Raw genomic sequence first — 70433 nt, forward strand, 5'->3', positions numbered from 1 at the left:
CACCCTCCAGTGAACCCTACATGGTTCTACTTAGCGCTTGTATTTGTAAGAGTGTACAGAGGGAGTTTATTATATCCCCAGACAATCAAACTGAACATGTGAAACACGGCAAGAATGGAAAATGGAAAGGGGAGGAACAAGTGAAGAACGGAAAAATTCAGAAGGAGGCAGGGAAATGGTAACTGCAGTGATTGATGAGTCACATGATTGGTGGATGAGTCATCCATCTGTACACTTTACTGCGCAGGACCACACTCACTCACACTCACACAGACACACACACACACACACACACACACACACACACACACACACACACACACACACACACACACACATGCACATTCTCTTTGAGCTGTATAGTAATTTAGCTGCTGGCATTCAAGATAAAGATTGAGTCATGTTTGCTGCTGCCTCGAGCCAGCCAATCAGCCGGTGGAAAAGGTGTTTGGTAGATAGGTTTTTGCCATATCTTGTTTCCACACCTCCTCCTCACTCTCACTTCACATGGGCAATATGCCCTCCTGCTATAATTCCTTGAAGTGCTCCTGGCTGCTGCTTGTTTGGCATCAAAACAAACCGTATGTACGCTGTCAGCGGTACAAACAGTGACAGTGATTAGCAGCCTGTCAATATGCTCTCATCATCGCATGTTATCTTGCCAGCTCGCTCGTGGTACAACTGATTGGAATGGTACCTTTATCTTGGCTTGCTGGGTGACGCTCGGACATCATGTTACGAATTCAGACTTTTAATTACAGCTTGTTCCGTCTGTAGATAGCTGGACCCTCATTGACTGACTGTAAGAATGATTATGTTTGTTGTAGCAACAGTGATTTCATTATTATGAGAACTGTTTTAACTCTAAAAACAGCCATGTGGGCTACTGGCCATCAGTGAGCTGTCCTGCTGGGACAAAGAACACACAACCAGTGTCAGCAGGACTTCAAGGGCCTCTGACAGCTGAGTGAGTGACCCTGTCCATAGCATTTATATATGTCAGCAATGTAATAACATAATCCAGTAGTTCCCAACCTTTTTCCTTCAGAGACGGCTTTTCTGTCATTGATTAAACTGATGGCCACCAGTTAAGTGACATATTTTATAGAAATTTCATATTATATTCAATGTGCAGGAAGTTAATATGCAGTTTGGATGAATTCTGAGCGGATTATCTCCCATGACTATGGCACATAGAGATGAGTTTCCTATTAGGAAATTTTTAATCAATTCTCTGCCTGTATTGTATTTTTTCATTTTTAACAGGCACAAGTAATCATAAGTAAATAAGCTTCTTTTTTGACAGATTTTCTTGTCTGATACTAGATAATTGTTCTTGGTTTGTTTAACCCTAACCCTGAACCCTGAACCCTGACCCTAGCCCTAACAATTTCATTTCATTTTTGTCACAGAAATGATTGAAATGCTAAGATATGGGTCTAGTGTATGTTTTTAAAAAACATTTTCTTACATCCAGCCCTGCGATGATCTGGCGACTTGTCCAGGGTGTACCCCGCCTCTCGCCCAATGTCAGCTGGGTTAGGCTCCAGCAGCCCGCGACCCTTACGGAATAAGCGGTTACAGAAAATGAATGAATGAATGAATTAATTAATTTTCTTACATCCCATAAAATCAAGCACACTTTGTCCGCTGGACCCTGAAGTTGGGAAATACTATAGTTGTTGTAGTTATTACTAAATAACACAATTTCCTTCTTTTACTTCTTAAATAACACATGCTTGTACCTAATAACAGAATAGGTTGATTGCAGATGAGGCCCAAAAACAACATATATGCCCATATACCACTGAAGAGTACCCTCAGTGACTGGCATACCAGACCATAAGTACATTACATAAGTGACATGATGCAAAGCACATTGTTAGAGTTGAAAAATGGTTGTTGGGTGGTTTGGTTTAGGCACCAAAACTACCTGGTTAATTTTAGAAAAAGATCATGATTTTGGATAAAATAAGTATGCTATGTCACATGATTTTTCTAAGTCATATGACGTATGTAACATATGTCACATAACTTCAGTAACATTAACTTTTGGATTCACATGGGACACAAACCCCAGTCTCCTGCGTAAAAGTTTGTTTGACCAGTCCATCCACCAACCTCCTCCTACATATGCAGTTCTTTAGGCTAAACTATATCATCTGACTTCCTCCTTTGCTCCTGTCATAATTACTCCATCCACTAAAGGTCGTCATCGAACAATTAATGTAAATATGGGTTGTAAAGTAAATTGTGTGAATTACTTTGTGGCTCCAGAGGGAGCTGTCTAAAAGATGAATTGCCTCAAGTGATGTCACCTGAATCAGTGTCAGCTGGTGCTGAAGACTGCAAGTCTGAAAGCGATAAACTCCGGGGGTGTGAGGAGGTGAGTTAACCAAACTGTCTTACAGTTCCTCATTTCTGCTAGAAGCTAGCGTCTCAAGGCTACATTAGCTGCTAGCAGCATAACACAACATAATCTCCAGCCAGTCTGTCAGTGGCTGCATTGCAGTGTGGCTAATGTTGGCAGGTTTTGATAAGGAGTAAGAATGAATAAAATAAAAAACACCCCTTTTCACATGCATGTGAGATCCACTGTTAGTGTAAAAAACATTGAGCTGATTTAAACTAAATGAGGTTTACAAAGGTGCAGTTTTTAAGATTTATGGGGATTTATTGGCAGAAAACAGCAGAAATGGGATACAAATTTCAGTATGTTTTTATTAGAGTATAATCACCTGAAAAATAAGAATCATTGTGTGTTTTCGTTCCCTTAGAATAAGCAAATATAATCCAATAAGGATGTGAGTCCTCTTTTACAGAGTCTGCCATGTTGCACTCCCTTGTTTCTACAGTAAACCAGAACAGACACATCAAACACTCTAGATACAGCCTTTCATATGTTTTGCAGTACATTTTGTGGCCACCATACATTCTCCTTCACATCTGGAAGGGAAAGGTGAGGAGAAATGGTTGCAGTCTGCATGCTCACCACTAGATGCCACTAAATCCTAAACACTGGTCCTTCAACCCAAGACTGGGCCTCACATATTTGGTATGTTTTCCACTAAAATTTTAGATAAACTCACACAGACAAAATAGGTACAGCCATAACAAACAATAAATGGACATCTCAGTCAAGAAAGCTACTTGTACATTTGACCAACACAAAGGTTTTTCTGGTGAAGACGGGATGGCATTACAATACAAACACCAGTAAAGAAAGTTGACTGAAATTACAAAGAGCAGGTAAGACAAACATTAATTCAGTTGTACTTGAGAAAACGTGTTCAATAAACTTAAGATATTAAATTGAACCAACAACTCCTCAGTCACACTGATTTCCTTTTACATTTTCTCAGTTCTTCATTTCATGCAACAAACTTACAGCTGCAGCATTGGTACAAAAACAATGTGAAGAACCCAGTGAATTTATAACAGTTTAAGTGTGAAGTCATTACTGACCTTCATCATGATTTGCTGTGTTTTTATTACTGTGAAAACAAACAACCATGACAAGTGTTAGAGGCACTTTAGCAAGTTTTACTCATGTTTTCTTCAAACTATATAAAAAAAGAAGAGTCTCAGGAGGGTTTATACTGTCACACAATGCATGCTGGGAAGTCTGCTGATATGCTGTCCATGTTTCTTTAGCAATATCATTTAATGATTTGATTGAACTCTAGGGTATATTGATTCAACTCATCATCTCAAGTCAAAAAACATCAAGTAAGACAAACTGTTCTGAAAATAGATGCTTTAATTAGCTTGAATAGATAAAACTTGTATATTTACATTAATGAGAAAAGACGAGTTGATTCCACGAAATTCCTGTATGATATATTTTTACAGTATAAGTCCTGTTTTTCCTCCCTCATACAATAGATTTCACAGGTTTCAGACCTGACAATATGGTTGAGCAGGTCCACTCTGATAAAACATGAGGTCCACGCGGAGGACGCTCACACACTGTAGCTTATGAAAAGGAGCCTTTGATAAAGACCTATTACACACCTTGTTGCCAAACCGAGGACAAAAAGAGCATTGTTGAGATGCTGCTATTTACATTCCCACATTCGCATTTCTGTGACATACTACACAATTGAGATTTAAAATTTTCCAGCACAATGGGATAATTGTGTGTCTGGCTTTAGATCACATTACGTCCTTATAGTAATCAGTTATATTTTGCCTGGTGGGTGTGCTATAATTAAAATGCAATTTGAATTTTTCAAAGGGCTCCAACTCTCACAGGCACACAAAAATTGGTATACATCCAGCTCCTGGCACAAAAAGAGTCTGACAGCACAGCAATTCATCAGTAATGGCCCCAAGAAGCCCATGCATTTACAGCAGCAGAAACACGAGGAGAAATGTCAGCCATTAGTACTATGAATACTGAATTAATACAGCTATAAGACCTTCAAAATCTGATTAAATAACGATCATGAATTTCTACAGCAGTGGGTCTTTGGCTCAACCTTTAACTTTAAATGTCAGCATGATATTAGCTAAACAGAATTTACAATGCATATCTATGGATTTTAAGTATGGAGTTCAGATTAGTTTACACAGCCGTGATACAGACATTTACACGTTGAAAGAAAATGACCAACAGCAGCAAAAGTTCTGCTCGTGCAAGAGTTGGTACAGTGGATGTGTGATGGCTTGAAAAAAACAAAAACAAACGAACACCACATGAATTAGGACCAAATCACCATTACAAAAAACAACATAAAAATGGGTCATATTAGGTTGCATGGCAACCCAGCAGTATCTTGTTTATGGTCTTTTTGTTCAGTATTTTAATGGCCTGATATGATGGTTTTCCCTCTTGCCTCGTTCCCATTCTTTATGTGTGTGTTGACTTGGTGTTGGGTTGTGTGGCATTAATATGCTGCTATTTTGGCAGAGACTTCCCGGAAAAGAAAGAGATTTTGAGAAGGATCTGGATAAAGTATCTATCTTCCATATCATGACATATTTCCCACTGAAAGAGACAAGTGGGACATAATGTTATACATCACATACAACTCCAGGTACTTAACGTAAAAAGAGCTAAAAAAGAGTATACATTTAAACAAAAAACATTTGAAAGAATAAAACGTTTAAATGAAAAAATAAAACTATTAAAAATAGGAGATAAAAGTAACAGTTAAGTGCAAGTAAAACCGACTACACTAGATGAAAGTCAGGCTTAAAAGCTGTGTTTTAAGTTTTCCTTAAAAGGTATCCACACTCTTTGATTTTGATGTTTGAGCATTAATTTGAAGGTTGAAAAGTGGGCATGTCTGTGTCTTGACTTTTGGATGTTATGATATTATGGGTTGAAACTGGTTGGTTCAAGTATGCATTTTGTTTTACAGCAATAAAACATGACTGGATTTTGATATAACCATACAAATAGTGTTAGATAGGTGCAAAACATGATGACAGAAATGATCTAAAATGGTTAAAAAATACATTTTTTATTCAATATTGACTTTAAACTGAGACTGAGAAAAACTGTCTACACTCTCTTCTTATTCATTTTTTAAAATCAATTTCATAGCGTTTGCTGTTTGCTGGTATGATTCTACCTGATTCCACAATGTTTTTGACTGATGCACCTGCTTGAAATTATTTGGTATCACCAGTACTCTGTTAGTTCACTTAAGTTTTACAATCTTCATGTATCTCTATTTTTGTCATCAAGAGTTTTGAGTATTGATTTTTTGGTGACATATTCTGTACACATGACATCTACTGCATGTTTGTGCATCCTGGGAGAGGGATCTTCTGACGATCTCCTTAAGTTACTTCCATTTGTCTATTTTCAAAATCAAACTGCAGATTTTGGAGTTGTCTTTTTTAGTGTGACCAGTCCAAAGTGCACTTGTCCAGTAATCATGCTGTTTAAGCAGCATCTATGCCACACCTGTCAGGTGGATTTTGACAAAGACGTGCTCACTTACACTAATTTGTGAGGAAAATTTGAGAGTAATAAATCTTTTGTCTGCACATAGGAAGTGTTTTTTTTTTTCATTTCAACTCAAAAACAAAAGCAAAAACAAAATTGCTGCATTTAGTGTAATTCTCATCTGTGTTTTGTCCTATTTAATTCTAAACTTGTCTGTAACAGGATATCTCTGTAAATGTGGGGAGCATCACTTCTTCTTCAAGTTTAAATAAAGGTTTGGTGATGATGAACTTAATAGATGTTGCATTTATTAGTTTATATCACCTGATTTGCTTAAGCGAGGTATGAAATCTGACTCTGGTGCTCTAAATTCTTGCAGATGTTTAGTCATTGTATACCGTTTGATTTCATCTTAACCTTGTAACGCTATTTGCATCATGCTTGATACATGAGACCTGTACAACATCATCATCAATACTTTCCTGAAAAACCTGAAAAATATGTAATCTGAGCTGTGTCTTCTGTCCTCTGGTGGATCATCAGTGCACTGCAGGCCGCTGTCAGCCTGTGAGTGCGAAATACAACATGACTGCCTTCACACAATAACTTATAGGTTTTTTGCAGAGAAATCTTTGCTAATTTCCAAAAAGTTATGGTAAGAAAAACAGTTATATAATTACTAATATTTCAAATCATAAATATTTCCTGCATTGAAACAACCTGTAATTACTTAAAACCTTGTGTTATTGTAAAATTGCATTGAAATGTGTGTATCAAATATGATAAGACAGGTGTAAGATAATTTATCTGTGTCATTATTCTATTTCATTTCATTGTGTAATCTGCATTATGTCAAACAAAATAAACAAATTTCTGGAATGTCCCTGCTTATTTCAGAAGAATAATGACAAGATACATTCTGCACATGTTACAATAATGTGGTTTCATAGTAAAACAGTTAAGTTACTAGACTGTCCTGCTTACAGTCCAGACCTGTCCCCCACTGAAAATGTGTGGAGTGCAAAATACAACAACAGAGACCTTGGACTGTTGAGCACCTGAAGTCATATATCAAGCAAGAATTGGAAAGAAATTTACTTTCAAAACTTCACAATTAGTGTCCTCAGTTCCCAAACATTTTCTGAATGTTGTTAGAAGAAAAGGTGATGTATCATAGTGGTACATGCTCCTGTCTCAACCTTTTTGGAACATGCTGCAGACATCAAATTCAGAATGAGTGTATATTTACAAAAAAACAAAACAAAAAAACAATAATGTTAGTCAGTTTGAACATTAAGTGTCTCATCTTTGCACTGAATTCAGCTGAATATAGGTCAAAGAGAATTTGCAAGTCATTGCGTTCTGTCTTTGTTTACATTTTACAGAACGGCCCAACTTTTTTGGAATTGGGGTTGTACAGTTGTTTGACATAATCTTCACCACATAATATGCCTCATCAAGCATGCTTTCACCAGCCATTAGCACAACAGTGCTGAGCTGCAAAGGCCTCTCCCTTGAAACGGCATCCTTTGTTTATGATCCCTGTAACCCTTGTCTTTTTGCTCCCTCCTTTCATCTCCTCTTCCCCCCTTCTCTTTGTCCCACTCTCTACCCTCATTCCCATCTTCTCCCTTTTTCCCCTCAATTATCCATGCCCCCCACTCCTCCTTAATGCTCCCTAACACCCAATCTTCCTCTCCTTTTCTTCTTTATCCTCTCTCCATTTCTTGTTTTGTATGCAAGCCCCAAGGGAGAGAAATGGGTGAAAAGCACTCTCTCTGCACCACTGTCACAAAAGACTGGTGAGTCATCGCCACTTATGTTCCTGTCTCCCTCCTCCCACAAAAAACACACATATACAGGAAAAACACTCAAATTACTCCCTACCTGCCGTGCACTTACAGGAAGACACACACATCTGTGAGTGCACTGCCACACACACACCATTTAGAGACACACAATCGCACACACACACATTCCACAGCTCTTCAAAAACGACCCTGAAATTAAAACCCAAGTCACATAATTCAGATGATAATTGTGGTTGAAAATGGCAGTCATTCATGTGTGCTGCCTATCATGTCTCACTGGATTATGTGGAGTTATGTGGAGTTTTTTTTTTTTTTTAATAGTAGGAACTCGTGTCAGTGAAGAAGTTAACACACAGGATTGGAAAGCTCAATAGAGAACTGCTCATGCAAGAGATGCACCTGGACTAAGGGAGGCTAAATATATGATAACTGATGGACAAAATGGGCAAAGGAGAAAGAAGATAGAAATTCCCTGAGGTACAGTGATGTGGATTTGGTATTGTTTGCCCGCAGACAGTTTTTGAGCCACAAAGCAAAAGCTCTTCCTCCATCTGCTGGAGGAATGAGTCACTTACAATGCAGTTACGTTGCTGCCGTGTGCACAAGATGGCAGACCTGGATGAACACGATGTACAGAATGAACATGCTGAGCTGCAGGTGACACACGATTACCTAAGACCTTTTTTATTTTCTTGTTATGTATCTGAAATGAAAACCACAAACCTATCCAGGTCATTGGTCAATATATAATCAGGATATCAGTGTTATTATCTGTGGAATAAAAAAGGGGGGAAATTTCAGTTTCATTTTGAACAGGGTAACTTGTGCTGTAGTAAACTATGGTGCAGGCCTATAAAATAGTACTAACTTATTAACCTTAAACCGTGTCAGAAAATCAGTTTGCACTCAATATAAAAATGGTCAATCTGCAGTGGTTGAATATTCTGTATTTAATTATCTATACAAACAAGACAGAGAAGAAAAACAATACTTCACTTAACAGGTTCCGATCACTTGTTTCATTTTAGTATTTCATCACAAAAACATTGTTTGAAATAATAAATTGTCAGCCTCTATAATCATGTTTTTACCTTTCCTCGTCTATCCCCCTTATTCTCCATCCTCTCCACTCAACCTGGCTTGAAAAGACATTTATGAGTTTTATGCAGCAGTTTTATCGAAACCTAGTGCAAGCAATTAGAGTTGGAATTAGAGTTGGAGTTAGAAGAGTGCTATGAAGCTGCTATGTCAAGCAGTCCCCTCTGTTGGGTAAAACAAGCACAGCATGGTTGGGATGTCAATTGGTAGACTCTACTTCTAAAATTTTATTTCACTTTGCACTTTTTCATTTCAGACAGAAATAAAAGAAAATGCATTTTCAAGCAAAAAATGTATTTCATATTTCATCATCATTTTGCAATGATTTGCAAATATGTTTTGACCTTTATTCAGTTCAGTATAGTACAAAGACAAGATGTTTAATGTTCAAACTTTATTGTCTTTTGTAAATATACACTAACTCATAGTTTGATGCTTGCAACATGTTCCAAAAAGTTGGGACAGGGGCATGTTTACCACTGCGTTACATCACATTTTCTTTAGACAACACTCACTAAATGTTTGGAAACTGAAGACATTAATTGTTGAAGTTTTGAAAGTGAAATTCTTCCCCATTCTTGCTTGATACATGACTTCAGGCGCTCAACAGTCTGGGGTCTCTCTTGTTGTATTTTGCACTTCATAATGCACCACGCATTTTCAGTGGGTCTGGACTGCAGGCAGGTCAGTCTAGCGCTCAAACTCTTTTACTACAAAGCCGCACTGTTGTAACACGAGCAGGATGTGACTTGGGATTGTCATGTTGAGATAAACTGGGACGTCTCTGAAAATTATGCTCCAAAAAAATTTCCCAGCCTTTTGTTGCCACTGTCCCAAATTTTTTGGAACATGTTGCAGGCATCAAATTCAGAATGATTGTTTATTGTCTGTCTAAAGACTGTATTCAACTGAAGACAAGCTGAAAAGGATTTCCAAATCTTTGCAAATCTTTTTTTTTTTTTTACATTTTACACAGCATATCATTTTGGAATTGGGGTTTGTATGCACAAAAACATACAAAACAGAGAAATTATGGAAAGATCAGAAGGCCATTTATTCTCATTTTTAAGTGTCATTTTAATAACAATATTTTACTATAATGTTGTGAATAAGTTGCTGCTTCAACAATGAGAAAGGTAATTGTGCTTCTAATTAATTTCATATTCTACTGATGCATATCTACCTTCTAGTTTCTGAATGTGCAGACTTTGTTATTCAGTGCTGGTCTTTAACAAGCTTGTTTATGTCAAAGCAAACTCCTCCACCACAGAGACACCAGAGCCCTCACCTGATTACTCTTTACAGAAACCTGCTTGTGAGCTATTCAGACACATCAAATATTGAAAGCCTGGAGTTTCCGTTTCACACAGAGAGAGGGAGGGGAAGAGATGGCAGAGAGGCAGACAGAGCAGGGGAGGACACTCACACAGGGGCAGAGGTGGAGGAGGAGAGGAAAAAGTCAAAGAACGGTGGGATTAAGAGGAAATAAACACATCAGGCACCCTGGGAGGGAGACACATGAGCAGGGATGGAGGGAGAGAGGGAGGAACAGGGAGAGATGAGCACCCAAAGGTAAGGCAAGGAGGAGAGTCTGAATGTTTGTGCCCGATCAAGTGTTCGTCTTGAGTGTAACAGTAGAGGCTGTGGCGGCGTAATCGGCTGCAGATTGATTGGCTGATAACCTTCTAGTCAGGCGGTTAGGAGGGCATGTTTTTTCATTCTGCGTCTTCTCTCTCAAACCTCAGTGGGACGACTTTTACCCCGGCTGACACTCAGAGCTGCAAAGAAGAGAGCAGCAGGCCCCAAAACCTGCAGGAGCCAGAGGGGGACGAGCAGACTGACACTGGGGCCTGTGAAGGGAAGCTAGAGCCCAGTGAGGTCAGATCTGAGAGGAAAATCAAGAAAAGATAAGAGAGAAGAAATAGAAGAGATAGAAAAGAGATGTTTCAGATTATTTGTGAGAGGAGTATCAGCACAGAAGCTAAGCAATGAACTGCTGTGGACAGGATCTGCAGCACAACCTATTTTAGCTACCTAAGAAAAATCAATATAATTTTTAACTGTATGCTATCTTTAGTACTTAGATCACTGTTTTACCTGCCATCAGACAGACTTTTTTAATGGGAAAACGCAATTGTATGTGTCAAATATCTCTCTCTGTCGCTCAACCAAACTCCTTAGGTAAAATCAGTGATTTTACCTTGCAGAACATGGGAATTCAAGTCGCTGCCTTTATCAGTTAGTTTGTTTTAATTGTGTTTGGATTCACCAAAGTGACACAGTAATACAAACTAAAAGATCAAGGCAGCGGTAGACCAGCAACTCCTGTATTCAGCAAAGTAAAATGACTGATTTTGACTATGGAGTTTGGTTGAGTGAGAGAGTAATGTTAGGCTATTATAATGGTGGTTTCCCATCAGAGAAGGTTGTATGAAAGCAAATCAGGGGAAAGTGAACAAGTGAAAGTTTTATATAGTGTATATATAGTCTGTGAGTACTGTTTTTCTAATCTATATTTTTTCATATTTTTATCCTTTTATATTTCTACTTGATCTATATTCAATTTATCACAAATCATCTCCTTTCTCCGCCTGTACTTTTTGAGCTGTTGTATAACAAAAAGTTTATCTTATTTTATCTTGTCTTATCTTATATACAGTGTACACTTGCGTACACAACTGATACAGATTTTGATAGATGAGCCTTCTTGAAGTGGCTAAAACATTTTTTTTGCCGCTGACCCTGTCCACAGCAGTTCATTGCTTAGCTTCCATGCTTATACCATGGCATGCCAACCACCATCTACCAGAGGTAACTAAGACAAATACTTAATTACTGTACTTAAGTAGACTTTTCAGGTATCTGTACTTAAGTATTTCTTTTTCTGACAACTTTTTACTTTTACTCCCTATTTTAACACTAATATCTTTACTTTCTAAAACTTACATTTTTAGTTTTAATACAAGATGAAACCAATGTAAAAAAAAAAAAAAAAAAAAGATATAACATGACAATACAACACAAAAAGACAAAAACAAGATGTAACAAGATTTAAAAAAAAAGGTATGAAAGACAAAACAAGATGAGACTGACTTAAGATGGAAACAACAGCAAAGACACAGCAGGATGTAACAGGAAAAAATTACAAAAATTACAAAAAAAAGAAACATAAAAAGAAAATGATGAAAAAAAGATGTAACAAGACAAAAATGAAAAAGAAATGTAACAAGATGTGACAAAACAAAAACAAGATAGAAGATGTAACAGGATATAAAAAGATAAGAACACTGAAAAAGATATAAGACGGAGCAGACAGAGAGAGACTCGACCGTCAAGAAAAGGTGAATCTCAGTTGTAGAAATGTCCATCAGTGGGCTACTTTCTACTTTCTACTTTTATACTTTAAGTACATTACTTTTTCACTTTCACTCAAGTAAAGAAGTTTAATCAGTACTTCTACTTTTACCAAAATGTTTTTTTAACACAGGTATCTGCATTTCTACTTGAATACAGATTGTGTGTACTTTTGTCTCCCCTGCCATCTACTGCACAATAACTATCAATAAGTACCCCTCTTCAAATAATCAAATAAACTATCCCTTAAACGCTTCACCAGTATTCATAATATATGGGGGAGATCAGGGAGAGTAGTAACAGGTTTTACCCATATTTATCTACTAAAGATAAAACTCACTTACAGAGAGTTCTATTGTTACTTCTATTGTTAACTTACCCCACTACTGGGGTATAATGTAACACTGTCTGGGGATAGATGTAACCGTGAGAGGCATTTTGCTGAATTAAGATCTACAGTATCAAATTCATGAAAGAACTTTATTGAAGAAAAAATAACAAACAGATCTGAATAAATTGACAAAAACTCACTCATCTGTGTGTAGACCGTGGACACAATGCAGAAAATCTCACCATTTGAAAACGAACTGTTACAGTTATCCCCACCTCAAGCAGCCATCACTTAGCTTACTACTTTATCAGGTGGGCTTGAAGGTAGTGTGAACACAAAGCATCAAATTAAGCAACAGAAACTACTTTAGGTTAGGCAAGACAACCCATTGTACATACTATACAATACACACTAGAAAATGAGTGTTTTTGGTCATAAAATCGACAGTGTTGCATCATATTGATGTCATCACCACAGTACTTTTCTGATTGGTCAAACTGACAATGTTACAACTAACCCAGTGTTTCAGCACTCCCCTGTTTCCCCTCCTGTGGCATCTACATCCATCAGAGTTAATTCATGCTCATTGTAAGAAATCAACACCACTTTTTGCTCAAGATGTTGGTGTGTCTCTTGGTTGGTTGATTGATGAAGGTTGGGGAGGATCTATGCATCAGTGACGCAGAGACCTCATCACAGGAGACTCTGACAGCCACAGACACACAGGACGATGCTGACTGCCTCCCATTGTCCGCCCTGCCAACAGAGGAAGAGCTGACCCCCACTTCAGTGTCATTTTATCCGTCCAACACTCAGAGTCAGTCTCACATATACACACACAGGCAAATGAAAGATATATGGGACCTGTGGGGCCTTGATTTGAATGTCCTCATTACCGTTGGTCTTGTACTTTTGTGATTGTGTCCTCACAGATCGCCCATCTGAACCCTGCTGGTATTGCCTGAGGTCTCTGGACTCAGAGTATCGTCCTGAAACTCCTAAACAGGTGCTGACTTTTCTGACTAAACACATGATTTCACTGAGACAGTGCTGGTCAGAGACGCTGAAAAGTGACAAATCTCTTTCTCTGAATAGCTGTTCTAATTTACTTTAATTTACACGATACCATTTTAAGGATACTTGAGCTCTTGTGGTAAAAGGCAGCCTGATTACACAGGGAATTCAAATCTTTTTTTTTTTTTTTTTTTTGAGGAAATAAAACTTATTTTTTCTGTTACCTAGTGAGATAGAAGAAATGCTGTTATATTACTTTATATGTATTTAGCAGATGCTTGTATTCAAAGCAGGTTACACTTAAAGCTTCAAGCAGCATAATATTTTCCTTTCTTCATATTTCATTAATGTTCTGCAATTTGAATAATGAATAGTGGATATAGCAAGCTTTTGAAAGACATTTTAGGGGGCTTCATAAGTCAATCAAGGGGTCTTGCACCCCATGAGACCCCCATGTTTCACCCAAAAAGTTGTTTTTCAAAGTTTTACAGGATGTGCATCAACTGGAGTTTTTGTGAAAATGCTTTAAAAGAACAATATGAACTAAAAGATGGAGTGAAGACCCAGTGATGAAGTTCAGTCTGAAACATATTCACTAGTTCCTAGATTTGCAGACCTGCAAAGGTGCAGAAAGACATTTGAACAAGAGCTGTTGTAACTGTAAGAGCTTTGCCACTTCTACAGATAATTATGATAATTACAATAATCTTTTCGCTTGCATTGTCTATCAATGGTAATTTTCCCATTAAAACAGGATGTTATTTTTTTGGCAATACTTTAGTCAAGTAACTTGTTAAACCATCCACTACTATTCATGAACCTGTTTGATAATCGAAAGAAAAAAAAAACCCAGAGAGAAGTGACTCACTGATACTGAAATATCAAAATAAATATTGTGCTTGATATATTCCAAGCAGTTGATTTCAGTATTATAGTTCTATTTTAGTGCAGATTGTCCCTTTATGGTAACACACCTCTCCCCTGTTGCTGTGCTGCAGGAAGACTCTGATCCTTTGTCGCCGTTGCCCTCTAGTGGGCAGAAAATGAGCTACCAGACAGACCCTCGGCCTCACTTTGGTGTAGCTTGGTCCTCCCACTCAACATGTCGCCCCCTGTGGGGCAGTGAGGGGCCCTGCTGGGGGCAAAGAAACCAGGAGGTGCCCGATCAGACACACACCTGCCCTCACTGCCATCTGGGGCTGCCTCCTGACACCCTGCGCTGGCATGAGGTTGGCACACGTACTTGTAAACACACACAGACATAAATAGAAACAGTTTCCATCAAACATACCACAGCTTATGCCTCTGTGTTTACTCGAGAGCCTCTTATTGTTGTCTCTCTCTCCACACAGGCTAAATGTCTACTGTTTGAAGGGCTGAGGAACTCAAAGAAATAAATCATTGGAGAAAAACATTACTTTATAAAAGTTTAAGTTTAAGTTTATAAAAGCTTTATCTACTCTGTGTATTAATGCTCTCAGGAAATACACTGCACCTAAAAGTTATGTGCAATATCCGTTTCTGCATATTTTTAATTATACAAATAAACTGCATGTGTACAAAATCAGTCTGTCTCTTTTAAATTATGCAATTAAATATTCTTTCTTTCTATTGAAGGTCTCTCTTTGAAGAGAAAATGTAGAGTGTAGACTGTAAACACATTTTTACAGAATGATGAGAAACCTGCTTTGAGATTATTTTGAGATTATTGATGTTTTATATCTAAATAAAGTAAGTAAGAAAGAAGCTTCTCTTTTTTGATACTGTTTATTTTCTAATCTGTACACTATGATACTTTTTATGTTTAGATTGTTTTGTACTATTTACTGAAAATCATCCTTTATAAAAGGCTTTTTAATGCCATTATTAATAGTTAACAAGTCATTTATGAATGTTTTATAGATGACTTATGAGTCAATGTACACTTGGCCGGTGTTCTGTTCTCAGAGATGGAAATATTATATTATACTCAAGCACATGTACAGATACTTGTTAAAAAAGACTTGTAATAGAAGTAGCACTGCTTTAACCTTGTTACTCAAATGAAAAAATACAGGCTCTGAAATGTACTTAAAGTATAAAAGCAAAAGTTAGCCCTGTGGTACATTTCTAATGGCTGTTTGAACCTCACCTTTTCTCTGTTTCTCTTATCATGTGAAATATATATGACACTGTTGCGTATTTTTTAATATTTTAGCTAATTAGCAAACAAAATAGCTTTAGTTTTAGCTAGTTAGCAAACAGTGTAAGGGTTTGTTGAGGAGCTGAAAATTTATATTTTAATTTTAATTTAATTTTGGATAAGCAAGCATCTCCACGCTGGTTTAACTCTATTTAATTTTGGTTTACATCAATAAACTTGGATTTGCTAAACTAAGATTAAATTTTGAATTGTGCAACAGAGACCTGCTTAATTTTAAATGACATTTTTTTTATTTTTTGCTGCTCTGATTACAGCTAATCTTAGATTAGATTAATCTATGTTGGTGCAATCTGTATATGAAGTAACTATTATCAATTCAATTCAATTAAAGTATTTGGAATTTAAATGAATGTGGAACTGAACTGAGAACTAAGTCTCTGTGATGTCACAGTAGAACACAATAGAACATTCCATTTGTTCATGAGTCATTTTTTGACATATGTAACTAAATCTAAAGTTAGTTCAGCCCCTCACACATACAGCTGTGCTATTCAACCAACATGGATAAGGACTTTGTCTCACTGGGCGACAAAGAAGCCGGCACCCAGGAGGAAGGTCTTGGTGGAGAACATGAGGACGGTGAAGACTCAGATCTCAGTCATGAAAGTCAAGGGTGTAGCTCAGATATGGCGAGAAGCTGGGGGTCACTTCCTCATGTGTGCTTGAGGAGAGTGTTTAAGTTTCTTCCTGACTGTGACCGCAGGAATGCAGACCTGGTTTGCCATCACTGGCACCGTGTCATGCGCTCTCCATCTCTCTGGCGCTACCGCTTCTTCCACTTCAGTGGTCGTCTGTCCAGATACGGGAAGTTTGAGTACTACTCTTCTGTAGCCTATGTCCGCTCTCTGGGCGCCTACCTGCAGAGGCTGGAGGTGTGTGTGTGTCCTCCACGCAGGTCCCAGATAGCCCGGCGACTGGAGCTAGTCATCAGCGGGCTGCTGTCTGAGCTTACCAGGTAAAGAAGTGTGACAGAGGCCCAACACGCAATAGACCACCACAATAAAAGTCCCTTAAGACTTAAAATGAAAACTTCAAACTGATCATAAGTTTGTCTCCACAGAGTCAACGCCCCTCTGCAGTCCCTTTCCCTCGAACGGCTGGAGTTAGACCGCAGCTCCTGGACTGCAGGCCTCAGGAACTCTATAGTAAACAGCCTGATTCACTTCCTGCGCAGAGGATCCTCAAAGCTCACCTCTGTTTGTCTGACCGGGATGGGAATCAGCTTGAATCATGTGAGTACTAGAGGTACACAGAGATGTCATTATCTGTATCTGTGTCTGTTCAACCAACAAATTATCTGTATTCGGATGCAAGATCAGAAGTGGGTGTGATTTATACAAGCAATCACATTAAATTGTGTTTTATTTTGTATTCTGTTTTACATTGCAAATAGAAATTCTACAGTAAAGATTTACAAGTATAACACTCATTCTTAAGAATTGGGACAAAAACGTATTTAGAGGGGTTTTTGATTTCTCTCTTCAATTATGCTGGTAAAATATATTTTGAAAAAACATCACACTCTTGGCTATTAATCCTTGTAATGGGCCATTGCACTTTTTATTAAATGCAGAGCTGACATCTCACAAAGTTTGAATTTTTTTTTTATTTTTTGCAGCATAGTCATAGTGAGCAGCAAAATGTTATTCTGATTTACCTTTGATTTAGAAGGGCTACATATTATGGTTGAGACATATCTGATAGCAATATTATTTAATGAATTTATCAAAAAAATATCAAGCTTACCTGTGCTTGAGCACTATTCCCACCTTTTTTAAACTAGGAAGTGAGACAGGGGTCTTTCTGGCACAGAGCAAAAATAGAAAGGAGATATACTGTAATTATGTAATGTTCATTGTTAATTTTTAAACATTCAAAAAAAAAAACTGATCTGTTTTTGATTCCTGAACCTCTAGGGTCTAGAGGTGCTCTCTGCCCTGACACGCCCTCCGAGAGGTGTCAACCACCAGTGCATTATCTCATCTTTGGACTTGAGGGGCTTCTTTTCTGGTGATCTGCATGTCCACCTTAACTCCAGCGTGTACAATACCCTGCGCCATCTGCAAGACCTCACCAACCTGAGCCTGAGCTACTCCTGTCTGTCGGACGAGCTGCTGATGGCCCTCCAGGACAGACCAAGAGGATGGAGGCGGCACTCCAGCAGAGATGGGAACACCTTGCAAACATTTTCACTGCAATGCAGTTTCAGAGAACCCCATCGACAGGTAAGCAAGAAATAAACAGATTACTGGACTATCCCCAGTGAAACCTACTTAACTGCTTACGTAGATGGCTGAAGTGTGATGGCACTCAAGGCCATCATTGTAAAATCAGAGATGTGAGCTTTGGAGAGCTGAGTGTGAGGACACACACATGAACCTGCACCTCCGCTAAATGAAATGCTCCTTTCGGCAAGATAATAATGTGGCTGATGTGAATTTACACTGTAAAAACTGTTTGTTTTAACCTAAAAAACTACTGTCCAGGCTGCCTGAATTTTAAAGCTGTAATAGACATATGTTATATATTTTGTTGAGTTGTATACTTACAATATTGTAAATGTTTCCAACAATGTTTAAACACAGAAATCTGTAATTTATTCAAAATAATGGTGTCTTGCCTGCTAGCCATTACCAACCTAGTTGCTGGTTGCTATATTAATAAAATAAAACACAGGATACATTATGTCAGAGAGTGAGGAAGGAAGTCTGCAAATGTGACTAAATGTAATCTGACAAAAAAACGTTAAAATTCTGCTTAGTTTGCCTTTATTTCAAAAACAACATAAAAATTACAATTCCCATGATCCCGTACTACTTCAAGATGTCATCAGTCTTTGTCTTTTGTTATTTTTTTAATGTGAGAGAGGCCCCTAGAGGGATAACTTATATTTGTGCATCTAAGTTGACTGAATTTGAGAAGACAAGTCAGGGTTATTTTCTAATGATTCAAAATGAATAAAGTCGTCTAATCAAATAAACTTGATATTAGTTCAGTTGTACTTGCAAAATCCATGTTCAATAAGCTTGAGATATGATAGTTTTTAAGATATTAAGATCTGATGACTGTTACTAACAAATATAATTCCCTTTATAATGACTTCTCTTAAAGTGTGTTCAAGACACTCAGCTTCAGTCTTCATCATCAAAATATAAATACAAGATTTTCAGGAGGGTTTTAACTCTCAATCAGTGCATGCTGGGAAGTTGGCTAATATGCTGATCAGGTTTCTTTAGAAACTTATTTTAATGAGTTGATTGAACTCTGTGCAGAACATTCATTCAACTCATCATTTCAAGCCAAAATACTTCAAGTTAGAAGAACTCATGTTCTGAAAATAAATACTAGAAATGTTAAGTTTGAAGAACTTGAACAAATAAAACTTGTATATTTATATTAAGTTAATGAGAAAAGATTAGCTGATTCTGCTAATTCTCTGTAGGATTTTTTTAACAGTGTTGTTTCTAAAAGGGTTTATAAGCTGTAAACAGTGGCTTTATTCATTATACTTAAAATGTCATTTACTAAGTCAAATCACTAAGTGAAATACTCCTCTTGGCAAGATAATAATGTAGGTGCTGTGAGATTACACTGTAAATTAAAATATTTGTTTTGACTTTAAAAAGTTAGTGCCCAGGCAGCCTTAGAACTGTAAGTTGACTGAATTTGAAAAGACAAGTTAAGATAACTTGGTGATGATTAAAAACAAATTAACCTTTCTGGTTAAATAGACTTGATAATACTTGATAACTTTCAGTTCAGAAGTTTTCTGAAAATAAGTACTAGAAATTTCAAGTTGAACAAATAAATGCATATTTAAGTTAAGGGGAAAAGAGTTGATTCCACTAAATTCCTGCATGATTTTTTACAGTGTAGTGTAAAAGCACATGCTGAAATAGCAAAAAGTGAATAAGAAATAAAAAATGAAACCCCCTCAGGTTTCCTTTGTTAATTTCTGTCTCTGCTTCATCTTCTCTGTCAAGGTGGTGAGCGGTCGCTCTTGGGCAACTTTGGCATCAAACTGCCCGAACCTGAAAGTCAAGCTTACGATGGACCAAGTCATCAGCCCTAATTCACTTGCGAGGATTCTGCTGCCCGAGATTCCCCTGACAGAATACATCATGACAGCCTTCTACGCCCCCGATGAAAACTGGAGTGCCAAGCCTCTCCTCTGTGACATGCTGCCTCGCTACAGACGCAGTCTTCAGGTCAGGGTGCTGAGCAGGTTGCGTTACAGACTCAAGTGAAATACAACAGTTCAGGCCAATTTGGTGTGATTTGCTGAGGTTTGGAGATGAGAAGTTACAGTAGTTCTCTGTTAAACTATTCACAAAGAGATCTTAAGGTAATTTCATCTAGGAGGAGATACTGATCTTTGATTTTTAGACATGCTATGACATGGTCATGAACCAATTCACTTTCAGTCCAGTTAGTCCATTAAAATGATGTGACTGTCTGTCTTTAGTATCTGAACCTGGACCTGAGCAACTGCAGTGAGTCACTGGATGAGGAGCTGCTGGAGCTGGTCAGGGTGTGTGAGCGTCTGGAGCAGCTGAGAGTCTGGGCTTTCTTAGAAATCAGCACTGTGCAGAGGCTGCTACAGCTCAGACTGACACAAAGGAACTTAGGCGGACTCAACAAAGTCAAAGTGAGAAAAAAAGATCAGAATCTGCACATCTACTGAGGTGTGTATGTATCCAAACCATGACAACGCTCATGTTGATCATTACATCTTCCAGGTGAGGATCTATTCAGTGGACGACGACATCGAAGAGCAGGAAGACCGGCTGGCGGAAATATTGTGTTCCAGTCTCCCACCTGAACTGGAGTTTTATGCCATCATCTACCCCTTTGTCGATCACTGAAAACCTCAAAGTTGACAAGTGCACCTGAAAAAAATAATAAAAAAAAAGTTGACATGAATTTTTTTTCTGATTTAATTCAATCAAGTAACCAAACAAATGAACAATAACTGGTCATTTTTAGTTTGGAGTTCTGACACTGACTGACTGTATCTGTTTGTGTCAGTGCTTTTCTCAGTGGGGTGGGGGTTGTGGGCGTGTGTAGAAACTCTGACCTAGTTTCATTGTAAAGGGTGATTGGAGGAGGCTGTGTGTGTGTTTGTGTGTGTTTGTGTGTGTTTGTGTATGCTGTGTGTGCACACACTGGCATGGCAAGAGCACTATTTAAGGGAACAGAGATTTGGAGGCAACAGCAATATACTAAACTCGATTAGACTGCATGGCTCGAGGCCCACTACCAAGGGAGTCACATTAATTGTATGATTTTAATCTTATTAATTTAATTTCTACTAATTATTATTATTAGAATATTCTATATTATTGTATTATGATACATCAGTATCCCTCCATTGTTACATTACATACTTGCACACACACTACACATACCTCTGACCACTCGTATATATATTTAACTTACAGTTCATTGCATCTGTGCAATCCAGTGCAGCATGATACGATTCTCTCCTTGACTTACACTACTAATGTGCAGTGTATATTAAGTACATATTTGCTATATATGGTCCTCATTTTTGTTCCGTCTCTTTACTTAGATTTATTTATGGCTGGGCTGCATCAACAAGGATTAAAAAAATGGTTTAATTTGGAATTATGTTGCACCAAACTGTAAAAAAAAACCTTAAGTATTGAAAGCAAAAGTATCAGAATGGCCCATTTCAAATGGTAAGAAGTATTGTAATGGTGTTGCTGGTGACTACTCTTTACACTGTTAGGTCTACAGCAGTGCATTATATTTTTTGTTGTATGTGTTTTAAATATTTCAGCTACAAATGCAAGTTAAGACTCTGCCATTTAGTGTGAAAGTCACTTATCAACAACATCCAGAAATGTCACAGACTTCTCTGTGGCCTCAAGCTCATCTAAGATGGGTTGACAGAAAGTGTAAAAGTGTGCTGAGGCCTGATGAATCCACATTTCAAACTGTTTTTTTTTTTAAATATGGATATTGTGTTCTCTGGGCTAAAAAGGAAAGTGATCATCCAGATTGTTACCAGCATAAAGTTCAAAAACCAGCACCTGTGATGGTATGGGGGTGTGTTAGTGCCCATGACATCATGGGTAACTGTCACATCTGTGAAGGTACCAATGCTGAAAGATACAAACGGATTGTGGAGCAACATATGCTGCCATCCAGACGACATCTTTTCCAGGGACGTCCCTATTTATTTCAGCAACAAAATGCCACACATTCTGCACGTTGCAACAGCTTCGTAGTAAAAGAGTCTGGGTAATAGACTGCCTCCCACTGAAAATGTGTGTTACGTTATGAAGCTGAAAAAATACAAGAGACCCTGGATTTGTAAGCACCTTTAAGTCGTAGATCAAGCAAGACTGCAAAAGAATTTCACTCTCTGAACTTCAACAATATGTGTCCGCAGTTCTGAAACACTTACAAAGTGTTAATAAAGGAAAAAGTGCTGTAACACAGTGGTGAACCTGCCCCTCTCACAGCTTTTGTGGAACATGTTGCAGGCATCAAATTAATTTGAAAAATTATGTACCTTTTCCTTAGATAGATAGATAGATAGATAGATAGATAGATAGATAGATAGATCCAATCTTAATCTAATAATTTTTATTTTCTCACTGAGTAAACTTGTTTGCTCCCTATAATGTTAATGCCATTTTTGTTATAATGTTACTTTACCCTTAATATACCAATGCAAACCTTCATTATGTAATGCATATCAAGAAGTATCAAATGACAAAATTTTACGGTAATATAATTCTGGTTAATACTGCTGGTAAATGTTGTAGATTATCATGGTGTTGACAGTCAGACCGGATTAGCCTCGCCACATCATTTCAACAGCATCCTTCACGCTATTGGTCGCCAAAAATCATGCAGTCACGTGACATGAGTAATGGTATTAGGCAGCGTGGTGAGCCAATGGCCTGCCCCATCACCTGACCGCTATTTGAATATTGATGCTCCCCCAGCCAGCCGTCACACTGGAGCGTCTTCCTCGCCGTGTTGTTGTTGTGTGACATTGTTCATCCATCACAACAGTGGGAGACAGATTTCTATAACCAGAACCCGCCGACCAACAAAATGTCCTCACTGCTGAAGCCCTTCTCGGTGTGTGAGGGGCCGTGTGAGAGCTGCGGTGTCCGGAGAGGATGCCCGAGCTCGGCTCCCCATCAGCAGCCTCCATCCCGGCGCCTGGCCGCCGCCGCTGCCGCGGCGGGGCTGGGCTCTCTGCCGGCCCACCAGCGCTCGTACGCGGCAAGGAGAAACCTGGCGGCCGCTGCGGTCGGGGGGAGGAAAATGACGCATCCTGGAAAGGCCATCCTTGCAGGTTTATTTTGCAAAGCAAATATTTATCCCGCAGATTTTCCCCGTCGTAGTCGTCTATTGCCTTCTGCACAGCGCAGCCTAATCTCAATCTGTCGCCCATTAAGGCTGTCCGTGCAGAAGTGGGTCACTGAGCCAGCGGTGATGTTACAGTAGCTGCATGATGTAGTTGCATGTATTTGTGTCTGTCTGTATTTATTTGCTATTGCACTCACATTATATTCATTTCCATTAAACCAAATCTATCTATAAGTACGCTGAATGTAAGGATGATATCTCTATCTATCTATCTATCTATCTATCTATCTATCTATCTATCTATCTATCTGTCTGTCTGTCTGTCTGTCCTAGCTGGCCACAGTGTTGAAAGGTATATGCAGCATGTACTGTAGATTAGAGGCAGCTTTACATTCAGCTGTTCTTACATACAGGCACTGCTGTGTAATCACATCACATCAGCATTTGATTCAAACACAAAGTAGAGCTGCATGAAATGATAAAGAAAGTAGTATGTGGGACTGCAACTATGATCATATTAATTGTTGATTAATTTGACAATTATTTTCTCAATCAGACGATTAGTCGATTAGTGAAACATGTTGATGAGTGTTTCCCAAAGCCGACGGTGATGTCCTCAGATATCTTGTATTGCCCACATTTCAAAAAGATATTCAGCAGAGCTGCGACGACTAATCAATTATTAATCGACTATTAAATAAATTGTCAACTATTCTGAGGATCAACTAATCTAACTAGTCTAAATTCTCTCATTTAAAGCTCCTCAAATGTAAATATTTTCCGGTTTCTTTACTTCTTTGTAACAGTTCACTGAAAATCTTTGGGTTGTGAGCAAAACAGGATATTTGAGGATGTCACCTTGGGTTGATTGAGAAAATGACTGACAGATTAATCTATAATGAAAATAATCAATAGTTGCAGCCATAATATTCAGTTTACTGTCATAGAGGACTAAAGAAATCAGATGGTCACATCTGAGAAGCTGAAAGCATTTTGATGTTCTTTTTTAAAATATACTCATTGATCAACTATCAAAATAGTTGCAGATTAATTTAATAGTTGACAACAAATCGGTTACTTGTTGCAGCTCTAATCATATTGAAATTATTTTGAAAGACACTGGATTGTGATATGATTCACGATTACTGGGAATGATCATTTTGGCATTTTGATCATTTTGCCACATATTTTTACCTTTGTCAAAAAAAATTCAGCTTCTGCGATTTGGATATTGCACAGGTTAGCATCGGCACTACCCTGCAATTAATCCATCTCCTCTTTATGATACTGAAATAGAAACACTGGAAAGATCCCCTTCCTGACAGAACATTCAAGAACAATCCTGCACAGTGAGTCAACAGATCTCGACAGCAGTGTGTCTGTCTTTCAGGTGGCATTGCAGGAGGAATCGAGATCTGCATCACCTTCCCTACAGAGTATGTCAAGACCCAGCTGCAGCTCGATGAGAGAGCCAACCCACCACGATACAGAGGGATCGGTAGGTCACTGGGACATGTGTGACTGCTGACTGACTGCAGGTTTGTGTGTCAGTCTTCTACTGGGTTATACTCACTACTGGATGTTTTGTGTGTGTGTGTGTGTGTGTGTGTGTGTGTGTGTGTGTGTGTGTGTGTGTGTGTGTGTGTGTGTGTGTGCACGCGCAGGTGACTGTGTGAAGCTGACTGTGCAGGATCACGGGCTCAGAGGGTTGTATCGAGGTCTCAGCTCCCTGCTCTATGGATCAATACCCAAGTCGGCCGTGAGGTAACGATGTGCACATGATATAATCTCACAGTAGATTTTACTTGACTTATGTGATGTAAAAAATACACACATTACCCTAAAAAACAAATGGACTGCAATAGAAACACATTTGTCTCCTGTAGCTGTGTGAAATTTAATATACAGTTGACTGATGTCAAAGCAGTGATACAGCATTTCTTGGTACTTACATAAAAGGGACAGTTCACCCCCAAAAAATAAAAATATACATATTTTTCTCTCACCCTTAGTTCTATTTATAAGTTTAGATTGTTTTGGTGTGAGTTGAGTTTTGGAGATACCATTACAATCCATTAAGCCTAGCACAACTTACTGCCTGCCTTTTTGATTTCAGTTGTTTGATTCACAAAACTTATCAATGACAACACAGAAATTATTTTGTTTGCCACACCCAATTCTTACAGTCAGATAGCCAGCAATCTCAGAGCCGTATCACATAACATTAAGCCAACTGCACAAAACCTTCTAACATTCATTTTGATCAGTTCGTAAATTTGATAAATTCGTAATTTTTATCCTCTGAGGGTTTACACAGGGCTGTCCATGATTTTATTTTTTTAGCCCATTTAGATTTCAGTAACACCCTCTAGACAGGTATTTCTAAGGCCTAACTTCCCCACCTTCAATTAGTCCAAAATGCTGCTGTTAGGATTATCACCAGATCAAGAAAACAAGATCAACTCACACCAAAAGAATCTAGATGGTTAAAAATCACTACATGTAAGAGGAAAGATATGCATTTTTGATTTTGGGGTGAATGTCCCTTTAAAAGCAGCCAATTTGAAGGGCTGCGACTAATGATTATATTCATTATCGATTAAGTATTATTGACTGATTGTTTGATCTATAAAATATCAGAGAACAGTGAAAAATGGCTTGATGATATGTAAAAGCTCAAGTCATCATCCAGTCTTATTTTGTCCAACCAACCATCTAAAACTTAACGATGTTTAATTTACTTTGATGTTATGACTTGAAAAAGCAATTTTTTCTTACGTTTGAGAAATTACAATTAAATATTTGCTATTTTTGCTTGAAAAAAGCGCTTTCTATGAAGGCCATGATTATACTGCATTCTAAGTACATTCATAAGACATTATAATACAGTTATAATGCGTCTTAACTTTTTAGAAATGTTTAAAGTCAAGCATGTCAATTTATAATGGAGTTTATAAAGTATTATAAGTGGTGGACACAGCATTCATAGTGCTTAATACCTCCATGCCAAAGTGACAACAGTGTATGAAATGGGATAATGTCTTATAAACTTCAATAACACATAGTAGCATGACTCTGTGAGCTTTAAGTTAGGTGACAGCACTTTGTAATGTAATTAGCAATTATATGATACTATAACACATTTCTGAGGACTTCTGAGCAATATTTACTGGCTGCGAGTAGAAAATCACAATAATGCATTATAGACATGACCTTCAAAGAAAAGTGTTGGCATTATTTTTAATGATTTAACAACGAATCAGTTATCAAGACAGTAATTTTCTGTCAATCAACTCCCAATAATCAAAGTAACCAAAGCACATATTGGAGCTGGTTTAGTGATGCTACCACTAAGTCAGTTGTTTGGAGTCAGAGAATTCAAATTTGGTCAATGAACACGCTATAAATTAGGTTTATTTTGACCCTTGTTATTGTTAAATGTATAACCTTCCCATCTGTCACAGGTTTGGTACGTTTGAGATGCTCAGCAACCCGATGCGAGACGCCACAGGTCGGCTAGACAACACACGGAGCCTCGTGTGCGGTTTAGGAGCAGGTATAGCAGAGGCCATCATTGTTGTCTGTCCCATGGAGACACTGAAGGTGGGTGGAGCTGGATACTATTACACATTTCTTCTACTGTAAGAAGCTCTTTTCACATCTGTTTTTATGAATACTGATCTGAACGAACTACGCACTGATGAAATCTTCCCTCATCCTCCAGGTGAAGATGATCCATGACCAGTGTTCGCTCAGACCTCGCTACAGAGGCTTCTTTCACGGAGTCAGTGAGATTATCAGAGAACAGGGTAAGACAGCAGCATGGGTAAATGGTCACTTTGGCTTCTGGTAATGAGAGCTGAGTCTGTAACTACATAATGAGTTTGACTCATTTAGGTGTCAGGGGGACGTATCAAGGTCTAACGGCGACTGTGCTGAAACAAGGAACCAATCAGGCCATCCGATTCTACGTGATGAACTTGCTGCGCAATTGGTACAAAGGTGAGAAAACCACAACAAAATCCACTGTCCTTGTCCTTTTTCTATCCAGTTGGTCAATGGATTTTCTTCCTCTTTCCTTCTATTCTCCGTGGACCCAACATTTTCATTTGGCCCCTAAGGTGACGACCCCAGAAAAGAAATGCACCCAATTGTAACGGCGATGTTTGGAGCGACAGCGGGAGCTGCCAGTGTCTTTGGAAATACGCCTCTGGATGTGGTGAAGACCAGGATGCAGGTAGGAAACACAACCTGTGATGATTTATAAGGAGAATTCACCAGGTTGCACCAACAAAAAAGATTCATTTAATCTACAACCCCAATTCCAACAAAGCTGGGACGCTATAAAATGTAACCTCTGATTACAGTACAAAGACAAGATGTTTAATGTTCAAACTGATTACTACACCTGTTCTGAATTAGATGCCTGCAACACGTGCCATGTTCATACATGTGTATGTAACTTTCTGCATTAATGAATTAATGTTATCGCTGGTAACAATCTGGATGGTACTTTTCCTCTCTAGCCCGGAGGACATGAAGTCCATGATTTCCATAAACAATCAGAAATGTAAACTCGTCAGGCAGGAGCATGCTTTTTTGCTTCCTGTCAGTCCATCTCAGTTCAGCTTGGGTCATGAAGAAGTCTGCAGCATTTCTGGATGTTGCTGATATATGGCTTTCACGTTGCACAGAGTTTTGCATTTGTAGAGGCAGCGACAAACTGTTCACTGACAACAGTTTGACAACGTGTTCCCAAGTCCATTTAATATCCTTTTTACAAAAAAAGTTTTTAATGCCGTGCTGCCTGAGGGGTCAAAGGTCACAGGCATTAAATGTTGGTTTTCAGTCTTGCCCCTTACATGCAGATTTTAATGATATTGTGGACTGTACATGGTGAAACCCCTACATTCCTGCAGTTTAGTGTTGACAAATGTTTTTAAATTGTCCTTTTTCTTGTGAACGACTGAGCCTTTTGAGGACGCCCTTTTCATACCTAATCATGATACTATCACCTGTTACCAGTCACCTTTTTACCTTTCAAACTGGGGTTTTGCGTTCCCAGTCTTTTACTTGCCTTGTCCCAACTTTTTTGAAACGTGTTGCAAACATCAAATTCAGAATTAGTGTATAATTACAAAAAACAACAAAGTTTATCAGTTTGTGCACATAATCTAAAGTTAAACCATGATTTAATTGGCTTTAAAAATAATCTTTGTTGGTGAAATCCCACCTTGATGGAGACGTATAATCAGTGTTGATGGTAAATGTAGTTAACTGAGGAAATAAATTCCTCATTGCATGCTACGTATGTTGACCAAAAAAGCTGAGTTCTCCTACAGGTCTGCGATATTTGAAGCACTCTGTTTCTTTTTTTAGGGTTTGGAGGCCCACCGCTACAAAAACACAGTGGACTGTGCCTTCCAGATCTTGAAGCATGAAGGACCACAGGCGTGAGTAACCCTGATCAGTGCTGCTTAGTTAGTTCTATTGAATACAAGCCATCTAACCTCATCCTAACCTTCCTTCCTGCAGCTTCTACAAAGGAACAGTTCCAAGGCTTGGCCGTGTGTGCTTGGATGTGGCCATAGTCTTCGTCATCTATGAGGAGGTGGTGAAACTCCTCAACAACGTGTGGCAGACACAGTAAGATGGATGGCGACGGAGGTCCAGAGGGAAGCACAGACCAGTGCCTCATGCTACGCACAACTGAACACCTCTATTCTACTTCATAGCTCCTTGCATTGCCCTGAGCTGATGACACTTCATCTTTACCAGTTTCCTCTCTGTGACATTAAATTAATGATTTGCAGGACATATCCTGAACACATTGTTAAAAAAGGGGAGGGAGGGAGGGAGGCTGTTTGCACAAAACAGCTCAGTTTAGAATTTCTCCTCTTTTTCTTCTAGTGGTCAGACCTAGGAATCAGGGCGAATCGAGGATTCTTTTATTTTGAAGGACAGGAAAGTGAAAGGAAGTAATGAGATGATGAGTAAATCTGAAACATTAGCGCATTTAGAGAAGAAAAACACATATTATTAACCAAAGGTTCAACATAGAGAGAAGAAGAGATAACAGTAGGTTATAAAGGGATATTACGTATGTTTTAGCCTTCTATGACTGTTGCAACCGTACCTGTTGTAGAGTGAACTCTTTATACTGAAACCATAAACGTGTCTTTTGATTCACTGAATACTTACTATACTGAGCGAAGAACAGAGATGCTACTGGACGCAAAACAAGCTCGCCGCAGTACTTTAAAATGTCCGTGCAGTACTTCAGCACATCTCGGTGTTGTAATTGCTTACTCGATTGTGCTTGTGGTCTCATCGCACTAAAACATTTGCAGTATTTTCTCGCTGGTGATGACCTTACGTTCTGTTCATTGTGCGTTTTTATGGCTGCCGCTGACAACAAGAGTATGGCTGCATGAATCTTGATGTACTGTAGCATCTGTCCTGTGTTAACACGCTGACAGTGGCTCGCAGGCTTGTTGAGGCTATACAAACTGGTCTGAAGAGTTTCAGAGTGTTCAGATGTATTCATTAAGCACATTTTGTAGGAAACTGATCCATATGTAGCACAATCTTCACATGCAGTCTTCAGAGTGGGAGATGAGAGTCAAGTTTAACAAAAGTTAGTGAGCTCGTTGCGGTTTCAACAGCAAATAAGCAAAAAACTATATATAACTATATAAGGCTGCAACTAGTGATTATTTTCATTATTGATAAATCCACTGATTTTCACAGGTCATTTAGTCTGTTGAGTTGCACCAACATAATTTTTAAACCTAATTAAATTGCTTCAATTAAAACTGATTTAACTTAAAATTGTTTTGCATCAAACTTTTAAACTAGAGAGAAATTAGGGCTTCTTTGGTGAGCCATCATGAGTGGGCTAACTAACTTTTTAGGTAGCCAAGCAATGCAACTTTTTTTTTTTTTCCGAACATTTTAGCTAGCTAGTAAACAATGTAGTATTTGTGAAGGAATACAGAGCAGCCAAGGGTTAGCAGTTTTATTTTCCCCTTTTATACCTACTAGCAAGGTAATTAAGCACCTCCTTACTGGTTGAACTGTCTTTAATTTCAGTTTCTATCACTAAACTTGGATTTACTTAAGTGAGATTAGTTTTTAATTTTACAACAGAGCCCTGCCTAGATTTAAATCTGGATTTACTCATTTTAAACCTAGTTTTAGAACTAATCTTGAACTAAACAGTCTTGGTGCAACCCAGTCAAAATGTCAAAAAACTGTGTTAAGCGCTTATCACAATTTCCCAGAACCCAAAATCACAATAAAAAAAATCATTTTATTCAAGAAGCTGCAGCATAAGTTGAAATATTTGCTTGAAAAAAATATTTGATTATCAAAATAATTGGCAAATAATATTCTTTCAATCGACTAATCCAGGGTTTTCCAAACTTTTTCATGTAGCATGGACCAACAGTTTGAGAGGATATTGTCTTAAAGGGAAAGTTCACCCCAAAATCAAAAATACATATTTTTTCCCTCACCTGTAGTGTCATTTATCCAGCTAGACATCTTTATGGCTGATATCTCCAAAACTCTGCAACTCACACCAAAAAATCTAGAGGGATAAACAGCACTACAGGTCAGAGGGAAAATACGTCTTTTTGATTTTGGGGTGAACTGTCCCATTAAGGAGTATTTTCTTCCTATTATTTTTATGGTGTAAAGATAAAGTCTTAAGTCAGTAAATGATCAAACCAGGATCACTATAAATTACAATAAAAAATGCTCAACCCTACCACATTTTTAAAAAACCACTTGATTTCGATTTTTTTGCAGATTAATCAACACATCATAGCAGCTCCAGTAATACTTTGCTCAGAGACTCAGTCAGGCTGCAGCTTGAAGTATAAAAATGCATCCACTCCTACTTGAGACAACATGTAAACATGTCCGACTGTGTAAGCCATATGATGTGCTTCAATGTGCTTGAGCCTTCAGTGGTTTTCTCCTGCTCATTGATTCACTCGTCAAACTGTCCTTTAGTCACATAGTATGTCACTTTAATATTCTTTGTTTACCTCAAGCTAACCTGCTTCATACAGTGAGCTCTTTGTACGCTAACTGATGAAAATGTGTATTAGCCGTCTTTAAATGCACTCATTCTTGTTTAATATAGTGTTTACATATGATGAACGACATTAAGGGGACGTTGGATATGTCAGGGGCTTGATAACACGCAAGGCTTGGTTTTGATTGACCCAGTTACACCACTCAGCCTTGCACAGAAGCCTTTTACTCTTCTTTGCCAAACTACTTCAGTAGAAGTCCAATGTAACATCCCTGATAGGAGCAAATCTTTATTACATTTTAAACCGAGAGCAACAGAATATTGTTTGTATTGTTGGTATTTCTCTACTGTTTTGTTTTCATTAACTAACGCACATTTTTACTGTTTAGACTCTTCATGTGTTTAAGCTTTGCTGCTTTTCATAAACAGGCCGACAGCATGTGTACCTCATCATGCAGCATATCAGATTCAGTGTGATGGTTCACATTTCAGAAGATCCTGTTGGGCAGATTGAGGGATTCATTTGTGTTGGTACTACATCAGAAAAAAATCCTGTCGAAACATCTGCTCTCCAAGTGTGATTCACATGATCAGATGTGGAAACTCCTGAAGAGACATTCGGTATTTAGATATTAACATGGTTTCACTGGTTTCAATAAACTTGTGATTAATAAACCTGATCTGTGTGACTCTGCAAATATTTCAAGACATCAGATAAATGAACTGTGGTGTACTCAGATACAGTTGATACACCGATTAAGACACAAAATTAAAACTACTGTCAGGTAAAACACTGACACATCATCATCAAACAAGGGCACCTGTCAAGAGGTGGGATATAATAGGCAAGTGAATAGGTAGGAAAAATGGGAAAGTGTAAGGATCTGAGTGACTTTGACAAGAGCCAAACTGTAGGAGGTACTTTCAATGCACCACATCTAGCTATATATTTTACACATACTTATAAAGATCTTACATACACTTTTTTTTTTTTAATTAACTCAAAATCATACCATACCTTGCAAGTAGAGGTAAAACTGTCACTGCTGGTAGCACTGACAACAAAACATCCAATGATGTATGAGAATTTTTCTCAAAGCCTGTTAAACACAAAAAAATTCAGTATGAGTACCCTTAATGTGATACAGATTCCAGTGGAGTACTTCATCTGATACTTTTTTGTGACACTGATTGGCTGTGAGCAAAACCATATAAATGTAAAGAGTACTGAATGCAGATATTGTTTGACTGGAAACGTTTCAATACTTCTGGGTACTAGATTATTTTAATCAATACCTTAAAGGTATTGAGTACTGATGCACAGCCCTAGTAACAACTTAAGACTTGTGGAAGTATGAGGTCTGACAGGTCATGTAAAACACTTAAATCAAACACAGATTCCCTGGTTGTGCTGTAAATATTTATTCATATTAAATATTTACAAAGCTGGTTATATACAGGAAATAAAAAAACAGGTTATTCTGACTGGAATGGTGACCCTGTTTTTTTCAGTGAGACAAGAATCAAAGAGTTCAGTGTTGGTGACACTTGGCTTCACCGCAGCTCCGAAGAGAAAAATCAGCAGGCTGAAGCTTTGCTGATGGCAGGACAGAGGAGATTAAAGGCTGAAGGAGCAGGGCGAGCGCGGTCGGCATTAACATCACAGAGGAAGGCATTAGAGCTCCCACCTGTTGCCGCGACGGTCCACCTGTCACCTGCAGTATATAGTTCATCTAGAGAGGCTTATGGTGAAGGAGGGGACACACACACACACTGCTGAGACATACTGTAGTTTTCATTCTGTGCTGCTTAAATCCTGACCACCTCATTTCATTTCTCTAGAATAGCATGTAGTCAGAATTTAAATCAGAGAATTTTGATGAACATATTCGTCAGTTTCATCATTATAAATGTAATTTATGGTGCTGGTGCTAATACCGGTGCATGTTTCCCTTTGCAAGTGGCGAGTGGAGTTTTTTCTTACTGCAGTGAAAATGTTTTTTGAAGGCTATGATTTTTTTTTTTCCCCAATAGATTTTGGCTTTTGGACTTTACAGCACTTTGGAGTTGGACATGATTGGATCACACAAGTTGAAAACAATCCCACACAGCTTCATCTTTCTCTGCAACTGTGCAGAAATACTGGGCTTGAACAGAATGAACAGACATGCAAAACAAAGTATTCACTACATCCCCAATAATAAGGCTATAGACCAAGGAGTAAGTTTACATTTACATGTCAGGCTTCTACTTGTTCTGATCTCAATAGATCAACGCTCTCATGATTATAACCGACATTTTACATTCCAACTCAGATTAACACCTTTGCGGTGTTACATGATAAATATTCCCACATGGGTTCCAAACCTGGACAGGCCATTTGCATCATGACTGGGTGAGAGTTCCTTGACACAGTGCCGCTGATGACAGACAGTGTGGTCAAGCTAAACGGGGGATTAGATTCAGTCAGTCTAGCCACCCTTGCTCCAGCTGTCAGGCGTCTTGACAGACAGTAGTAGATGTAAAATCCTCTGTCGAAGTTAGGAAACGGGAACAGATGTGCGGCTATCTTCTCCATCTGGAAACACAACACAAGGCCAGAGGGTTAGATGAGAGGAAACACTGTTTTTATAGTTTATACATTTAATTTATGAGATTCTGAACATTAATATAGCAGCAAACAACTGTGATCTTTGTACAGATATAGTGGAGTAATGGCATCCTGACCCAAGAATGAAGTCACACTCTCTCTCTCTTTCTGTTGTAACCTGAGCTCCTCTGTTCTTGTTTTGGTAGCTGTTCTGCTTGCACATGAATGCAAGTGCACGTTAGTGCATGTGAGACCCTCCCTGTGTTTACAAAGAGACTAAGAGAGTGACCTCCTGCACAGTAACGGTGGGAATCTCTTGGCACCTCGATGCAATCTGATTCTGATTCAAAGAGCTGCGATGCAATTATAAAATGCTTATCAATGAATCATAATGCATCAAATTTTAAGCTTTTAAATCAGAGGGTGCTGCCCGGTCACACTGTATCCATCTGCAGTTGCTCATACTCAGCCGTCCTCACAAAAACTCAAGTAGAAGCCTAGTTTAGAACATGAACATGACATACGTTGATGTACATTATGTTTCATCATGCATTTGGTTCATCTGTAAAGAACGCACGGACCAGCCTTAGAAAAATGTTACAGTGTCGATAATTGGGTTTTAAATGTCCAATTATCGACTTTTCTGCATTGATTAGATGTGATGTGTAGGTGTTTTTCTGACAGAAAGGATGACGATGGCCTCTTGGTCTCTCACTCACATTCTGAGACATTTGTCCTTCCCACCACTGGCCACTCTTTGTCCATCAGGACTCCAGTCCACTGCAAAAACCTACACCCACAAGAAATTAGGCTATTAGACAGAAAAAAAAGATTACAGTCAAAGCAGAATTATCAGGAAGCAGTGTTTCCTGCCCTCACCTCATCAGCATGTCCAGGTAGGTCCATATTCAGCTTCCCGGTCTTGATGTCCCAAACTTTAAGCGTACTGTCGCTGCTGCCGCTAACCAGCAGCCTGCTGTCTGCTGACCATGCAACTTGATACACAGATCCCACGTGTCCACGCAAGGACATTAAATACCTTTGGGTGAATGGACAAACAGGCACAGACATAATTACACAGTGAGACACACAGATCTGAGGCCTATAGCACCATCATCTGGACAACAGTGGTATTACACACAGATTAATTTCTGATCTACTCCAGCAGTTCCCAACATTTTTCCTTAATGTTCTCCTTTTCTATCACTGAGAGAACTGACATATTTAATAAATATTTCATATTATATTCAATGCATAACAGTACAGAAAATTATGTTATGAATTCAGAAACACAGAGCTGATTTTTATGAATGCAATAAGCTTGTGTAGATTATTGCATCAGATGAGTTTTAGAGTATTTTAGAAACTCTGTTCCGTTAGTATTATGTATTTCTTAATTCATTTTTAACAATCATACAAACTTAATAGGCTTCTTCTTCTTCTTCTTCTTCTTTTTTTTAACAAACTTAGTTTCTTCTCCCTGACACTTGGCTATTGTTCTAGCAGCTGGGTGTTTTAACTGTGTTCTTTCTGAATATAGCTTGTGTTGAGATCTCACTGTGCCCTTATTCTGAGAGATTATATCTTGAATAATAACCGGAACTCTAAAAATAACCCCCTGTGAAGCTTTGGTGACCCCTGGTGGAGGCACCCCAGGTTGGGAACCAGTGGTCTACTCAACAAGACAGCCACTGTTGCTCTTCGTGATTGAAAGTTTTTCTTACTTTCCAGTGCGTCCATCCCAGAGTTTAATGGACTTGTCGAAGGAGGCGGAGGCGAGGAGCCGGGTGTCCGGGGAGAAGAGCACCTCATTGACCAGAGCACTGTGGCCCGTCATCCTGGCCAAAGGCTTCTTGTCCTCTGCGGGGTTCCACAGAAACAAGGTGAAATCATCCGAGCCAGACACCAAACGCTCTTGAGCCGGACCCTGCAGCACGAGAACACGAGTGAGGGGACTGAGACTGAGACGTACAGACCTGAACACATCAGTACCAGTGTTCCTACACATTTTCCATTTCAAAATTCCAAACTTTTCCAGACTTGTCTTTCAGGCAGTATTTCACATCGGAGTACAAATAGCTTGATGTTTATTATGTAAATAAATAGTTTTAAAATGCAGTTAACATGTATGTTACATTCTGACTATGTAATCTATTATGTTGCCAAAAATGGCCCCATAATTGCAGCTAAGTAATGTATAAATAATATTATATTATTGTTCCCTGGTATTTTAGGCTCTTTTATAAATAATAACCAAAAATCCACTGAAATAAGTTATATAATTTAATTTTCACAGCATCTGTGCAGTGGTCATATCCATGGAAACTTCATGGTAGAATACATACAAATTCAGACAAGCTTAATATTTAGTCTTAGCAGCCAGATCCTGCCCAGAACTGCTTGTACAACTTATGATTGATTTATTTTTAAAAATTCTGAATTTTAAATTTTACAAAACAGAGTAGAGGCAATAGTCTGGAAACACAAATATTTACCATACTCTGTTTTCTTTTTCTCATACTTAACAAATGACTAAAATCAAATTCCATACTGCATAGGAACCCTGTAGTTCAGACAACTAATAGTACTTACCCTAACTTTATTATATCTCTGCAAAGCTTTCTCCTTCAGCTCTTCCACTGGGGAGGAAAACCAAAATGCTAGTTACATGGAAACATCCTTTTGCAAACATCTAAGCCAGAAATTCTCTTCTAGTAGCAAATGTTCCCCACGAGAACTGTATCTCATAAAAAGGTTACATGATTCTTACATGATCCAGTGAGGTCCTGGGGGTTGATGGTGGCATTCGCAGGTTCGAAAGCTCCGGTGCGCAGGACATAGTCTGTGCTGAGAGCCAGGGTGTTCACCCAGTGGGCATGACCCTGCAGAGTCCTGCACTGGACACCCTGTACCCACAAATACACACACATTAAAGGGTTAGTTCAGATTATTTCATTTGGGGTTGTATGAGGTACTTGTCGGTAGTCAGTGTACTAGCTGCAGTAGAACAAACACTGAAGTCACACAGTAACACAAAAAATTTACAGATTGAGTCAAAATAAAATGACTGATTTCCCGAGTGGAGTTTGGTTAATGAGGCTACTTGGCTTATCTGACAGTGATTTCCTGTGATTTTTCTGATACTGATTTTTTTAAGTGGCTAAAATGTCTTTTGCTGTTGACCCTGTCCACAGCAGTTCATTGCTTAGCTTCCTACAGCAGTACTCCTCTCTGCTTCTCCAAACTGGGGAATGTGGGCCACCATCTACTGTAGTTCAAACACTCAAAACTATCCCTTTAAGTCTTGATTTGACAAACATATGTCTCTTCTCTTTTATTCAACTCATTCTGTCTGTGGAGATCAACATTTTAGTGTCACACCCACACAAACCGACAGACTCACATCCTTGGCTCTCCAGACTTTGACCGTTCTGTCCTGGGACGAAGTGTAGAGAAGTCCGTCTCCTCCCCACTTCACGCAGGTGACTGACTGAGTGTGTCCAGTCAGGATCTTCTCACATCGTCCCAACACAGTGTCCCAGATACGAATTGAGCAGTCCTTTGAGGTACTGGCCAAGTACCGACACTCTGGGTTACTGACAGGGAGAGAGGGAGGCAGAATGTTTCAGAAGGTGTGTCTCAAATAAACACTGTTCAAAAACAAGTATGCACCATACAGCGCCAATCACGTCATCATGAACCGGTGAGTATCTACTCCACTAGCTTCTCTAACACAGTGTTTCCCAACCCTGGTCCTCAAGGCACACTGGCCTGCGTGTTTTAGATGTTTCCCTGCTCCAACACACCTGATTCAAATGATCAGGTTGTTATCAGGCTTCTGCAGAGCCTTGATGACGAGATGATCATTTGAATCAGGTGTGTTGCTCAAATATCACAAGGCAGACCTGTTCAAGAAGGTGGTGAAACAAAAGCAAGAGTGAGGCTGTGTTTACATGGTCATGTGTAACTGGCGGAAAAGTACTATTTTGATGCAAAGACACCAAGTAGCTCAAAGGGAATTCAGACATTTTTATTTTTTCATAATAAAAGTATGTACAGCTGCATGCAAATGGGAATATTAGTGGAATATTAATTTTCATTAACCATGTAAACAGCTTAGTAGGAATATTGTCTTTTGGAAAATAAAGGCAAAAACTTGAATATTTTGTGCACGCAAACATACGCAAATCGACTAGGCAGAGGGCACAGTTGTTACTAAAAACATCAATATTGTCTCCTTTCTGTTGAAGTGCCCCAGTAAGCCAGACTGCACAATACCAAACTGAAACTGAAGTAGCTAAATGGAATTCAGCCACTTTATTATTTATATTTAATATTTATTTCATTATTTCGATCCCTGTATTTCCCAATGTGTCATGTTCAAATATTTTGTGAAGAAGCTTAAATTATTGATGAAATTTTCCGTTTTAAAAGTAAAACACATCAGGGCAGAAGCTGCCTCTGAAGAGGAATTTAGGTCAGCATTTTAAAAAATGAGATGATGATGATGAATTAAGCACTCACAGATGAAGAGGTTCCCAGCAGAGCCAAGTGATCCACTTGGTGTGTCCTGTCAAAGTCTTCCCAATCTGTGTCCCCGTCACTGGATCCCACAGACAGATCTACAGGAACAGACCCACAAAACATAAATACATCGTGTTCATGGGACACATCTTAAAAACACAGATCAGGTGTGTGTGTGTGTGTGTGTGTGTGTGTGTGTGTGTCTGTCTGTTTGTTGACAGCTCACCTGACTGTTCTTGCACCCTGAAGCCAGTTTCTTGCCATCAGGTGACCAGGCGATGCTGAGTACCCAGTGTGTGTGTCCTGAAATAAAGTAGAATAAAGCTCAGTGGTGTCTAAAACCATTAAAGGCATAGTTTGGATTATTTGAAGTCAAGTTTTATGAGGTATTTATTGATTGCCAGTGTATTATCTATAGTCAATGGCGGTTGACAAACCCCCAGTTTGGAGAAGCAGAGAGGTGTACCAGTGTAGGAAGTTAAGCAATGTCCTGCTGTGGACAGGCTCAACAGAAAAATGTATCTTAGCCATTTAAGAAAAGGTCAGCTTACTTTTATACTATATTTAGTATAATGTCATTGCTTTACCTTGCTGTCAGACAGCCTTTTCAAACAGGATACCACTGTTATCTAAGCCAAATGTTGCTCTCTACAAACCAACCAGACTCCATTTGCAAAATCAGTATTTTTACTCTGCAGAACACAGGGGTCGCTGGTCTACCATTGCCTTGATCTGTTTGTTAGTTTGTGTTATTGTGTGACTTTGGTGAATGCAATCTAATCTTTTAAAACAGAGAAATGACACAATAACACAAACAGACTAATCAATTGAAGCAGAGGTAGTCCAGCATGTTCCATGTTCTGCAAGGTAAAATTGCAGATTTTTCCTATAGAGTTTGGCTGAGCAAGAGAGGGGATATCTAGCTATATAAAGTCGGTTTCCCATTGGAAAAGGCTCTCTGACAGCAAGGTAAAGCGGTGAAAATATTCTAAATATATCGTACACCTAAACTGATAATGATTTTTTAGATGGACCTTTTATAGGCACCTTAAATATGTTTTGCCGCTGACCCTGTCCACAGCAGTACATTGCTTAGCCTCCTACACCAGTGCTCGTGCTGCTTTTTCAAACTAGGGGCGTCTCAGCCACCATCTACTGTAGGTATACACTGACTATCAATATGTACCCCATACAAACCTACTTGAAATAATGAGAACTATCCCTTTGAATTTGAGATTGTGCTGCCCAACAGAAGTGACTGTGTACCTCTGGCAGTGTGGTGAGGCGTTTCAGTTGTCAAGTCCCAAAAACGCACTGTGGTATCACCGGAACCGCTGGCCAAATATCTGAAACAAACAAAATGTACAGTTTCATCCCCTCTATCCATCATTATATCAGGGCTAAATCAGGGTATAAAAAAGCATGACAAACAGAAAGAACCATTGCCATCAGTTCAGTTACTCACTTGCCGGTTGGGCTGAAAGCAGTCGAGATGACAGCCTCTGTGTGTCCCTGAAGTGTGCTGGTACAGCGGGCCACAGCTCGGACCCGGAACACAGCCTGAGGCTGATACACCACTGGAAGAACCTGCTCTGTCTCGACCCCGAGAGCCTTCACACACAAGCCCAGACTGGACACAACCTCCGCTTCTCCACGCACAAAAAAAGCAAGTGGCACTGGCTCCTCCTACAGAGAATAACAGAAAAACACAAGATACATTCACTGGATGTTCACTGGACTCATTACACTGTCAAAACGTCAGGTGCCATGACAGTTTTATGCACACCCCTTCAAATAAAGTGTTTATTTATAAAATTAATAATGTAATCTACATTTAGTTACTTGAATACTGACTAAACTTTGGGATTTACCATGTTAAATCTACCACAATAGTGACAAAGTTGTTGAAGACTACAGTAAGTAATATTGCCATACAGAATATAACTAGTAATACTTCTTTCACTGTAAAATGATAACTTTTACAATCTGAAATGCTGAGAGCCACGTTTTCATTTTAAACTGAATATTATAGATGTGGACAAAGCCTGGCTAAACATATAAGAGTGAAATACCTTGATGTGCAGATATGTACAGTCTAATCACAATTTAAATTCTCCATTTATGTGATACAATTAGAGATGCACAATGAATATTAAGAAATTTATATTATTATCTGATTTGACAGATTATGTCAAAGCATTTAATTTGAATTTTTAGACAAATAAAAGTCAAAGTGTGTTTGTGAAGTTTTTGATTTCCTTTATCAGGCTAAAAAAAAATCTGTTACACATGCCCATATATGATGCCAGCTGGTTACCTTCTGTAGCAGTGCATTGCAGACCAGCTGCAGTTTGTCTGGGGTGATGTCCAGAGGCACATCAAAAGGTGAACCCAGAACCTCCCCATCCTCATCCTGAAACTGGATCAGCAGCCGCTCCACGTCCTCACTAGTCATCCTCTGTCTGGTTTAGATACAGATCTAACAAACAGATATATTTACATATATGGAGGTATAAACACATACTTATTTAATTACATGCTATAAATAAACAAAAACCTACAGGCAATTCATTTAGTTTAGTTTCCCCGTAATGTTTCGGAAATCTCTGAATGTCAGTTCTCTGCTTTAAAGTTATTTTAAGTCAAAAAAACACACCCAATCGCTGATAAGATAGTGAAAATGAATACATTATGTTTTAAATGTTTTTCAGTGGGATCATGGTAGTTGCATCACTGCAATATCAAGATAATAGTAAAAAATGTAATACTATTAATAAAAATCTTAAAGAAACAGTCTTTGCAGGATTTCTGCATTCTTTCCTTTAACGTTAATCTAATCCACTTTGAGGTGTCATTTCTCAGTTTTGTCAGGAAGGCAACATTTAAGCTAGCTAACCTGCCTGACAAAATCTCTAATATGTTAACTCACTTACGTTCATTTAGAAAACAGTACAGGGAGCGACACTGTTGTAGAACCATACTTTACATTGTTATAACAAAGATTTGGACCAGATCGTACAACCTGAAATGCAGTATTTAGCTTCTGACTTCTAGCTAACTTAGCCTACGTCAATGTAAGTCTATGTCAACCTATAAAGCTAATTCTGCTAGCCTGCTGTTTAGCCAGCATTTCAGACCATTAATTCATTTTAGCAGCTATCGCAGGACAGAAAGATAATCGCCTGCTGTTCACACAGCTGGTTACAGTTTTATACTACTTTGGACGCACAAACAGGAGCTAAGAGTTTACCTTTAGCGAGGTAGCGATGTTTTAAAACTCCCCACGTGTGTACCACCGAAGAGCGTTTATAAGAGAGATACTCCAAGAAGCCGGAGTTGTCATGTCAGTGAACCGAGTCGCGCAATGAATTATGGGAGAGGAACGTGAGGATAGGAAGAACTGGCTGTTAGGTTGCCCTGTTTGCTTATCATCTTCACTTTTATTATATTTCTGTAAGTTCTCTGATATTGTTGGGGGAACACACGGATATAATAGACAATAAATAAAGCAGTTAATTAATTTATAACTATTTGTACAGTAAAGAAGACAGGGGCCAGTTAATAAACAAGCTTTAATAATAACATTTATCAGATAAAATTAATAAATATTAAAAGGCCAATAATGAGTCATAAACTAAAACACATTTTTAAATTGTCTTAATTCAAAGTGACTTGCACAGTTTTATCTTACAATAGTCATATTTACCCTGTTCTGGATTACAAGATGGAGGATTAGAGCTGCAGGACTTCAAAGAGGCAGATTTAATTTGTACTCGCTGCTGTTTGTGAGGGAACATGGAAATCAGGGTTGGACAAACCTTTTCCCGTCAAGAGCCAAATCTGAAACTTAATGTTGAGTCATGAGCCAAAAACATACACCTAATGAGGGTAGATAGCAGGGGTGGATCTAGGAGTTGAGGAGATCTGGGGATAAGCCCAGAGAATACTTTTACTTTCAGTACATTTATCTGATAATATTTCCATAGTTTTACTTCAGTAAGGTTTTATGAATGTAGGATTTTTACTTGTAGTGCAGGATTTTTAAAGTGTGATATTAATACTTTTGCTTCAGTAAAGAATCTGAAAACCTTTTACACTCCTGGTCACCTCAGAGAAGTCACATCACGTCTGTTTATTGTCTGGACAGACAGACAGACAGACAGAGGCAGACTGACTGGTCTCCACAGAGGCTGCTGCAGGAAAGTGTGCACACACGAACGCATGTTCATGCGCGACACCTTTATCTTGTCTGAGCTACAAATTAAGTTATAAATATGTTTTCAGGGTACCTGTGGGATCTTAAAAATATAAAGAAGTAGTTTTGAATTTCGTTAACAAAGTCTTGAATTTAAACTTCGCTGCTGGCTGAGACAAAGCAGCCCCTCCAGAGAATCATATCACAGGAAGACAGAGGACAGGACGAAGATAGTGATTGATGTCTATGCTCTTTGTGTTTTTAGAAACCTCACTCAGTATTTTGATTTCAGGATTCTAATTTATTATATTGACATTTTAGATTTGTTTCCAGTGAGATAATACATGAACTTGGTAGATAATGATTTTCCATTATCTGCTTACACTGGGGTCCTGCATCATCCTGTCAGGATTTATTTCATAATAATGACACACTCACTGTACATTATCCTTTAACCAGTATCCTTTGTCTCAATCATTTTCACTCAGGAGTAGATTCTCTGTGTGAAGGTCTAGCTGGTAAACCTATAAATGTCCAAATTTTGTCTGAATAGCTATAGCTTTGTCAAAAGGATATGTGCTGAATTTAGAATAGTTTTGTGCTGAATCACAAGTTGTCATGTTTTACAAACCGTTAGATGTGTACATTGGCTGATAAGCAAAGAAACATCAAATATTTTAAACTGCATTTGGCATAGCGTGCTCCCCATAGAACAGATCAAACCAAATTCCATTCAAAAATCGGTCACTTTTATATATGCCTGTGCCTTATGATGTAGAACATGATAACACAGTAAGGCAGTAAAGTTTTGTGAATGCAGGACTTGTAGTAAAGTATTTCTGCAGTGTGATATTAGTACTTTTGCTTCAGTAAAGGATGTGAAAACTTTTTACACTCCTGGTCACCTCAGAGGAGTAACATGTTGTTGCATGTTGGCGCTGATCAAATGTGATGAATAGTTTTATTTCATTTTCTGACTCCTTGTGTCAGACATAAAGTCTCTGATTGGTTAGAGACACACACTTGTCTCATACCCTGGCTATCTTTTCCAATACTGTTTATTAACTAAAACCTTTCCAAAGTGTCATGAAATGGAAATGCACGTGGAAAAGGAAATTGCCCCTTTAAATGCCTGATTAAAGTCTGTATTCTTTCTTCAATTTGTGAATCCAGTAATTTATTTCACATTTTAAACAGAGTTTTCAAATATTTTTTAAATGCCATTATTTATTTATGACTAATTAATGTGCTTTTAGATCGTTTTATGATTTTTGTTGATCCCTTTTTAGTTTGAACATTTATTGAGTGATTAAGATTTTATTTATAAAATATGTAATATGCCAATGAACTTTCACAGTCAGCTGCAAATTTTAATTTGCAATCTTCAAATATGTAGGGGCTTTAACACATTTTTTTTATTAAGAAGAAAATAGAAGTCTTGGCTAAGCATTTTATAGATGTCACAGATTAACTTGAAAGGCATTTTCCAGCACTGCCTGTACTTCATATACAGTATTATATTACCCCCATGGATCACATGACAACACACATCCAAGCTGAGTGTGTTCTGTTGCTGTGATATTGTTCAGTTTATCAGTCAACCAAATATACACAGTTTAACACACACACAGACATTTTGACACTTCTATGACATCAATCATCATGTTTGCATTTAGACAGAAAAGGCATCCTGTATTGCACTAATGTGAGAATCTACAAGATATATAAATAATTAAAATCTTTAAATCCATGATGATATATCAACTTATCATGATTATGTTCACTGAGTCTGCCATGATAGAATTTAGACTTCTTCTGACATGAATTACAAATATTTGTTTTAAAGCCCCACACCAATATCCACATCTTACATTAAATGTTCTCAGAGTAATTCATGTGTACATTATATGTTAAAATCTTTCTCTTGTCATCATCATTCCACATTAAGACACTTGGTTCCAATAATTGGTGCAAATAATTCATATCATGAATTTTAAAAACTCAATTACTAGATGCATCTTTCTGCATTATGACAGTAAAGGAAAACAGCTTGCATCAACATCATTTTTTAAATTTACAGTTCTCTGCACTGGCACTACTAAGGATCAAACCAAAACATTAAAATGTGTTTTCAAATACAATTTGACCAAGTACTGTATTGACGTGCAGTGAATGTCCACCATTTTCAAAAACAGAACAGAAGTTATTCCTGTATTTGCTGCTCTAAAAAGCCTGTGGATCAGCTGGGTGGCAACTCACTGCGATAAACCTTTTTTTTTTTTTCAGAGAAACTGTTCCAGCAGGATTGAATCTGACTTCAGGTGAACTCCTTAAAGACAATGTTGGAAACAACAAATTGAAGTTTCCAGTCCATGTGATGGCACAGTGTGGTGGCAGTTATTTAATGACTGCGTCAGTTTATCCAGCAGATAATGAAGAAGATCTTGGGTTGTGAGTTTCCAACAGAGAGAAATAAGATGTGGCACCGCTGTGAATTTGTTCTTATTTGTTGAGCCCGTTGATGTTCTCAGGAACGAGGCCCTCCATGACAGCACGCTTTGACTCCAGGATCTGCAAGGTTGAAACAAAGATGGTCCCTTAAAACTGACACACACATTTCCGACTGTAAATACATACTCAGTGACCACCTAATAGGTACATCTCAAGTCATGTCAGAGCATTTGTTGTCATATGCACAGTTAAAAACAAATATCCCTGTATGATGAAATTCTTTCTTGCCTTCCACTCTGAATGTCGTTCAACAATGAAACAAAGATATAAAAAGTGAAGAAAAACATAAAAATGCAAGAAACATAAATAAAGATATCTGGGGAGACAAAGAGAACAGATACATATCCCCAGAAGGTTATGTTGAATGTTCTTTGGAGGGAAATTTAAACTCTTCATTTGTAGTCCCTTTTTTTTAAAAAAAAACAAACAAAAAAAAACTATGGTCTAATTGCATAGCAGACAGTTTGACAAATCATACCAGAAAACTCACAGGTGTATTAATGATTATTGCATTCCTCTAGGGGAAGTCCTTCTACTGTGCATGCTGGTTCACTGTCACTGTCACTGAGCCATAATTACTGTCATTAAGTCCACCTGTGTTTTTCCTGCTCTGACATTTTAAAATGTCTGCTGTGCAACCAGTCTGTTACTCATAGAAACTGTCCTTTGTACTATTTGGTGTCACAGCGTTTTGGTGTTAGTCAGATCCCTTCTTTTATTTCTGACAATATCTGCGACAGTGAATGTTAACGAGCACAGACTGAGGTGTCTCAGGGCATAAATGACACCATCCTCTTTTAAGTAGACAAATAATAATGAGACAGTGAGACATTATAAAGTATACTACAGATATTATGATGGCACATTCACCTGGAAGTTAGCACTGAGGCCAATGATGCTTTGCATGTTTGTACTGTAGTAACCCAAAACATACTGTCCACCAAGCAGAGGAATCTCATCTTTATCCACAGAAATCTGCAACCAAAGCACATACACACATACATGTTACTAAAACAGGTGCTCATTTAGTGTTTGTCTGGACATGACACCTTTAACTGCACTTTACCTGTATGACTTCATTTATCTCTGGCAGGTCGTTCTCTCTGACCCACACGAAGGTTTCATAATCAGACGCACTCTTGAATCCCACCTGCAGGAGAACAACCCAGTGAGTTCACATCTGTTTTTGTGCTCTGTTGTTTGTGTTCTTCATTCTCTGTAAGCCCCAGTACCTTATACAGGCCAATCCAGTCCCATGTGGAGGACATGAAGTCCTCCTGGACTGTGTAGGTAAGAAGTGCGTCTTGGTCGGCGCTCCAAACACCCACAGGAGATATGTGCACCAGTGAAGTGTCAAAGCATTTCCTCAGCTGCAAGAGGGACAGGAGGAAAGAAGAAGCTTTAACAATGCAGAAAGCATCTTTATTTAGTGGTCGAATCAGAAGAAAGGAAGCAGATTTAATATGTATGATTAACAGAATTAAGTTTTAACGTCCAGCAGTGAGTCTGCTCTCACCTCCAGGCTGAAGGTTGCAATGACAGGCTTGTGGTCACTGACTCCGTAGCTCATGTCACTGGTGTATTTATCCTGAGTGACCAGGAGTGGATACTCATCGAGTCCATCATCAGTAGAAGTTGATGCCTTCTCATCATCGTCATCCTCTGATGGCGGGGCTTTGGGTTTGATGCGCCAGAGGATCCGATCGGTCCAGGCTGGTTTCCTCTTCTTGCCGCTGAGCAAAGCAAAAGCAAGTGTTGATAGAAGTTTGGCCCTTCCTAAGCCCTGCCCCTTTCTGGAGACAGTTGACTGAGGTACCACGGCACAACAAACTTGTTCAACTGTTATTGTAACACAGAATGAAAAGGGGCAGGGCTCAGGAAGGGTCAATTCTTATTTTTAGACAGAAACACTAGAAACAGTGCTGTTGAGGGACACACACACATGCAATACAAAACCATACCCACAGTGTTGCATGCTGTGGAGAAATGATGGATGTTAGGAGTGGACAATACCATTTGAAATGGTATTACAGCTTATGCATACAAACGTTCACAATAAAACACATACAGTACATACATTATGCAAGACCAGACAGTGAGGTGCTGGGTGTAGGAGGGAGTTGTCTCAGGTGTTCATGTCTGCAATATGTCAAGGTTTATATTAACCCTTTTGTGTCCAGCCATTTTTATCAGTGTCTCCAATTTTTTGTGAAAGTTGGTAAATTATATCTGTTTTATAGGCTGCATGTCTGTTTGTTTTCTGCCAGTGCTATAGTAATGTTACCTTTACCTACAAACTTAATGATTTTTCATCCTTAAGTTACAGTTGTAGTTCACTTCTCAGTTAGTTCGGTACATATTGTTAATAATATTTACCATTTGTTTCATATATAGTGGTTTGAGCATTTTGATAATCACCTCAGTGCCTTAGATAATCATGGGCCATGTTAGCTAAGTAGTTATCATCATCTTCATTCAAACTCAACAGAAACAAAATAAAACTCACCAAATCCATTTTGGATAGTCTTCCCACTGCTCCAACAATCACCAACTCTGGTTTGGTCGAAATCAATCTGTAATTCATCTTTTCAGATGTGAAAATATCACTGGCAGAAGAGCAGGAGGGAGGTCCAATATCAGAGAACCAGCGTGTAGAGCCAGAAAAATATATTCACATCTAATGCAGTGAATTAAGAGTTTATTTTAACCGAAGTTTTATTTTCTTTTGAACGAAAATGATGATCTGAGGTAACTAGCTAACATTGCTAAATATTGACACTGAGGTGATAATCTAAATGCTCAAACAACCCTTATGCTTAAGGATAAAAACGTCACCAAGTGATGGTAATGTTACTATAGCACTGACAGGAAGTAAATAGACGTGCAGCTCCTAAGGACATACGTCACACAATATTGTGCACGTAGAGAACTCTGTAGTATGGGGTGCTCTCTTATTCTATGGAGACACCCACCTTGGCGGGTCTAGCTCCCTGTACCAGGCCCCAAACCAGACAGAGAGCAGCCCCCAGGTGAGGGAGGTGAGGAGGAAGAAGAGGGTGGTGCTGCAGCGCTGCAGGGGCCTGGGTCTGTACATGGTTAGGGGCAGCGCCACAGTGCTCTTTCTGAGAGAGACACATACATGGTGCTAGTGTCAGGAATGGATACGCCTTAACAGAGCTGCTCTCAACTCCATCTAAACGCCACGGTTTGGGCTCCTGTCGTTCCAACTAAGGACACAGTTTCAAAAGCTTTGGGAAAAAGGAGAGACGGTGTGGTGACTAAGGAATAAGGGGGTGTGGGGCATGCAACACAAAAAATGTAAAGGTTGTCTTACTTAAAACCCAACCATGTCTTCGGAGTGCTGTGCAAAATTCAAACGGACACAAGATGAAGATGAAGTTAAAGAAATGTATACTGAGTATTTGTGTGTACTATATTTGTTTGTTGCACCCATTACCTGGTATCATAGGTGTCAGAGTTACGGTCAAACTTGTAGGTGGGTTTAAAGTTTAATGGCCCTTCCTCAAATTCCTGCAGGAAAGGTTCCTTCTTCTTCATCATAGTGAGCTGCAGGAACATGAAATAAATTGGTAAGTAGGGCTGCACAATTAATCAAAAATAATCTTTGTCTGTGCAATCCAGTCTTAATATTTGCAAGTGTGGGTGTATGTTTGCTCACACTCGTCACATCACCTGATCTTTGGTCCAGAGCAAATTAAGGCGTCCGCTGTTGATGGACGAGCGGATGAAGTGCAAGCCATGGTCAGCGATACGGAAGTTCAGGTCACCCAAACAGAACACAGCCCTGTGTGTGAGAGGGGTGGAGCCTCACGTTACCTGCTATACAACAATCCTCAGTGTGTGTATTTCAGTGTGTGTGTGTGTGTGTGTGTGTGGGCATGCTGACTTGTGGTCCAGGACATGTGAGGTGTCAGAGATGTCAAAGTCTTGCGTCTCCAGGATGTACTCAAACTCATCAACACGCTGCAGAGCATAGTTCATGTGAGCTGCCAGGTGGCAGTTCAGGAAACACACCATGTGGCCGTAGAAGGAAAAACGCACGGACACTCCTCCTTTATTACCCTGACATAGATAAATAGAGGAGGAGGAAAACAGTATGTGAAGTGAACGAGTGGACTTTAAAGGGAGTCTTTGTATTAATTGAAGCAGGGCTGTATGAGATACTTGAGGAGGTCAGCACATCCCACATTTGGAGAAGCTAAGCAACGAACTGCTGCGGACAGGGTCAGCAGCAAAATGTATTTTAATTACTTCAAAAGGTCCCTCCAAAAATCTGCTTAAGTGCATGTTATATTTAGAATTTTTTCACCACTTTACTTTGTGTGACTTCAGTGTTTTGAAAGGTTTGTTCTGATTCACTGAAGTCACACAATAACACAAATAAATTAACAGATTGAGGCAGCAGTAGACCAGCAACCCCTGTGTTCTGAGAGGAAAAATTACTGATTTTGCCCCTGGAACTTGGTTGGTTTGGAGAGAGTGACATTTGGCCTATATACCACTGGTTTCCTGTTGGAAAGTGGTGTCGCTGCTGTAGCAGCAAAGCAATGACAATATTTTCAATATGCACGCAAAATGATACCGATTTTTCTGGTGGATCCTTTTTTAAGTGGCTAAAAATGGTTTTGCTGCTGATCCTGTCCACAGCAGTATATTGTTTAGCTTGTATACTGGTACTCCTTTCTGCTTCTTCAAACTGGGGCGTGCCACCTGCCATCTACTGTACTTAATACAATGACTATCAATAAGTACGTCATAAAACCTCTCTTCAAATAATCTGAACTATCCCTTTAAAGTAATACTTTCACCTTTGAAGAGTCCAGACCAATTCTAAGAAAAACAGACTCATTTCACAGCAGTATTTACAAGAAAATGAAATATATTATAATTTAAAAAACACCACTTAACCCCCCTTTTTAAAAAATAACTCGGATTATGGGTTGAGACATTTGTTTTGCAAGTGTTTGCCCCAGTGTAACCTCACCAGTTTTCTTTCTTTGTGATTTCTTTCTGTCAAAGCTGTTACACATTCCACTAAACAAACATAATAGGCCTTTCATAATGGTGTTATAACTCCAAAGCATCTGATGCCAGTGGGATTCCTGGTGTGCAGAGTTTAACCGTGCTGCAGTCTACAAGGTCCAGGGCTCACCAGCTCTCCTATTATGGTTTCTTACCCAGTAGCCAAAGATGCCAGTACGAGTGTAGGTGGTCTGTATGTTTCTGATGTAGGGGATGTGAATTTGTTTGGCAAAAACCAGTAGCAGCAAACCCTGCATCCTTATTGATGTGACCTAGACAGAGATGGAGAAAGGTTTTAATTTTATTTTAGCATTATTTGTGTATTTCTCACTTAAAATATTTTTACCTTTATATATCTTATAATATTTTTGACTTTCAAATGATGTATATGTAACATTATTGTAGATAATAAGAGGATGAAATCAAATGAAACAAAATATGGCCAAGTCTAAATACACAATGTCCAACAGAAAGAAAGTATTTGAGGATTTTTGACCGAAGCAGCCCCACAGTTAAACAAGTTTTCAGTAACCTGCGTGACAGTATTATTCATACCAGCTGGTTGGGCACATACATCCACTCTGTTCACACCAGTTCACACCAGTTCACACCGTTTCCCTTCCTCTTCCTGTGTCCTCTCTCACCTTGACAAAGCCTCTGGGTGCCAATGTGTCCATGAAGACATGGCTCCAGGAGTCCTCCGCTATCAGGTCAGAGATGAACCTCACAGGAGTGGCATTCACCTCCTGCAGGCTGACACACACCAACACAAACAAATGAATTACACAATACAAAGACGCATGTGATTTTCTTTTGCTAAGAAAAGAGACACTGGCAAAAGTTTTAATTTTCTCACCCAATCACGTAGAGGTCTGTGGGGGGCTGGACATCTAACTGCAGCAAAGAGGTGACATCTTCTGGAGGCTCTGCTGTGGCCACGTTCCAGGTCACCATGTGCAGCCTGTCAACGACACGGATCGATCAAAATGATGGAAAAAGAGAAAATATTGACAAATATTAGTTGCGTTGGTACATTTTTCTTGTTGTAAATACACTGGCCTCAGAATGTGTGTGTTCATTTTTTCTTTTACATTGGTTGTAAATTTATTATTACATTACAGAAACTTCTGAACTTGCAGTTGTCGATTTCTGTTTAGTAATCATGGTAATTAGGTTTAGCACCTGATTTAGGAAAAAGTCAGCGGTCCTGTCCTAAATTAAGATAGGAAAACACAAGCATCCTAACTTCTCACAATATTAAATAAACTTTCCTAACTTTAGGATAACTGTTAAGACATACTACCTTTCATTTTTCCACCTGCAGTAGTCATTCATATATGGCTGCACTTTTTTTGTTTTTACACAGTGGATGCTGGATACAGTGGTGTCTCTTTATCTTAGCCCACTCTCTTTCTTTTATCACCCTAGTTAGCATTGCTGTAAATTTCCCAAAAATAACATCTTTGGATTTGGGTTTTTGGGAAGGTTAAAATTGATGGTTTGGCTCCATTTTTGTATGTTTCAGTATATTTTAACTGGGAAAAAACAAAGTAGTTTAGCTCAGTGAAACAGGGAAAGTAGTTTTGGTTGCAGATAACAGATAAAAGCTGATGAGTAATGTTGGACTGAGTATTTAGGATTTCCTAACCTGAGATAACATGATGAATTAAGTTAGTTAGGCTTTACTATACCACCAAACTGTGAAAAAGTCCTTATTCTTGTTATCTTAAGACTTAACATATGAAGCTGAAGTTCATATGAAGTTTCTGTAATACTGCCTGTGGAAAACAAACCACTTTTTATCTTAGTAAATTTTAGGTTCTACTCTTCAACAACATATAATAAAGCATTCAACAGTTTGTTGCGTCCTTGATCAATGGAAAAATAATGAAGACATTAAAAACATATTTAAGATCATATTTAGAAACATATGACATAATGCATCTATAATTCAATTAAATTCCTGTCATAGTATAATCATTTTTATATTAGATCTTTAGATTTTATTTTCAACATGTTTAAGAATAAAAATAAAATATACAAGAAACAGTCTAACAAATGCACTTAACAACAAATGTTCAGCAGAAATAAATAATTTATGTCTCAAAAGGAGTGGGAAGAAGTGAATACTTATCAAGTCCTGCCCCCTTTTTTATGTCATCCATGCACGTTGTAAAATACTTCAATATTCAAGCTTTTTGACCCAATTTTCATCACATAATTCAATCAAAACAAAGATCGATCCAGAAAGTCCAGTAAGTCTTTGATTATTTCAGAGAGCACTTCCTGTGTGTCTGTCTGTGTAACCTTGTGTATGTTTGACTGAGCATGTGCAAGTGTCAACCTGAACGCGTCTGTGGGAATGAAGTGCCCACAGAGCTGAAAGGCTTCATCCAGCGTGCGGGACACCTCCTCACTGGCTTCATCGTCAGAGCTCATGTCCTCTATGCAGGTGAGCAGCTGGGACAAACGCTGTCGGAGGAGCATCTTGGACTTTGAGCCCTGAGACGCTGAGCTGCTCGTGCTGTCTGAGCGCACACGTAGACGTGGACTGCCTGTCAAGGGGTCCATCTTTGGATTTTAGACTTGAAAAAAGGTCTTCCGGTGTTTAGGTTTATTTTACGGTCTCAAGATTGTTCAAATAAAAATCAAGGATGCTGTCCTGCTAGGGCAAACAAGCACAATCCAGTACAAGAAAAGCCTCTGGTTTGATTTCTCTTCAGACTTCTGTGGTTGGTTCAGTTGCAGCCATTTATTGTGAAAGGCCTCCACTCAGCCCAGGCCACTTGATGTAACATGAACTGATTCCTGGTTGGTAGAGTCTCTTCTGATTTAGGTCCTCCAAAGTGGTCACGGTGAAAACCTCAAAAGCCTAGGGTGCAGTTTGCCCGCACTGGTGCAGCCCTCTTGGTGGCACAGCCCTGTGTGGTCACGCAGCAGTGGAGCAACGAATGACAAAGCGGTGGGGTCGACTCAGGAATGTGGGCAAGAATGAGTCAGATTTGGCTTATAATCGCAGGCAGGAGTCGGGCATGTGAACGCGTGTGAGTGTGTGTTGTCACAGAGAACAGAAGAGGCTGATCCTGCATCACTGTGTTGCAAGACTTGGGTAACCATTCGGACCCTTAAGAGGTTTATAACCAGTGATCTCTCTATCAGCTGAGTACACTGAACAATGCACGCGTAACCCCGCAATTACAGCCGTGCATTAGTGAGGGGACAACCGTGCACAATAGCATTAGCTTCTTTTGGCCTCGATCCAGCCTCTTCTCATATAGGTGAAAGGTTATATTTGTAAACCCAGAGAGAAAGTGGGGGGTTAAATGCAGGATTGTATGCTTTGACACAGTCGAGTTTTTTCCCACTAAGAACAACGGCTCAAATAATTCTAATTAAGTGTTACAGCACAGTTAATAATAGACAAATTACATAATATACTTGGAAACACACAAGTTGTGAAGTAATCAGCAACTGCAATGTATTTTGCCCAATACTTAAATGGTTTAAAGGATTCAAAACCATAAATACCATGAGATATTTTCAACCTTATATAAAAAGTTTAGTTTCATAATTAAGTAGCCCTATTGCCCTATGAGTGGTTTTACTATTTTTGTCTTTTTTGCCCTTAATTGAGCTCACTAAGGCAAATTCCATGTGGATATTCCAAAAGCAATGGAGATAAATTATACTCCATCATTTTGGAAATCATTTAATTAATTAATTTTGGTACTGTATCTTACTGACTGACATCTTTATCTGAGTAAATAAAAACTCTGTAATCTGTAACTACTCATATTGAGTAGTAATTTCTGATTTAGTCACTGGTGGCAGAGTTCAAACAATAAATTATGGCAGAAAGTCAAGTCAAGTCATTTTAATTTTTTCAGGAGCTGTGGGGAACAATTCTATATAAGAAAAAAAAAAAAAAGGAATGGAAACGAGCTTGGAGGGTAGAAACCACCAGAAGAGATCGCCCCTTTCAAAATAAAAAATGCTAATCTTGGGTGCCCCAGATCTCCCTGCCACTTCATGTAACAGTGTCACATGCAGAGACTTAGGGCACATTCTTCAGCCAGCAGAGGTGTTAAGTGGATAACTAGTGAGAAATGATGAATGCAAGGCTATTTAAGTTTTATCACAGAGAAAATAGTGCAAAGACTCAGAAACAGCAGCCTCAAAGCCACTTATGAAGGTTGGGCAATTCAGACACTATACCGTGGAGTTATACCCTCTTTCTCTGGACTCTCTTGGCCTCTGCATACACCCTTTTCTGCCTGGAGTCTGTCCTTTCTCTTACAATTACTTTCATCATTTCCTCTCTCTTGTTCTTTCCTATTCTTTACCCTTTCAAGACCATTAGATGACAAAGTGTGTTGTGATTCTGGTCTTACCTGCACTTGTCTTTTCCCCCACTTCGAAATCTTCCACTTCCAGTGCTCATTTTCTCCCCTGTAGGCACACACAAACACATATATGCCTAAAACAAAGTGTCGACAACAAGGAAACACACATGCCTCTATTGCGGCCAGTTTACTGCGAGCACAGACCGGTGCCCAATAAAACAGACCTGACAGGGATGCCTGAAAGTCATTTCTGAAATGGGTTTGTAATCACGTCTCATCACGGTTAGCTTCATCCATGTTAAAGTGACAGTGCCCTGAAGGTCACATGTAAAAACAGAAGCACTTTACTAGAGAGCCTTCTCGTAAAAAAAATGCTCAAAAGATTCTGATGTATAAAAATAGTTGTGGGGTCATTTAGTGGATAAAAACTAAAAGTTTTGATATTGTTAGGGAGTTCATAAGGCAAACTGCAGATATATTACAGTTGACCTTTCATTTAGAAGGCTGTGTACCACAGCAGCTTGTGGTTGGCCTGTTTCCATTGAAATCCAAAGCAGGGAAAGAGTATTATTTTGACGCCTTTTTACTGTGAGCCACGGGCTGCATTTTTACAGTTGACCAGGCCAGAACAGTGACCACCTACTTTTTCAGCAGGTTCAGTTCCATATGTAAATTTCCTCTTCATTCACTCCACTGATGTTTCAGAAAATCCTTATATAAAGAGGCTTAAGACAACCAGCTATGAGATGAACCGTGACCATAAAACATTTGACTTGAACCAAAAAAAAAGACTAGAAAACAAAAAAAGGGAATGGCACAAGACTGTGTACGTAAATATTTTAACAGTGTTGTATTATGTTGTAGTTTGTGTACATATAAAATATACTCTCTTCAGTGTAACATCACTAGTATGATTCATGTTAGCTATTTAACTAGCCAGCCTGTTCATAGGAGTGTTAAACATGTCCATGGTAACAGTGAGCTCCACCAATCAAAGACATCGCTGTTACATTTTAGAATTGTGGGTACTGTAGTGCTCCTCCACAACATCACAAATAAAACATATTTTCTTAAAATAAGGTTAACGATCTATCCTCTACACTAACATAAGATGCAACTGTACATTACAGGTCCCCCAGTAACATCTTTTAACCAACTTCAAAATCTGCTTTTCTTTTAAACATGGACAAACCTTGGCCATAGAATATCCAAGTACAAAAAACAGGAGAGGAGAAATTTGGTCATGGCTCCAAAAGGGGTGGGACTTAGAAGAAGGGTCAAATGGCTGTCCTTTCACAACCTCAATCTGGCCCATAGATCATTTTTAAATATTTCAGACTATATTATTGTGATTTTATTTAAATAACCTGCTAGTATTCTAAGTTTATGGATTCTTGCATTTTAATATCATAGGGTCATTAGTCCATTCACTAATTGTTAAGTCAGTTGTTAAGTACAGATTATTTTTAAGTTTTAACTCAGACTGTTTAAGTAGAGGGAATTTCAGAGAGTCAAACTGCAGCCATTTGGATATGAGGGATAAACACAGGTGGTACCAATGATGCTAATACAGGCTGTGATCCACCTAGTGTAGCAGAGCTTTTTCAGTGGGTCAGCATGCACAGCAGCAGCACCTGAATGGAATGGAACCTTGTGTATACTCTATTTCATGTCAAAATGGGTGCTGTAAAAAAAAGGTCTGTTACTAGATAATTACCAGAAACTCCAGTATTCACCATCTGTGATAGACACACACCTATTTTTTCATTCAAGGACATTCTGTTGACTTGAGTGTTAATATAATTTCTGTCCACATGGGGGCAGCCTAACAAGCTTAAAAGACATTAAAATACTGTCCCCTCATGGTCATGTTAGCAAACTAGCTAGTTGGCTATTTTCACATGCAGCACACATGCTACATTAGCATGAGGTAGTTGTATTTCTGGCCCCTGCACTAATTTAAGTCCAACATTTATTCACCTTTTAGCTTTGTTTTAGTTTCCAACAATTCCTGAGGGAAATATTTGGCTCTGTAGCTCAGCTATATTCACCAGCTAACTAGTTGCAAACAGATGAGTCTGTTCGGTATTGAGCAGGTGTCAGAAAGTCATGTGGTCAACTAGATGGATGATTGGACAAATTACTTCATGTAGCTTTTCCTTAGGTGACATACTTGACAGAAAACAAATTGACACAAAATACTGATTTAAAAATGTTTTTATTGAATTAACACTGATTTTATTGCTCCTTTTATTGCTGCTAATCTGAAATAACATACCTTAGAATCCCATAATTGAACAATCAGAATCAAGCATTTAACTGTGATGTGTAATATTCTGTTTTAATGGTGCAAAGGGATACATTCATACGCTATTTCAAGTCTGGCTATAGGGTATTTCAAAACTGAGAAAAAGATTGCATTATAGATCTTGGATTGTGATTAAATAGATTGTAATGCTATTTTTTTGGGCCAGAACAGCCACCTCTTATGACTAGCTCCTTGTCCCCACACACAAACTAATTAACGGAAAGTGGATTTGTTGTTGTTATACCACACAAACATCTGAAAGTGTAGGGATTACAAAGGAATATTGAATGAAAAAGAGCTGCTAACTCCTGAAATATATGTACTAGTTTTTCCCACAGCCAGTTTCACAAACCAGTGTTAGATTTTCAAATTAAAATGTTCAAAATAATGCAAGTATCCAGCAATTCTAATCACATTAAACCCATTAAATTAAATACTTGTTTGCACCGTAGGACAGTTCTACCTGTGTTTGTGACCTTTCAGAACCTCAGTTCTCTGCATAGATAGAAAAAGGAAACATTTATGTCCTCCACAGTGTCCTTTAACTTCATGAAGGTTAATAAAACATCATGACTGCTCCATTTACTTTAATATCTTGGTCACTGATGTGTCCTTTTGTGTGAGACAGTTTAGTCTGTGTGAACAAAAGCATAATTCTCCAAGGTTTTACTCAAGTGTCTCTTTTAAAAGACTGTTTCTTCTGTTCTAAGCACGTTCTAACAACAAAAAGACCATCATACGTTCAGTACAGTACCTTTGTCTGTGTTTCTTTGTTGTGGTGTCCGGAAAAAGCTGCAGACCCCCTGTGCACAGATGACAAAGATCTCTAAAGGGGAGTCGAGAGACTGGATCTGCTTTCCTACGGTGAGTCCCGTTGTTTGACTGTTTGTTCTCTTTTGGGTTCCCTCACGTTGCTCTCAGCTGTTCGCCTGCTGGGTGCAAGGTCCCACTCACACAACCTGCTCTGGACTTAAAGCGTAACATCGGATCAAGCTATTATCCCAGGTTGGTTAACAACCCGGTGAGAAAGTATTATCTTATTCATGAATGGACATGTCTGTTTATTGAATGTCACCATGACGCATGGCATTTTTTACACTAAAGCCCTCTTTGTATGTTCATAAATAATCCTTCACTTTCTTAACAGTGTGGAATGTGTAGGGTGCTCTGCTTTGCCCTGTGATATTTTTATTAAAGTACAGTAAAACATGTAATTTATCCTAAAAGGCAATAACTCTGGGCAGTGTCATGGTGGGAAATAATAAACACAGGCCTAAGGTCTTGAGTTTTTTTCCCATGATGCTCTCATAGCGATGATAAAGTGACGTATGGCAGGTGAAAGCATGCGATTGGACACGTTTCAAAACTCAAACAAGTTGTTATAAGAGCACATTGTTAATTATTTAGTTAATTTAGAATCAATAGCTCATTTGTAAAGATTAATATATGTAGTGATCCCAGGCATCATGTTTTCTTCAGGCTGTCAGAGCATGTAACGACACAGTTAGTGAAGACAATACATATAATACACTGTTAAAGTTTCAAGGCAACAGAGACACAGTGACCCCATAAACATAGTGAAAGTTGTTGGTGCACACTGCGAGGAGAGACAGAGAGACATTGTGCTGCTGCCAGAGGAGTACTGACTAAGATTACAGCATCGGAATAAATTACATTATATTAGATTTGTGTTTATTTCTAACTTTACTCCTGATGGTCTGAATATGTTGCTAGGTTTGTCGCCAGCCACAAACCAGGATTTACTCTCCGTTACTCTCTGTTATGTTATTTTGTTTATTAACAACTTCTTTAAAGAAATGACTTTTTTAATAAGCTAAATATTCTTGCAGCTCAGCTTGCAATTCAAATGATGTCCTCTCAGACTCTCGTACACAGTTTAGAGACTCATCAACGTCTCTCAATATGTGTAGCAGCTCTGCTCTGGCCCCTCTTCCGCCTCCTAATCAGGATTTAAAGTAATCTTTGCCATCCAAACCTGATTAATTTTACCCTGCCTAGAGTGTTTGTGAATGTGTGTGTGTGTGTGTGTGTGTGTGTGTGTGTGTGTGTGTAATGGCTGCTGTTTGGCACCGAGTCTTTCAAATTCTACATACATCAAGGCTTTATTAACCTTTCATCAATTTATTGTTTTAATGGACTGATTTATTAATTTAACGTAGTTAAGCATTTTATCAATCCATCTTTGTTCTATCCAATTTATGTCCAATCACTTAATAAATTGATTTGTACATTTATGGATTAATCAGTAAAACCTTTTTAAATCTCTCTTTTTAATATGATTGCTTTTGAACCACTTGCAAGGCGCTATACAAAACAAAAGCATAAAGTGAAAATACAGTGGTATAATATAGTGTAGCAATATTTAAAGTGTAAAAAGATTTAGTGGCATCTCGTGGTGACCCACCTGGTGTCGCTCTTCCCTTCCAAAGGTGTGAGACAGGGATGTCAATTGCATCCCAGGCTACATAAGCATCACAGCTGCCTGCAGTCTGCTGGTTGTAAATGTAGAGAAAGACTATATAAATGTATCTACTTCTTATCATATTGCATACTTGCCTCAGCATTGAATTATTATATGTTTTAGTAATAACAAGCAGACATTTGTGTGGGCAACGATTATACAATTTATTTGGAAAAATAGATATACAAAGTATTGCAAATAATAAAATCAAAATAACAATAAGGGTTGTAACAGTTACTTATTAATTACTAACTACAACCACTTGGCCAGAGTTCCACTACTATGTAATGTATTTCACATTAAGTAGGATGTCATCAAAATCAGGATGCATTGTTGTTGTAGTTGATGGAGTCTGTATACTTCCTTAATGCTGCATACAATCTTATTGAACAAATTCTAAGTTTCTGCAGGCCACATTAAAAATTTGTCCCACAGGCCTTAAATTTGACATGTGGTGATTACAGACTGATAAAACATACTTATAATTATATTATTTCACTTTTTTTTTACATTTCTGCCATATTCTGCCACTAAATCTTACACAGCAGACCTTTAATTTCCATTATCTATCAAGGCCACTTGCAGTGTCATTCAGTTTTCCAAATGGGTAGACTTAAGGTACAGTATCTCAGGTGCTCAGGATCGAGTAATTAAACCACCTGTTTGGGAACATAATATTGCCAGAGATGGGAAACTGTACAGTTATTTCTTCCAGTATTCCTAAATATGACTAATCAAATATTTCTAAGCTGCTTGGGAAGGCAATTTTTCAAATGTCCAGAGTGTTTCAGGTTTCTCATGAGGGCAGGAGTCTTACCTAGGTTGCTGGGTTTTGTTAAATCTAATGCACCTATGACAGCGTGAAGCTGCCGAAATCAAGGATCCTGCACAACAAACCTGTATGATACCTCTTCATGCCAGCCATGATGATCATTGCTTGTGTTACAGTACATACATTACAGTCCCGCTGCAATGATAAGTTAATTGATAAATTAGTTGATTGGAATAAAATCAGAATCTCATTTCAGCTTTCCAAATTGGTTTCTTTAGTCCTCTAGATGTCACCTTAGGCTTTTGAAAACACTGATTGACATTTTTCACCATTTTCTGGAGCAAACAACCAATCAATTAATTGAGAAAGTGATCGACAGATTAAATGATGAGGAAAATGATCCTTAATTGCAGCCCGACATTAAAATTTAAAAAAAACAAACAAGAAACAAGCGTATGTACAGTTGCTTTGCTTCTTTTTATTCATTTCTTTACGTCTCCAATGTACAGTAGTGTTATTGGAAGATAAGATGACAAAAAGGCACAAATTCACAATAAAAGAAAGAAAAACAGGAGACAAGTTAACAGGAGTGAGAGAAAGAGAGAGTCAGAGAGAGACAGAGAGAAAGAGAAAGAGAGCTTTAACAATTTAAAAACAGTTTGGGGGTTGTGGAATCATTTGGTTTCATATTCTGATTATAAATCGAGGAATCTAACAACAGATATCTATGAGATTGTCTCTGTTAAACCATGTTCTCTCACATTGTATGGTATCTTCACAGGCTCTTAAAATGGATCTACTGTCAGTATCCACATCTAATTGTCTTTGCTTGTTTTTTTTTTGTCTATGTGTAGCTATAAACTCCAACCCTCCAGCACCTAAATGAAGAATAACTTCCCCATCACTAACCGCGGGAGGGCAAAATCTAACTTTGCGCCGAGGCTCCACTTACTGTAGGGCTGACACCATCAGCTAATTATGTGGATCAATGAACTGACCCAAGCTGCCGTTATATGTTCCTTTTCCGTGAGAGACGCGAGTGTAGCTCAGAGACTGACAACAGAGGTACAACAACACTCAGAACAAAAATATATATCTATACACTGTCCTGCCAATGAGACGTGGTCCCTGTGAGGGAAGAACGTGAGGAGAGGAGAGAGTGAAATGGGGTTTTTGCTGCACTTTTAATATATTTTTTTTTTCCACACAGCAACTCAGCTCTTCACCGATTTGCTGGAGCAATATGTAAGTATGCATTTTTTAAAATGTCTATAGCTGACAATATTCCTTGAAATGTCTTATCAGCACTAAATTTCTATACCTCTAATGCCTCTGTGAGAGCAACTTGGTCACTGTGGTCTGAGTATTTAGCGATGGAACAAGAGGATCAAGTGTCAGGAGGGTATGTGCTGTAGTTTTGGCAGGACAGTCTGATCTATATATATGTGTTCATCTACATTAATTTATTTACTATTTACAAAGTCAATACATACAGTACATCCACAAATCTCCATGATTCAGTTGGTAGCCCCATCACAGACAGTGAGTGAGATGATTGATGGACACAGAGAGAGGTGGAAGGGTTGGACATCCAAGGGCCAGTGTTTGCTTTAAAGAGGAGGCAACAGAAAGTGGCTCACGGTGATGGGTTAGTTAATTTGACAAGAAAAAGGTGTCACAAGGTGGAAAAAAGAGTAGATATTAGTAGTTATAAAGGAGGTTTCTTCAAAGCAAGTCGAAGCTACTACGCTTGAACAGTTGCCAAAAGTGCCCTGAGCAGTTGTTAACGTTTTTAAGCCTTAGTATCCTTATGGCCAATATATAATTTTGGATTTACTGACTACTGTGCTTGGGCTTCAGATAGAACAAATAAATCTATATACTCATGACACTCTCCAGTGTTATCTTGTTTCCCCCATCACATCAAGTTGATAAAATGATGATATGTGAGAAATCATAATTCAACAGGCCCTGGAAGACTGGTGTCAGTGCTCTCTCTAAAAAGCTACTCAGGGTTATGATTAACTATGACAAATAAATAATAGGAATTTATTGGACTCTTAAGATGATTATACAATATGTTTCTTCTTCTGTGGCCTATTTTCCTCCAGACAGACCAAACTTTTCAAAAGCTGAGCTGTCCAACCCTTGTAGCAACTATGAAGCTACAGTTGCTACAAGGGTTGGTCCCATACAATGCTAAAAAACAACAAAATAGCATTGCTTACATGTTACGCCAATACAGGCTTTTTATGAAAAACTAAAAACAGATTTAGTGGTGCGTTTCATTTGAACTGGGAAGTCTGGATTTCCGAGTTTCATGTTGGAAATTTCAACTGCAGCGTCCCTAAAGTAAAATTTCCGACGCGGAATGTCAGAAGAACCTCAACACCCTGACCTTTAAATCCAAGATGACTGCTCTGCGCATCAATAGTTTTTTTTTTTTCCAATTTGTTGTACTGGAATGTGGTCAGGTTAAGTGGAACGCACAATAAGCGGAAGGAAAAAAATGATGTCCTAAAAGGGGCGGGACTTAAGAAGAGCCAATGGAAAGCTCTTTAGTGGAACTTTTGCTGTTTAACATTCAGTAAGATTCCATGCAAGTGTGTATTGTTATGCTTTGGTAATGATAAACATTGAGTACATAATTTATATTATTAAAAATAAAAGTATATATTTATATTTTATTTAATTTAATAAGAGATTAGAAAATTATTGAATTTAAGATTAATTTATATTAACAAATTAATGCAGAATGTCTGCTTTTAACATCATTTATTCTAAAATACAGGTATAGATACCCTAAATTAATCAAACCCCTGTACTTAAAGTGCTTAGACACAAAGTCATCTTGTTCTAATGGCAGTTTTTAACCCAAGACACTCTTTTTTATTATCCAAATGTATTAACTGCAGGCAGGTGACATAAATCAGTATTACTGTGCTGGCCTTTTGACATCATCTGTTGCTTGCTCTTTAAAGTTTCCACTCAGTTAAAAGATGTGCAAGGAGAGTAAACAGGATGGAAAAGAGGCTAATAAAAGTAACTGAGGACAAAGGAGGCCAAACAGACATCAACAAGAGGAAGAAGGATAGTGCCTGCTGCTGTTATCGCTCCCCTAGCTCCATTACTTCCCCTGTTCTTCACTCAGCCAGCATCAGATCTCTTCAAAGACACGCTACTGTACATCACTCATGTACACTCATGCATGCACCAAAAAACCACACTATTACAAATAACTGGCTTCAGATTCCAGCAGGAGGAAAACCCGCCTCAGCCAAAGACAAAACACAATAAAACCAGCATTTAATAAATAACTAATCAACAACTTAACCATCCTTGACTTTCAGCTTGGGCTCTGCTATACTAAAACTGTTTTCAGGATGGGAACAAACAGTAGAGTAAGATAGATCTGCGATGATAAAGGAGAGACCAACGTGTCATGGTAGTTATTGCTATCGCTGGATAAGACCATTTATCCACTGGAGGTGACAGGATGGGTGACAGGGCAAGAGTTGATGCAGACTGCGTTAAGTTTTACTTTGAAAGAACCATTTATCTTTATCTACAGCAAGCAGGAAGAGCCGTATATCCATGATGGATGCTCACGGTAAAATCACGGCCATGATGATGAGTTTTGCAGTTCAGAAGGATGTGAAGCCTTTTGACAGAAAGACTGTCAGACAATACGAGAAAAAGAGAGACTCATTTATGGCTGGTCTGCTGTGCATTTCTCTTTGCAGAGGGATACATCTTACTTCCATCCTTGTATATTACATGTGTGTGTGTATGTGTGTGCATCACTGCATGGTTAAATTCACAAGGGATCTTCGATTACTGCACTTTCTCTGGAACGAATATCATGTCATAATTCAAAACAGGAAGAAAAGCTTTGAATGGTTGAGACTCAGTGTTTGAAGGCTTGTATAATGTTTCAATAGGCTGCAAAAATCTCTGCAAACATTTAACATTAGCATCCCAGGTGCTAATTTGCTATTTTTAGCATGAAGGTTGCTACCTTGTTAGTTGTTGTTCTTTCCTGGAGACTCAGATAGAGGATGCTGGGATGCCGACTGAAACAATTTGTCCGATGACAGGCAACGTACATACAGTGAGTCAGACTACAGTTCTCCCAGCATATTGTTTCATTTTCCAGGTTTGAACCTTGTAAATGGTGATCTGAAAACTGATACATATATGTTTTGGAAAAAGTTCAGATCACAATTTATGAAGTTTCAGACGGCAGCCATCCGCTCCCATCGCTATGTCCCATCCCATTGCCTGTAAGTTATCAGCAAAGTGGGACAGACGTGGCTGCATGAGAATAAAATGTGTAACCACATTCAGCACAGACATGTGAACGCTAACCTGCGAGGAGACCAGGCTGCTGGTGCTAGCACTACTAACGTTAGCTACACTGTGTGGCAGCTGCTGACACTGTGATCCTGCTCGGTCTGAAAAGACAATGCTTTTGAAAGGGCTCTTGGTGCGCACAATATTTTTTTGGACAATGTTTTGGGTGTTTTCTTACTTTAAGACTAATTAACTACTCTATATTAAAATGTCCATTTAATCTACAGGGAAATTGGTCACCAAGAACATCCCTGATGAAAACATTATACAAGTCTTCAAAACTTAGTTTCAATCTTGCAAAAACTTTTACTATTAGATTTCAAGTTTTCAAACATCAAGTTCCAACCTTTTTCTGTTTCGAATTTTGACACGATATTCATCCCATACATTTCAAAGAGGTCTGTTTGAACAGCCTGAAGAAACTGAGGAGCTAGAAATGATTGGGTGAAAGAAAAATGATGGGAAACAATACAACACTACAGTAAAACACACACACACACACACACACACACACACACGAACAGAAGCGTGCATACACAAACTCATAAAGCAGCAGAAAAGCCAATGAATGCGTCAACACACTGAAGGGGGGATACTGAAGGAAAAATCCCGTGTGGCAGGTCAGGAGTATAGCAGAGACAACATAACACTCTCAGCACAATCCCGACCTTACAGCTGCGGTTTGGAGACTTGCAAATTGATTTGAACAACAAAAGGAAACACTGCATAAAGCGTGACACAAATGGAGAGAAGGAAGTACCATGACAAATCAAAAAAAGAAGAAAAAAAAACTCAACACTGAGCAGATACAGCTTGGTCTGGAAAAAATAAACATCCACAGACAAACTTACAGACAAAATCATTTTAAAAACCCTGTTTATATATATTTATATATATACTATATATATTTCAATACAATTATTCAGCTCCCCGATATACGGTATACTGTATATACACACCATTGGGATATCTTAAATAGAAATAAATCCTAAATTGCAGAGATAAATGAGACTATTCTCTGTAGTTTAGAACGGTTTAGAGACTGAGAGGACTGACTGACGAGATCTATAGTGTTGCTACTGGAGGCCTCAGAGCAGTTAATAAGATGGGGACACTGGATGGAAAAACAAATAGAAATGGATTGGACTTGAGGGAGGTGGGATGGTGGCGGAGGAGATCAGCTGAAAACTGGGAGTTTACTGGGTCCAGGTCCCTGAAAACCAGACTGTACCGAGGGTAAAGGGGATGGGGTTTGGACCAGCCGGTCGGACGTTCTGTCACTTGGAATAGAGGGAGGATGTGAATCCGCTGGTGTCTGGGTATTCTGGTCTGAAAGAGACAGAGAGAATTATTAAGGATTATTTATTGGCATGCTTCCCTAAAATCAAATCAGATTTATAACCTGACCTATAGTGGCTCAATCTCAGAACCCATCAGTTATCTGACGATTTAGCCTCTAGGGGCAACTGCCAATGTTTTAGCACTTCCGGTGTAGCCAGCAGCCAAGACCTCCTTTTACATGCACCGGTCAATGGACTCGTGCATGCATGTTTTCTTATTTTTCTCTCATATTTGTTCTTGCACAACCAAAAAGGCCGAAAACAAGCAAATCTTACGTACAAGATACATACATTTGATCTTAAAGTGGATGCATGTGCCTGGATATTTTCAATTAGCATATGGAAATGTCATAATAAATCCATATAAGGGCCATCTTTTCCAGTGAAATACAGTCTTACTATAGACTGTTAAGCTTGGCATTTTAACCGTGTTTAAGGTAGCAACTAGCTAACGGTATCTGCTGCCAGAGTCATGCAGAGAGAGCACTACTTTAGGCCCAGAGATAAACTACACACTGTAATTACATGTTTGCATGTTCGCATATGCACAGGGTTAATTTCTGAGGAAGTGCACAACCGTTGCTCCAGATAGATGCTGGATATCCAGGCAGCCATGATGGGCAGCGATGCATAAGGGGTGCGGATGCAAATGCGTAGTTAAAAGGAAGCATGTCTCTGACCTTAATGTTAAATAGCAATAATACGTGCAGTGATGCTTCTGTTGTCTGTAACGTCTGCACCAGAGGGCAACTATTGTCCACACAGACAGACAGTCAAACTAAAACCAAGGTTCTATACAGTGAAATGTCACACACAACATTTAAGTTGCTCTCACCTGATGAGCAGCAGCATTCACGGTCCAACACAACCTCAGTCCTCTAGAGCCACCATCCCTTTCACTGGGTCCTTCACTCTCATCTGATGCACACAAGACAAACCAACCGTCAACAAAAACAACAACATTAGAGCGTGCATGTCCTCAGGACTCTGACATTATGATTGAATTACTTAATTTTACTAATGCGTTTACTGACTGAGGGGTAAAACACTTTTTAGAAGAAATCAGATCTTGAGGAATCTGTCTGCCTCAGTCCTCCTCAGGCTTTTTGTTTACCTCATCTAGCTCCTTGCGTGTCTCCTCCTCCATGCGACGGATGTCTTCCATGTTCAAGTCAATCCACTTGTCGATCCAGCAGAACAGCTGACGGTGGAAGTTAGTGAACAAGCGCTTCTCTTGCTGTGACACAACAAAGGAGGATAAAGAGAAAGTCATTCTGATATTTAAAGAAAGGAAGCTCAAGTTTTAAAGGGACAGTTCACCCTAAAAATATATTTTTTCCCTATTGGCTGAAGTGCTACTTATCCATCTGGATTTTTTTTTTTTTGGTGTAAATTGCCAAGATTTGGAGATATTGGCTGTTGAGATGTCTCAAATATAATGGAACTCGATGGCTCACAGCACCAAAAAAATACAATAGCAATCATGAGCTGGTTACTTAGGATAATCCACAGACCATGGTGTGAGCAGTTTCATGAAGGAACATTCTTTCTAGTAGAAAGAAAGTAGTTCTGCCAAATTACACTGCAGAAAAAAGTAGTTCCAACATGAAACTGCTCACAACAAGGTTTGTGGACTACCTTGAGTTATTTTTTTGATGCTTTGAGTGACATTTAATCTCATTAAATTAGACACCTCTCTTCTAAATTCAGCAACAGGTGAACTGCCCCTTTAAGTGCAAAAGATAAAATCAGTTGTTACAGTTTAATTCCATCCTACTTTACCCTGTCCATCCACTAGGGGCTGGTGCAGCCCACAGCATTATTCTAAGTGGTACTTTTCCACTATTATCTCAAGCTAGCAAAATGTGAGACACTGTTTGTACTGTATGCATGCAAAGGATATGAGACACTGTGGCACAGTAGTCCAGGAGGGGAAGCAACACATTTTAACATTTTCTGCAAAGCCAACATTACTTTAAACTGTTTGTTGCCATCAGTCCCTCCCTAGTAGTTGGCCTTGGCATTATAAAGGAACAAACTGGGACACACTACCAGTCTGAACTGTAAACAAACCTTTTGAATGAAGTTCTCCACTTTATTTTGCAGGCCCCACCACTTGAATTTGACAGTGACCAGTTTGTAGGCACACATGTGTGGGCAGTCTTTCCTGTTAGCAAGGTCCTTCTGCAAGTGAACAAATATACAGACAGGAAATTTTGAATTGTAAACAAGGTTGGTGGTGTATAAAAAAATGAATACAGGCTCAATATTTTCTATTCATATTTGTTTTTTAAACAGTTACATTCGGGGTTGTAGCCACAACTTTATAAATACTGAAGTTTTGAGTCTCTCCCAACACCTTCTGACCTACTAAACTAATTATTTGGCTTTTTCATACTTTTAGACAGCATAAAGCTACTACTAGGTTTTTTTTTAACTAGTTATGAAACAGTTGTCTCAATTTAATACTGATGCCCCTGTATGACCTACAAAAGCAAACAAGACCATCAAAGAGAAAATTTACTATGTCTATATAATTATTCTTAATTCACCAGGTTGGATCCTCTTTGAGCAGCTGGTCTAAAGGAAGCAAGAGGAGATTTTTCTGTTTATCATGGTGGTTATTATGGCATCGTTTTTGTCCACAGGGACCTCCAAAATCAACAAATTTCCTTGTAGTGGTTTTAAATGGTGGAGGTTGGGGTTTGAGTCCTGTGCAAGGTAAGTATTTTTTTTTTCTGGCTTTTAGCTGAGAATTTTGGATATGGTTCCTTAGTGAGGGTCCAAAGGGATGATATGCTATTATTTGCATTCTGTAGAGGATGAAAAATGCCAGTATTGAAAATCCTGGAGCCATACAGTCTAAATGTGAACATTCAGTGACCATCTTCAAATCGTTGGTGGAAAAACTTTCATTTTTGAACCAATTCTGAACGCCTTTTTACCGGCGACCATAGTCATGTTCTAAACATCCTTTCGATGAAGAAAAGCCAGGTTATCAAAACACGTGAATTCCCAGAAAACCTCCATGTCCACAAAAGTAGCTGTGGCTTGGTTGCATTATGATAACATGTTTGTCCTGCACCAGGTATTTGAAACACCCACTTAACATCATAGTTGCTAAGCAACAAGTGCAAGAGATGTTTTTTTTCACATCAATAATTAACAGTAATGTGGTAGGAGGTGTTTTTATCATGTATTTCATTGGCTTTGAATGCGTATTAACCAACCAAGACATCTACAACAACAAGACTCTGTACCTTCCAGTCTGGTCCTAGAGGGCCTCGGCCTGTCTTCACTGACTTGTACTTGCAGGGATCCTCCTCTGGCTTGTAGTCCTGGTGAGAGACAAGTAAAAAACAGAGTGAACAACATGGATGAGGTGACAAAGAAGACAGGGATGAAAATGGATCTTAAACTACACATCTTCACCTTCGGCTCCACTTGGCTTCTATCCGCAATATCAATATAGACAACATCCACCTTCTTCCAGGTTTCTGCATCCAAACCGTGTACCTGAAACAGAACCACAGAGCACAGCTGGGTACTGGCACGAGTCTCCGCAGGCAGCCCACATACAAGAGAGGCGAGAACACAAGACTTAGGATAAACATGTTTTTGAAAGCCCAAATAATACAAGGGAAAATTTAGAAATTATACATGGGTGAGATAACTCTCTGGAGCTCTCTTTGATCATATTCATTTATATATGGGAACACTGTCCCAGAGTAATTATGGCAGTCAAATTAACAGACTGAAGCATTGGGAAATGGTGGCACTGCACAGCTATGGGCAGAGGATAATAATGGATAATAAACTAAAAAACACCCATACAAGGTGTGAAATACATTTGAAATCAAGCATTAATGGTGTAAAATGAGCACCTCTTTGCCACATGCAGTGTTTAAAGTCATCCCAAAGACAATAAAAAAAAGCTCATTAAGAATTCCTCATGCTGCTCAAACACATACATACACATCCTCAGATCATTACAGTCTTTACTAATTACATTTTCAAGGTGTCCCATGTCAGGTTTGTGCCATGTCTCAATCTTGATCAGGAAGTTATCTTTCATATACTCGTTCTGCAGGGAAAAGAGAAGAGGAAACAGTAAGGCTGCGTCCAGAATTGCAAACTAACATGCTATTTAGTGCGTTAAAACAGCACATGAGATGTCCACACCTTAGTATGAAATCATTTGTATGTGGGATGCATGATTTTTCATAGGAAATACTACAATATGCAGGCAATAGACAGTACACTGGCATATATATCCCACAGTGCAATGCAGTACTGATGACAACAGCAACAACATAACAGACAAATGCAGATGGTGATTAAGGTAGCTCTGTCCGCTGCAGTTTAATTGTGAGTAAGGTTTCATTTTGCCAGGTGTAGCAGGTGCTGGTGACTTTTTATGTGCTGACAAGTGTGTCCGAAAACAATCATACTACTGTAAATTTACACAAAAGTATGTTGAACGATTGTAGTGGAGATGATATGATTTCAGACACAGAATACATCTTCACAATTATGTGTAAGTAGTGTTGGGTATTGTTTGAATTTTAATGATTCTGCTTAGCAGTTTTGGTTCTTAATGACTGTTGATTGTCCTCCTGTGTTCTTCACACCAGAGTTGGGTGAAATGCTAATTACCATGCACAAATGTTACCTGTGGAAACACTGAGCTAAGCTAATGTTATCTAGATAACTAACGACTGTGGTTTCATATCTGGTGTCATGAATATTTTGGTGTTTACTGAGACTAATTTACTGTAACGAACGAGGAGGATCCCATCATTTTAATTTAGCATTTGCAAAATTGAGGTGATTGTTACAAGACTCACAATTTGAATGATTTACCT

General features: G+C 38.6%; 6 protein-coding genes across 7 annotated transcripts in view; 3 read left to right on the forward strand and 3 right to left on the reverse strand.

Annotated features, from left to right (window-relative positions):
* The first annotated feature begins 10336 nt into the window (after nucleotides 1–10336).
* Nucleotides 10337–14904, forward strand: LOC146319017 (uncharacterized). Its single transcript, XM_084731086.1, has 6 exons — nucleotides 10337–10380; nucleotides 10554–10686; nucleotides 13148–13310; nucleotides 13426–13499; nucleotides 14506–14736; nucleotides 14860–14904. The coding sequence occupies exons 1-6, from the start codon at nucleotides 10337–10339 to the stop codon at nucleotides 14902–14904; spliced, it is 690 nt and encodes a 229-aa protein (XP_084587212.1).
* A 1306-nt stretch (nucleotides 14905–16210) lies between these two features.
* LOC146319018 (F-box only protein 39-like) lies at nucleotides 16211–20575 on the forward strand. Its single transcript, XM_084730629.1, has 6 exons — nucleotides 16211–16665; nucleotides 16771–16942; nucleotides 17627–17935; nucleotides 19694–19918; nucleotides 20176–20358; nucleotides 20450–20575. The coding sequence occupies exons 1-6, from the start codon at nucleotides 16211–16213 to the stop codon at nucleotides 20573–20575; spliced, it is 1470 nt and encodes a 489-aa protein (XP_084586755.1).
* Nucleotides 20576–22696: 2121 nt separating this feature from the next.
* Nucleotides 22697–29740, forward strand: slc25a1a (solute carrier family 25 member 1a). Its single transcript, XM_084730299.1, has 9 exons — nucleotides 22697–23049; nucleotides 24454–24561; nucleotides 24728–24827; nucleotides 26528–26666; nucleotides 26788–26872; nucleotides 26961–27065; nucleotides 27185–27300; nucleotides 28443–28516; nucleotides 28599–29740. The coding sequence occupies exons 1-9, from the start codon at nucleotides 22803–22805 to the stop codon at nucleotides 28711–28713; spliced, it is 1089 nt and encodes a 362-aa protein (XP_084586425.1). The 5' UTR covers nucleotides 22697–22802; the 3' UTR covers nucleotides 28714–29740.
* Nucleotides 29741–32505: 2765 nt separating this feature from the next.
* On the reverse strand, nucleotides 32506–41584 carry nle1 (notchless homolog 1 (Drosophila)). Its single transcript, XM_084731239.1, has 13 exons — nucleotides 41472–41584; nucleotides 40539–40700; nucleotides 39687–39907; nucleotides 39488–39567; nucleotides 38448–38524; nucleotides 38222–38319; nucleotides 37101–37293; nucleotides 36468–36603; nucleotides 36290–36336; nucleotides 35422–35624; nucleotides 34577–34736; nucleotides 34417–34487; nucleotides 32506–33685 (listed from the first exon to the last, which is right to left on the reverse strand). Exons 2-13 carry the CDS (start codon nucleotides 40674–40676, stop codon nucleotides 33673–33675), a joined length of 1437 nt encoding a protein of 478 aa, XP_084587365.1. The 5' UTR covers nucleotides 40677–40700; nucleotides 41472–41584; the 3' UTR covers nucleotides 32506–33672.
* Nucleotides 41585–44283: 2699 nt separating this feature from the next.
* On the reverse strand, nucleotides 44284–57567 carry inpp5kb (inositol polyphosphate-5-phosphatase Kb). 2 transcript variants are annotated; one of them, XM_084731241.1, is made up of 13 exons: nucleotides 57376–57567; nucleotides 54362–54419; nucleotides 50827–50931; nucleotides 50615–50723; nucleotides 50126–50242; nucleotides 48835–49010; nucleotides 48621–48732; nucleotides 48385–48494; nucleotides 46444–46660; nucleotides 46160–46297; nucleotides 45994–46077; nucleotides 45798–45902; nucleotides 44284–44987 (listed from the first exon to the last, which is right to left on the reverse strand). In XM_084731241.1, the coding sequence occupies exons 2-13, from the start codon at nucleotides 54409–54411 to the stop codon at nucleotides 44919–44921; spliced, it is 1392 nt and encodes a 463-aa protein (XP_084587367.1). In that variant the 5' UTR covers nucleotides 54412–54419; nucleotides 57376–57567; the 3' UTR covers nucleotides 44284–44918. The 2 variants fall into 2 exon arrangements, with proteins under 2 accessions (XP_084587367.1, XP_084587366.1); XM_084731240.1 differs by lacking the exons at nucleotides 54362–54419; nucleotides 57376–57567 and adding an exon at nucleotides 52315–52956.
* Nucleotides 57568–64509: 6942 nt separating this feature from the next.
* The window catches only part of pitpnab (phosphatidylinositol transfer protein, alpha b), a 25018-nt gene continuing 19094 nt past the window's right edge, over nucleotides 64510–70433 (reverse strand). Inside the window, exons 6-12 of the mRNA XM_084730300.1 lie at nucleotides 69578–69652; nucleotides 69001–69084; nucleotides 68829–68906; nucleotides 67642–67752; nucleotides 66683–66805; nucleotides 66404–66486; nucleotides 64510–65557 (exon numbers count right to left, since the gene is read on the reverse strand). Coding sequence (XP_084586426.1) covers nucleotides 66439–66486; nucleotides 66683–66805; nucleotides 67642–67752; nucleotides 68829–68906; nucleotides 69001–69084; nucleotides 69578–69652 — 519 coding nt within the window. The 3' untranslated portion in view covers nucleotides 64510–65557; nucleotides 66404–66438. The remainder of the gene's footprint in view (nucleotides 65558–66403; nucleotides 66487–66682; nucleotides 66806–67641; nucleotides 67753–68828; nucleotides 68907–69000; nucleotides 69085–69577; nucleotides 69653–70433) is intronic.

This window comes from Lutjanus erythropterus, chromosome 11, assembly GCF_056507025.1.
Source record: "Lutjanus erythropterus isolate fLutEry1 chromosome 11, fLutEry1.hap2, whole genome shotgun sequence".
Taxonomy (NCBI): domain Eukaryota; kingdom Metazoa; phylum Chordata; class Actinopteri; order Lutjaniformes; family Lutjanidae; genus Lutjanus; species Lutjanus erythropterus.

What these genes read in the sequence shown, in the direction of transcription:
- LOC146319017 (XM_084731086.1), top strand. Translation starts at nt 10,337, where the DNA reads ATGGAGGGAGAGAGGGAGGAACAGGGAGAGATGAGCACCCAAAG. An exon ending in GGAGAGATGAGCACCCAAAG is followed by an intron (nt 10,381 to 10,553) that starts GTAAGGCAAGGA and finishes CTCAAACCTCAG; the next exon opens with TGGGACGACTTTTACCCCGG. An exon ending in GGAAGCTAGAGCCCAGTGAG is followed by an intron (nt 10,687 to 13,147) that starts GTCAGATCTGAG and finishes TGATTGATGAAG; the next exon opens with GTTGGGGAGGATCTATGCAT.
- LOC146319018 (XM_084730629.1), top strand. Translation starts at nt 16,211, where the DNA reads ATGGATAAGGACTTTGTCTCACTGGGCGACAAAGAAGCCGGCACCCAG. An exon ending in CTGCTGTCTGAGCTTACCAG is followed by an intron (nt 16,666 to 16,770) that starts GTAAAGAAGTGT and finishes TTGTCTCCACAG; the next exon opens with AGTCAACGCCCCTCTGCAGT. An exon ending in TGGGAATCAGCTTGAATCAT is followed by an intron (nt 16,943 to 17,626) that starts GTGAGTACTAGA and finishes CTGAACCTCTAG; the next exon opens with GGTCTAGAGGTGCTCTCTGC.
- slc25a1a (XM_084730299.1), top strand. Translation starts at nt 22,803, where the DNA reads ATGTCCTCACTGCTGAAGCCCTTCTCGGTGTGTGAGGGGCCGTGTGAG. An exon ending in TGGAAAGGCCATCCTTGCAG is followed by an intron (nt 23,050 to 24,453) that starts GTTTATTTTGCA and finishes TCTGTCTTTCAG; the next exon opens with GTGGCATTGCAGGAGGAATC. An exon ending in GTCCCATGGAGACACTGAAG is followed by an intron (nt 26,667 to 26,787) that starts GTGGGTGGAGCT and finishes CTCATCCTCCAG; the next exon opens with GTGAAGATGATCCATGACCA.
- nle1 (XM_084731239.1), bottom strand. Translation starts at nt 40,676, where the DNA reads ATGACTAGTGAGGACGTGGAGCGGCTGCTGATCCAGTTTCAGGATGAG. An exon ending in TGCTGGGAACCTCTTCATCT is followed by an intron (nt 37,294 to 38,221) that starts GTGAGTGCTTAA and finishes TCTCCCTGTCAG; the next exon opens with TAACCCAGAGTGTCGGTACT. An exon ending in TGGGATGGACGCACTGGAAA is followed by an intron (nt 34,737 to 35,421) that starts GTAAGAAAAACT and finishes ATTCACCCAAAG; the next exon opens with GTATTTAATGTCCTTGCGTG.
- inpp5kb (XM_084731240.1), bottom strand. Translation starts at nt 52,541, where the DNA reads ATGGACCCCTTGACAGGCAGTCCACGTCTACGTGTGCGCTCAGACAGC. An exon ending in CTGGCATCTTTGGCTACTGG is followed by an intron (nt 49,011 to 50,125) that starts GTAAGAAACCAT and finishes TATCTATGTCAG; the next exon opens with GGTAATAAAGGAGGAGTGTC. An exon ending in AGATAAATGAAGTCATACAG is followed by an intron (nt 45,903 to 45,993) that starts GTAAAGTGCAGT and finishes CTTTGGTTGCAG; the next exon opens with ATTTCTGTGGATAAAGATGA.